We start from the raw sequence: 72,089 nt of genomic DNA, 5'->3' as shown, positions 1-72,089 counted from the left end.
AGAGGGGCCGGGCCCCTCTCCTTGTCCTATTCGGGCCAAGGGAGGGGAGGGGCGCGCGGCCCATGTAGGGCTGCCTCTTCTCTTTTCCACTAAGGCCCATCATGGCCCATATAGCTCCCGGGGGGTTCCGGTAACCTCCCGGTACTCCGGTAAAATCCCGATTTCATCCGGAACACTTCCGATATCCAAACATAGGCTTCCAATATATCAATCTTTATGTCTCGACCATTTCGAGACTCCTCGTCATGTCCGTGATCACATCCAGGACTCCGAACAAACTTCGGTACATCAAAATGCATAAACTCATAATATAACTGTCATCGTAACCTTAAGCGTGCGGACCCTACGGGTTTGAGAACAATGTAGACATGACCGAGACATGTCTCCGGTCAATAACCAATAGCGGAACCTGGATGCTCATATTGGCTCCTACATATTCTACGAAGATCTTTATTGGTCAGACCGCATAACAACATACGTTGTTCCCTTTGTCATCGGTATGTTACTTGCCCGAGATTCGATCGTCGGTATTCCAAATACCTAGTTCAATCTCGTTACCGGCAAGTCTCTTTACTCGTTCTGTAATACATCATCCCACAACTAACTCATTAGTTGCAATGCTTGCAAGGCTTAAGTGATGTGCATTACCGAGAGGGCCCAGAGATACCTCTCCGACAATCGGAGTGACAAATCCTAATCTCGAAATACGCCAACCCAACATGTACCTTTGGAGACACCTGTAGAGCTCCTTTATAATCACCCAGTTACGTTGTGACGTTTGGTAGCACACAAAGTGTTCCTCTGGTAAACGGGAGTTGCATAATCTCATAGTCATAGGAACATGTATAAGTCATGAAGAAAGCAATAGCAACATACTAAACGATCGGGTGCTAAGCTAGTGGAATGGGTCATGTCAATCAGATCATTCACTTAATGATGTGATCCCGTTAATCAAATAACAACTACTTGTTCATGGTTAGGAAACATAACCATCTTTGATTAACGAGCTAGTCAAGTAGAGGCATACTAGTGACACTTTGTTTGTCTATGTATTCACACATGTATTATGTTTCCGGTTAATACAATTCTAGCATGAATAATAAACATTTAAGGAAATAAATAATAACTTTATTATTGCCTCTAGGGCATATTTCATTCATCTAGGACGACAATAACACTTGATTGCCTCCTTCTATTTGATGAACAAAGGACAAAGCTTCGAGAGGCTGTGCAGAACTTAACCTCCCGTGTCTCTTTAACCGCCGACATGTGGACTTCAAGTCAACTCAAGAGCTATATGTGTATAACATGCCATTTTGTTAGTGAGAACTAGAAATTGCAGAAAATAGTGATTTGGTTTTCCGAGGCACAAACACCACATGATGGAACAAATTTATTTAATATCATGTTAGGATGCATACAACATTGGGGTTTGCAAAAGAAGATATTCTCTGTTATGCTAGACAATGCATCAAATAACAACTCGTGTGTGCGCTACATCAAATCCAATTTGCTAGGAAAGAATTTGCTACCTTGTAAAGGAGATCTTTTACATGGTCGATGTGCATCCCATGTGATCAACCTTATTTTCCAAGATGGATTGGGGATTACTTGCAAGGCCGTGGATAATATCAGGGAAAGCATCAAGTTTGTTAGAAGCTCCCCCACTCGGAAACAGAAATTTAAGGAAATAGTTGCACAAGAAGGCATTGCTTGCAAAAAGAGCCTATCTCTAGATGTCCTTACATGGTGGAATTCAACGCATTTGATGATCAAAATAGCCCTGGAGTATAGGAGAGCATTCGCCGCTATGAAGTTGCAGGACACCACATTTACATGTCAACCCACAAATGTTGAATGGGAAACGGCAGAATCTGTTTGCAGCTTGTTAGAGGTTTTCCTCGATGCAACTATGGTGGTGTCCGGTACATTATATCCAACATCTCATTTGTATTTCCACGAACTTTGGAAAATTCATCTAATATTGCAAAGAGAGACCAAACATAAGGATATTGTCATCAAATCCATGGTTGAAGCAATGCAAGAAAAGTTCATGAAGTATTGGAAGCTGTCATTCTTGACCATTTGTCTTCCGGTCATACTCGACCCCAGGTACAAGTTTAAATTCTTGGAGTTCTGCTTAAAATCTGGACTTGAAAGTGATGCAACAAGGTATCTTGCTAAAGTGAAGAGAACATTCAAAGATCTATTTATTGAATATTCTATGCATGAGGGTGAGTCAAATATGGGAAATGATCAAGGAACCAACAATGTTGGTACAAGTATTGATAACCCATGGGATCAATGGAACAAACAAGTTAAGCAAAATCAAGAAAATCGAGCAAAGCCGAGTGAACTTGATATTTACATAAAAGATGATGTTTGCCCGCAAGAAGATGGCTTCAACATACTATGTTGGTGGTCCAATAATGCACACAAGTACCCCATAGTATCTCGGATAGCAAAGGATGTATTGGCTGCACCTGCATCTAGTGTAGCATCAGAGTCGGCCTTCTCCATTGGAGGAAGAATACTCAGTGACTATAGGACTAGATTGCTTCCTACCACTGTAGAGGCATTAATCTGTCTGCAAGACTGGATGCGACCTCGCGGTAACAAACTATGTTTTTAGTGATATTTAGCATTTTTTGGTGTTATGATGATAAATCTTTAACATTTTTTTCTCTCATTACAGGAACTAATCATGTTGGCATGATAATAAATGATGTTATTTATAGAACAAATGGCAATGTTGATGCTCATTGATTGCAACATTAGGTAAGCCTAATCTTGAAATACATCTTAGTTTTTTATTCCAGGAACTATATAATGGTAGTGAACATCAGTTTTTGTCAAGGTGAGATACATAAACATTAGTTTTTTCCCTGTTTACATTTTTTTGCTTTGTTTCAGTTTCAGGACCTGAAACTCTGCATGCTTGTTTCTTTTCCTTGAATAATCACAACAGCAGGTTAACTAGTAAATGCATTTAATTTCCACAAAAGCTAGCTAACTTATATACATATTTTAGTTGAAGTCAGAGCTTGCAAACTTTCTTATGAGTTTAGTTTGGCAGTGAAGTTCTTTTTTAGAAGATGAGATACATAGCGGTTGGAGACAACTTCCTGTTCTTCTCTCGAGTGTATTCTAATTTCATCCATTGGCTAAATATCGTACACCTTATTCATATGCAGAACCTCCGTTCAGTATATTTGGAGACCCTCGGCATCAGTAGCAGTATATTTGGAGACCCTTGGCACCGGCATCCGCAGCAGTATTAAGCCCAGAAGATCAAGCTTTTTGTACAAGTGACAAAGCATCTGAAGCTTTTTGTATATTATCAGTCACTTTCATATCAGGAGTCTCCTGATTTAGCTATAGTAGTTAATTGAATTCTTGCTATCTTGTTGAATTTAGCTGTAGTAATTCATGCCACTTACCTTTTGCAGTAATATGTTTTAACACTGTTGAGTTTACTGAATGAGCATAATGTTTCAGAAATCAAAGGGTTCTCTTGTTGTTGTACATACTAATAGTTTGCTGAATGAGTACACTGATGTGCGCACATTGCTGTCTTGAAAGGCTGAAACAAGCAGCTTACCGTGATACATGTGGCTCTTGTAGTCTTGTGATGAATTTGTGACTGTACAACATTGGGACAGAGCTGTACAGTACATGTGCCTGGCGGGTCTTTGCGGTCACATGTGGGCTGCCGCATTGTCCGCTAATAATCATGCGGCTTGAGGTGGGCAGCCGCGTTGGCCCGCTAAACCAGTTGGCTCCCGCTTTGGCGTCCGGCGGGCAGCCGCAACCCACCCCGCTTGCACCCTGAACGTTAAGAGATTCAGACTTGGCAGAAAACTGGAACATGGCAAAACAGATATCAAGTAGGCATGTTTACAAGCTTGAGGCACTCACCACAAGGCATTGCATGACAAACTAAGCATACACTCAGCAAGTAGACATGGCATAGAATCTAAACATGGCAAGAACAACAACAACATAGCATGTATGGATCCACTACAACAAGCTCGGCAAAAATGCTTAACATGTAAACATTCTGCCAGGAACAATTTATAGCAAAAGTAGAGCTCGATTGACTCAAGCTAGGGTACTCCATAAATGCAAACAAAGACAAGGATGGATAGAGCACCACAATATCTACAAAACATCCTTACTGGTCATGCTCAAAAGAGGCACGGATCACTCGGTAGCAACATGAATACATGGCATAAAAATAATGATAGGGCCAAGACTTAGAATATTTCTAAGTCCCTGAAATCAGCAACATTAACAGGGCTACTTTGCATGCTTGAGCTAGTCACCACAGAGATCACAAAAATACATGGCATACACCCCTGTAAAGATGGCATGGCATACTTCAAAACTCATGTAGGGCTCAATATCATAGGAGGCACACATCAATCATGGAAAAAATGACAAATGAGAAATTGCTGATAAGAGACTGAAACTGTAATAAACTAGCACTCTTACAACATCATTTAGGGCATCAAGATGAGCTCAAATGAACATGATGCAATGAGATGAAATGAAGTACTCTTCGAGATGAACATTTCGATATGCTACATGCACGAATTGGAGCAACGGTTGCAGAGTTATGACTTGCGAAAAAATGCTAAAAATATCTGAGATTAGGTCAAAAAGTCAACCGATCCGAATCCCAGATCTGGATCGAGCGCGATCTTCGAGGTTCGCCGCCGGGGTACTGTTCGCCAGAGAGGAGACCCGAGGTCACCGGACTTGGCGAGGGCGTCGAGGGGCAGCGAGGAGAAGGCCGGACGGCGAGGCGGCGGCGTCGGCATCGGGGAAGACGTCCGCGGGGCGGCGCGCGGCAAGCTGGAGACGACGGCGGAGGTCGCCGGCGTTGGGGAGGTGCGGCGGAGGGCGGCGGACGGCTCGGTGGCGGCGCGCGCGATGGAGAGGAGCGGCGCGGGGCGCGGCTGGATGGGCCTCGGGAGGGCCCGGCCTGGGCTCTCCGGGCCGGCGATGTGGGCACGGGGCGCGGGCGAGTCGCGTCGCGACACGTGGCGGCGGCGGGGGCAGGTCGGACGTGTCCGGCCTGGCGGACTTCGTCCGGTGGCGTGAGGAGGGGGAAGCTAGGTTAGGGATCTGGATTTCGGGGGAGAGGGACCTTTATATAGAGGTAGAGGGAGCTATGAGGCTCCAAATTGAGCATGGTTTGCGGCCACGCGACCGTGATCGAACGACCTAGGTGATGGAGGAGGTTTAGGTGGGTTTTGGGCCACTTTGGAGGGGTGTTGGGCTGCAACACACACGAGGCCTTCTCAGCTCCTCGGTTAACCGTTGGAGTATCAAATGAAGTCCAAATGGCACAAAACTTGACAGGCGGTCTACCGGTAGTAAACCAAGGCCGCTTGGCAAGTCTCGGTCCAATCCGAGAACGTTTAATACCCGCACACGAAAAGAGGTAGAAAGGGGCACCGGAGGACATAGGAGCGCCGGAATGCAAAACGGACAACGGGGAAAATGCTCGGATGCATGAGACGAACACGTATGCAAACGCAATGCACATGATGACATGATATGAGATGCATGACAAAGACAAAACATCAGGAAGACAAAACCCGACAACGAGGAAATATGATAACTTAGTGCCAGAAATGGCAAGAGTTGGAATACAAATATGACAGGTTACATACGGGGTGTTACAACACTCCACCACTATGAAAGGATCTTGTCCCGAGATCTAGGACTGGAAAAACTCCGGGTACTCAGAACGGAGGTGATCCTCGCGTTCCCAGGTGGCTTCACGGTCGGAATGATGTGACCACTTGACTTTCAGGAATTTGATAGACTTGTTGCGAGTCTTGTGCTCAGTTTCTTCAAGAATAGCAACGGGGTGCTCACGATAAGACAGGTCTTCTTGGAGATCAATCTCTTCAAAGTTGATGGTGCGGTCAGGAGTCTTGAAACACTTGCGGAGTTGAGACACGTGAAACACGTTGTGCACGTTTGCAAAGTTGGAGGGAAGCTCAAGTTGATAGGCGAGGTCGCCTCTTTTGCCAATGATCTTGAAAGGACCCACGTATCTAGGGGCAAGCTTCCCTTTGATACCGAAGCGACGAGTACCTTTCATTGGAGAGACGCGAAGGTAGACATGGTCTCCGATCTCGAAAGCCATGTCACGATGCTTGCTATCATAGTAAATCTTCTGGCGCGATTGCGCGGCTTTGATATTATCAGGAATGACTTTGCACATCTCTTCTGCCTCTGTGATCAAGTCATTGCCAAGAAGTTGGCGTTCACCCGTCTCTGACCAGTTAAGAGGAGTACGACACTTCCTGCCATACAGAATCTCGAAAGGGGCCTTGCCCGAACTCGCTTGGAAACTGTTGTTGTAGGAGAACTCGGCATATGGAAGACAATCTTCCCACTTCATACCGAAAGAGATGACACAAGCCCTGAGCATATCTTCAACAATTTGATTGACTCGCTTGACTTGGCCACTGGTTTGAGGATGAAAAGCTGTGTTGAAGCGAATGTTGGTGCCCATGGCCTTCTGAAAATAATCCCAGAACTTGGAGGTAAAGATGTTGCCACGATCTGAAGATATCAACTGCGGAATACCGTGCAGAGAGACAATCCTGGAGGTATATAGCTCTGCCAACTGAGCTGTTGTGATAGATTCTTTGATAGGAAGAAAATGAACCACTTTGGTGAGCTTGTCGATGACAACGAAGATAGCATCATTGCCACGCTTGGACTTAGGAAATCCATTCACGAAGTCCATCTCAATATGGTCAAACTTGCATTCTGGAATGGCAAGAGCTTGGAGGAGACTAGCTGGTCATTGGTGTTCTGCTTTCACTCTTCTGCAGACATCACATTCATTCACGAACTGAGCAATCTCGCGCTTCATTCGAGTCCACCAATAGGACTTCTTGAGGTCCTGGTACATCTTTGTACTTCCAGGGTGAATAGAGAGGAGTGAATTGTGAGCCTCGTTCATAATGACTTTACGAAGGTCACCTTTAGGCACAACAATGCGATCCTCGAAGAATAGAGTATCCTTGTCATCAAGACGATAGCACTTGTACTTGGGTTGACTCTTGGCAATCCCAATCTTCACCTTCTTCACCATAGCATCAAGAAGTTGAGCCTCGCGAATCTGATCTTCCAAAGTAGGAGAGACTTGGAGGTTGGCAAGAAATCCTTGAGGAACAACTTGAAGATTGAGTTTGCGGAAAGCTTCACAAAGCTCTGGTTGGTAAGGCTTGATAATCAAACTGTTGCAGTAAGCCTTCCTGCTCAATGCGTCAGCAATTACATTGGCCTTGCCTGGAGTATATTTGATACTCGGATTATACTCTTGAATCATTTCGACCCAACGAGTCTGTCTGAGGTTGATGTTTGGCTAAGTGAAGATGTACTTGAGACTCTTATGATCAGTGAAGATGTCCACTTTTCTTCCCAATAAGAGATGTCTCCAAATTAAAAGAGCATGGACAACTGCCACCAACTCGAGGTCATGAGTGGGGTAGTTCTTTTCGTTGGGCTTCAACTGGCGAGAGGTATAGGCCACAACTTTCTTCTCTTGCATCAACACTGCACCAAGACCTTGAAGGGAAGCATCACAGAAAACCTCAAACGGTTTGGATTCATCAGGAGGAGTTAGAACTGGAGCTGTGACTAACTTCTCTTTCAGGGTGTTGAAAGCAATGTCACATTCAGGCGACCAGACGTACTTCACATGCTTCTGGAGAAGGTTGGAAAGAGGCTTCGCGATCTTAGAGAAGTTCTCAACGAACCTTCGACAATAGCTAGCGAGCCCAAGGAAGCTGCGGAGTTGCTTCACATTCTGAGGTGGTTCCCAATTCACAATTGCAGACACCTTCTCAGGATTAACAGCTATGCCCTTGGCGGAGATGATATTCCCAAGGTAGAGAACCTCATCGATCCAAAACTCGCACTTTGAAAACTTCGCGTAGAACTGATGTTCTCTGAGTTTATCCAGCACTAATCTCAAATGCTTGGCATGATCCTCCTTGTTCTTGGAAAAGACCAAAATGTCACCGAGGTAGACCAAGACGAAGTCATTTGTGTAGGCGTTGAAGATGAAATTCATCATGCGAGAGAATGTTGGAGGAGCATTGACAAGGCCGAAAGACATGACAGTGTATTCATATGAACCATAGCTTGTTCTGAACGCTGTCTTGGGGATATCTTCTTCACGAATGCGAATCTGATGATAGCCCATACGGAGATCAAGCTTGGAGAATACTTGAGCACCTTTGAGTTGTTCAAACAGCTTGTTGATGTTGGGAAGTGGGTACTTGTTCTTTATGGTCTTCTTGTTCAATGGACGATAGTCGACACAAAGTCGGTCCGTTCCATCCTTCTTCTTGACGAAAAGAACACCACAACCCCATGGAGAAGAACTTGGTCGGATGAGACCCATACGCTCTTGAATATCGAGTTGCTTCTTGTAACGCCCTCGATGCGGCTATATCTCCCACGTGTCGAAGCACGACTTAGAGGCATAACCGCATTGGAAGCAATGTCACAAGTGAGGTAATCTTCGCAACAACCCATGTAATACATAAGGGAAAGAGATACATAGTTGGCTTACAATCGCCACTTCACACAATACATGAATAAAGCATTACATCATCCAGATATAACCAAGGTCCGACTACGGAACCAAAATAAAAGAAGACTACCCCAAATGCTACACAGATCCCCGGTCGTCCCAACCGGGCTCCACTACTGATCAACTGGAAACGGGAGAACACTATGAACGAGATCTTCATCGAGCTCCTCCTTGAGCTTGGTTACGTCACCTGCTCGGTAACATCGGCACCTGCAAACTGGTTTTGGAAGTATCTGTGAGCCACGGGGACTCAGCAATCTCACACCCTCGCGATCAAGACTATTTAAGCTTATAGGTAAGGTAAAGGTATGAGGTGGAGCTGCAGCAAGCGACTAGCATATATGGTGGCTAACATACGCAAATGAGAGCGAGAAGAGAGAGCAAAGGCACGGTCGAACAACTATGATCAAGAAGTGATCCTAGAACAACCTACATCAAGCATTACTCCAACACCGTGTTCACTTCCCGGACCCACCCGAGAAGAGACCATCACGGTTACACACGCGGCTGATGTGTTTTATTTAAGTTAAGTTTCAGGTTTTCTACAACCGGACATTAACAAATTCCCATCTGCCCATAACCGCGGGCACGGCTTTCTAAAGTTCAAATCCCTGCAGGGGTGTCCCAACTTAGCCCATCACAAGCTCTCACGGTCAACGAAGGATATTCCTTCTCCCAAGACAATCCGATCAGACTCGGCATCCCGGTTACAAGACATCCTCGACAATGGTAAAACAAGTCCAGCAACACCGCCCGAATGTGCCGACAAATCCCGATAGGAGCTGCACATATCTCGTTCTTAGGGCACACTCAGATAGGTCAAGCTATGAGTAAAACCAACCCTCAAATTGCCCCGAGGTGGCCCCGCAGGCTGCCCAGTTCGGACCAACACTCAGAGGAGCACTGGCCTAGGGGGGTTTAAATAAAGATGACCCTTGAGTCCACGGAATCCCAAGGGAAAAAGAGGCTAGGTGGCGAATGGTAAAACCAATGTTGGGCATTGCTGGAGGAGTTTTATTCAAGGCGAACTGTCAAGGGGTTCCCATTATAACCCAACCGTGTAAGGAACACAAAATCCGGGAACATAACACCGATATGACGGAAACTAGGGTGGCAAGAGTGGAACAAAACACCAGGCATAAGGCCGAGCCTTCCACCCTTTACCAAGTATATAGATGCATTAATATAAATAAGAGATATTGTGATATCCCAACAAAATATCCATGTTCCAACATGGAACAAACTCCAATCTTCACCTGCAACTAATAACGCTATAAGAGGGGCTGAGCAAAGCGGTAACATAGCCAAACAACGATTTGCTAGGACAAGGTGGGTTAGAGGCTTGGCTTAACAATATGGGAGGCATGATAAGCAAGTGGTAGGTATCGCAGCATAGGCATAGCAAAAGAGAGAGCATCTACCAAGCAAAGATAGAAGTGATTTCAAGGGTACGATCATCTTGCCTGCAAAGTTCTCAGAGTCGACTTGATCCTCGTAAGAGTACTCAATGGGCTCCTCGATCATGTACTCGTCTCTCGGCTCTACCCAAGCAAGAACAACAAACAAAAAGGAACACAATCAACCTCGTACAATGCTCAAGCAACATGATGTAAACATGGTATGATATGCGGGATGCGATAAGTGATGCATAGGCATGATTTGGAAAGGAATGATTGAACCTGGCCTCAACTTGGAAAACAAAGAGTGCCACTGGAAAGAGGAGTTGATTTCAGTTGAAATCGATATAAAGATCACCGGAATCGGATGCACGGTTTGGAAATGGCAAGCAAAACAAATATGGCACCGGTCTGCGATAAACAGCAAGTAGCCTTCTAAATGCATCAAGAACAACATGATAAAGCACTCCAACATGGCAACAAAATGCATGGCAGGGATCCACTCATGATGCTTGACAAAAGATGAACACTGAGCTACGGCTAATTCACTCATTAACAGGTTCAAACAAGCATGGAAAAAGTGCAAAAGATAACAGGTTACAGACTTAGTGAAATTAACAGCAAGTCAGGAATTTAACATCAGGAAGCAATCTTTAGAGCATGAAAACTACATGCTACAGGAACATATCATGGCAAAGTAAGGCATGACATGAAGCTACTCAAAGCATACAACAAAAGTCCCTTAGTGACCATGAGCCAAAAGGGATCAGAAAATACAATTGCAAGCATGTGAACATAGCAATTAATGAAAACAGATTCAGACTTGGTGAGAAATTGGAGCATGCAAAACAGATAACGAGTAGGCATATTTACAAGCTCGATGCACTCACTATGAGGCATTGCATGACAAACTAAGCATACACCCAGCAAATAGACATGGCATAGAAGCTAGAAATGGCAAGAACAACAACATAGCATGCACGGATCAACAACAACAAGCTCGGCAAAATTGCTAAACATGTTAACAATCTGCCAGGAACATTTTATAGCAAAAGTAGAGCTCGATTGACTCAAGCTAGGGTGCTCCATAATTGCAAACAAAGATATGGATGGATAGAGCACAACATTATCTACAAAACATCCTTACTGATCATGCTCAAAAGAGGCACGGATCACTAGGAAATAACATGAACATATGACATAAAAATAATAACAGGGCAAGGACTTCATGAAATTCTAAGTCCCTGAAATCAGCATCATTAAGTAAGCTACTTTGCATGCTTGTGCTAATCACCATGAAGATCACAAAAATACATGGCATACACCCCTGTAAAGATGGCATGGCATACTTCAAAATACATGTAGAGCTCAGGATCATAGCATGCACACATTAATCATGACAAAAATGACAAAAGTGCATTTGCTAAAACAGATCTGAAACTATCATCACATAGCCCTCTTCCAACAGCATTTCAGGCATCCAGATGAGCTCAAATGAAAATGACGCAATGAGATGAAATGATGTACTCTTCGAGACGAACATTCCGATATGCTACACGCATGAATCGGAGCAACGGTGATGAAGTTATGATGCGATGAAATATGCATAAAATTACTGGGATCTGGGGACTTAGAAGAATTTCGACCTCTCGGGGAAAGTCAACCTGGGACGAGGAGAAGCGGGATGGAGGGATCCGGATCTGGACAGGGGCGTTTGGTTCAGGGAATTGGTGGATTTGGTCCACCTTCCGGGATCTCGCCGAAGTGGAGGAAGACGTCGGCCGGGTGGCGCATTCCGGCGATGGCCGGCGACGAGGGGTGGTGCAGAGGGCCGCGGCGACCCGTGACGAGGCGGCGGAGGCGGTGGCCGGCTCGGGCCGTGCGGAACGGCGGAGCAAGGCGAGCTCCCGTGACGGCGTGGAGCGCTTGGGTGCGCCGGCGAGCTTGGTGGCGGCGGCGCGCGGTGGTCGACACCGGCGTACGGTGGCGGCGCGTTCCCGCTACGGCGGCGGACGGAGGCGAGGCGCCTCGGGCGCGGAAAACAGACGGCGACGAATGTGGGCTCGCGCGGGCCCGCGATGGGCTCCGCGGGCCGGCGCGGTGGAGGGGAGTGGCGGCGACAGGTGGCGGGTGGTGGTTGGTTGCGGCGGCGGTGATGCTGAGGTGGCGCACTCCCATTGGACGGGGCGATGTGGCGGCGGGGTGGACGCGTCCGCCGGCGGGCGGACATGTCCGGCGGCGCGAGAGGAGCGGGGGTTAGGGTTCATCCGCGAAAAAATCGGGGAGAGCCACATATATATGGGTAGAGGGAGCTAGGAGAGTCCAAATGAGGTGCGGTTTTCGGCCACGCGATCATGATCGAACAATCTAGATGATGGAGGAGATTTAGGTGGGTTTTGGGCCACTTTGGAGGGGTGTTTGGCTGCAACACACACACAAGGCCTTTTCGGTCCCTCGGTTAACCGTTGGAGTATCAAACGAAATCCAAATGGTACGAAACTTGACAGGCGGTCTACCGGTAGTAAACCAAGGCCGCATGACAAGTTTCGGTCCAATCCAAAAACGTTTAACACCCGCACACGAAAAGAGGTAGAAAGGGACACCGGATGACATGGAACCGTCGGATCGCAAAACGGACAACGGGGAAAATGCTCAGATGCATGAGATGAACACATATGCAAATGCAATGCACATGATGACATGATATGAGATGCATGACACGCAAGCAATAACAAGGCAACAACATCGAATAACTGGAAGACACCTGGCACATCGGTCTCGGGGCGTTACACTTCTTCAGCTCCTTCAACTCTTCAGGTCCAAGCTTGTAAGGACGTTTGCAAACAGGTTCCGTGCCAAGCTCAAGATCGATGATGAATTCAACTGGCCAGTGCGGAGGCATTCATGGAAGCTCTTTCGGAAAGACTTCTTGATATTCGCAAACGACTGGAATCTGCGAAATGGCATCCAGCTCACCCTTCTCATTGAGAGAAAACAATCGGATGGTATCATCACGAGCGGCAAAGACGATAACATCCTCAGACGAATGAGTCAATTGAATCTGCCTGGCAGCACAATCAAGGTGAGCCTTGTGCTTAGAAAGCCAATCCATTCCGAGAATAAGATCAATATCCGAGTCGCCCAGAACAATAGGAGAAGCTAGAAATTTGTAGTCGCCCAACGTGATAGTAACATCCGAGACGCAGATATTAGCTATCATTTGCTTGCCCGGGGACACGACTGATAAGGATCTTTGCAAATGCTGATAATCGCAGTCATACTTTGATGCAAAAGATTTAGAAATGAAACAATGCGATGCACCATTGTCAAAAAGAACTTTTGCAGGAACATCGTTAACAGGAAGGTTACCCATGATGACATCTGACGAGTCCTCTGCCTGAGCTGCGTTCATCATGTTGACTTTGGCGTGCTTGGGATTATGCTTGACCACTACGGTGCTGGCAGACCTCACAGGAGGAGGAGGAAGACGCCTCTGATTGAAGCATTTGTTGGCATAGTGACCCTTCTGCTGACACTTGTTGCACGTGACCTCCGAGAGCGGACAATGATACGGAGCACTTAATCTTGGAGCATGAGACGAAGTCTTGTTCTGAAAGCCTGGGTTGGGGGGGGGGGAAGATCCATTGCCACCTTTTCTCTTCTGCTGATAAGGCTGACGAAACGGAGGAGGAGGCAACCAATACTTTTGCTGCTTAGTAGCCACTTGAGTTGAGGAAGAAGGAGTTGCATCTCTGACTCGCTTCTTGGAAGCATCGCACTTAAGCTGAGCAGCCTCTTGTTTCAGTGCCATGTTGTAAAACTCATCGTACTTTTGTGGCTCGAAAAGCACGAGAGCAAGTTGAAGATCTTCTCTGAGGCCACCTCTGAACTGATATATCATGCTCTTCTCGCCGGGGACGTCCTGCTTGGCAAAACGAGCGAGCTTCTGGAACATGATGTTATACTGGTAAACAGACAAGCTGCCTTGCTTCAGGTTGCGGAATTCCTCACGCTTGCTCTCAACAACACTCTGAGGAATGTGGTGAGCTTTGAAGTCTTGACAGAATTCATCCCAGGTAATCACACGGCCTCCTCTGGAATCTTTGTATTGTTGATACCACTCTGCAGCTTGGTCTTTGAGTTGGAACGAGGCAAACTTGACAAAGTCCTCAGGCCTAACATTGCTGCACTCGAAATGCTTGCAGATATCCACGAGCCAATCATCAGCGTCTGTTGCCTCGACACAGTTATTGAAAGTCTTTGGCTGGTTAGCGAGGAACTGGTTGAGTGTAGCAAACTGATCTGATTGTTGCCATGGCCTTGGTTGCGCTCTTGCAAAATTTGCATGATCAGCTGCGTGTTTGCATTGGTAGCGGCCATCACAGCTTAACATGCCTCCGGAGGTGGAGGTGGTGGTGGCGGTTCAGGATTGTTACGCATTGGAGGAGCCATCCTGAAGAGGGTGACATCCGTTAGCATCTTGAAAGACATATATTCAAGCTGAATCAAATGGATCGAAATTGCAACATATAGTCTTAACATCCGAACAAAATGAACGAATGCATTCCAATTGAAATGGTCACATTTCCATAAATTGAGAAGCCACTTAGATAGAGGTAGAAGAATAAAACAACAAGGTACGGACAAGAACAAATACTTGGTGAGTATTACCCAATCACAAACCAAATATCCGCGGAAGAAAAACTAGAGCTACATGAATTCCCACCTATGAAACTCCCGAACCTTTCCTGTTATGCAATCAGGTGTTGGGGATACAGGGGAAGCATAATATCTCACCCAAAGCTAGCAAATCCTACATCCAGCTGTATCCATCCTTCAACACATAACCAAGAAACCTTCGGAAATCATTTACCTCAACCTTCGAAAAGCATCCGTTATATGAGTTATGGCAATACTCCCGAACTCCCGCCCCAGTACTGGGTGGCGTCGAGGTTATCTCACCAACAATTGCATAAAAGAGATTTTCGATGTCGGCGAAACTCAGGTATTCCAGAATTGCAACGATAAAATTGTGACGACAACACCTCGGAGCTCAACTCCCCGGGACACTGCCACAACCCCTAAATGTCAGGAGGCACCAAGAACAATGTTCTCATCACAAAACCATCAGAACGATTCCAAGATACCCGCATGATCCTAAAAAAAATTTAGTGAAATTTGAGAAGAGAAGAGTCAAAACTCTACGTCAGGATGCCTCACCAGAGCGACGAAGGGACTGAGGAGTAAAAAGAATCCTACTCTCCGATATATATAATCCTAAATGACTCAAAACATTTTTCTAGACTCAACAACGCCAACGATTCGATCAAGCAGGGGGCTCCTAAAGTCGGGGAAGGCTCTGATTACCAACTTGTAACGCCCACGATGCGGCTATAGCTCCCACATGTCGAAGCACGACTTAGAGGCATAACCACATTGTAAGCAATGTCGCAAGTGAGGTAATCTTCACAACAACCCATGTAATGATTAAGGGAAAAGATACATAGTTGGCTTACACTCGCCACGTCACACAATAGCATAAATATCATTACATTCATCCAGTTACACTCAAGGTCCGACTACGGAACCAAAATAAAGAACAACCCCAACTGCGACAAAGTCCCCGATCGCCCCAACTAGGCACCACTACTGATCGTCTGGAAAAGAAACATAGTATCGTCCTGAGTCGTCATCGAACTCCCACTTGAGCTTAGTCGAATCTCCTGGAGCGGTATCATCGGTCCCTGCATCTGGTTTTGGAAGTAATCTGTGAGTCACAGGGACTCAGCAATCTCACACCCTCGCGATCAAGACTATTTAACCTTATAGGAAGGGTAAAAGTATGAGGTGGAGCTGCAGCAAGCGACTAGCATATATGGTGGCTAACATACGCAAAAGAGAGCGAGAAGAGAAGGCAAAGGCACGGTCGATGAACTATGATCAAGAAGTGATCCTAGAACAACCTACGTTCAAGCATAACTCGAGACCGTGTTCTCTTCCCGGACTCCGTCAAAAAGAGACCATCACGGCCACACACTCAGTTGATTCATTTTAATTAAGTTAAGTTTAAGGTTATCTACAACCGGACATTAACAAATTCCCATCTGCCCATAACCGCGGGCACGGCTTTCGAAAGTTCAAATCCCTACAGGGGTGTCCCAACTTAGCCCATCACAAGCTCTCACGGTCAACGAAGGATATTCCTTCTCCCAAGACAATCCGATCAGACTCGGAATCCCGGTTACAAGACATCTCGACAATGGTAAAACAAGTCCAGCAAAGCCGCCCGAATGTGCCGACAAATCCCGATAGGAGCTGCACATATCTCGTTCTCAGGGCACACTCAGATGAGCGCTCCGTAGAACTAAAACCAAACCTCGAGTTTCCCCGAGGGGGTGCTGCAAAGGGCTCTAGTTTGGACCAACACTCAGAGGAGCACTGGCCCGGGGGGGTTTAAATAAAGATGACCCTCGGGCTCCGGAAACCCAAGGGAAAAAGAGGCTAGGTGGCGAATGGTAAAACCAAGGTTGGGCCCTTCTGGAGGAGTTTTATTCAAGGTGAACTGTCAAGGGGTTCCCATTATAACCCAACCATGTAAGGAACGCAAAACCAAGGAACATAACACCGGTATGACGGAAACTAGGGCGGCAAGAGTGGAACAAAACACCAGGCATAAGGCCGAGCCTTCCACCCTTTACCAAGTATATAGGTGCATTAAAATAGACAAGATATAATAATGATATCCCAACAATGAACATGTTCCAACAAGGAACAAACTCCAATCTTCACCTGCAACTAGCAACGCTATAAGAGGAGCTGAGCAAAGCGGTAACATAGCCAAACAACGGTTTGCTAGGACAAGGTGGGTTAGAGGTTTGACATGGCAATATAGGAGGCATGATAAGCAATTGGTAGGTATCGTAGCATAGGCATAGCAATAGAGCGAGCATCTAGCAAGCAAAGATAGAAGTGATTTCGAGGGTATGGTCATCTTGCCTGCAAAGTTCTTCAAGTTGACGTTAGCTTGATCCTCGTAAACATACTCAACGGGCTCCTCGATCACGTACTCGTCTCTCGGCTCTACCCAAGCAAGAACAACAAGAAAAGGGAGACACAATCAACCACGTGCAATGCACAAACAACATGATGCAAAACATGTCATGATATGCGGGGTGCGATATGTGATGCATATGCATGATTTGGAAAGGAAAGATTGAACCTAGCCTCAACTTGGAAATCCAAGAGTGCCACTGGAAACGGGAGTTGATTTCGGTCGAAATCGATATAAAGATCACCGGAATCGGATGCACGGATTGGAATGGCAAGCAAAACAAATATGGCACCGGTCTGCGATTAACATCACGAGGCCATCTAAATGCATCAAGAACAACATGCTACAACACTCTAACATAGCAACAAAATACATGGCAAGGATCCACTCAAGATGCTTGACAAAAGATGAACACTGAGCTACGGCTAATTCACTCAATAGCAGGTTCAAACAAGCATGGCAAAAGTGCAAAAGATATCAGGTTTCAGACTTAGTGAAATTAACAAGTCAGGAAATTAACATCAGGAAGCAATGTTTAGAGCAAGATAACAACATGCTACAGGAAAATATCATGGCAAAGCAAGGCATGGCATGAAGCTACTCAAAACATACAACAAAAGTCCCTTACTGACCATGAGCCAAAAGGGATCAAAAAATACAATGGCATCCATGTGAACATAGCAATTAACGTTAACAGATTCAGACTTAGCAGAAAACTAGAACATGGCAAAACAGATATCAAGTAGGCATGTTTACAAGCTCGATGCACTTACCACAAGGCATTGCATGACAAACTAAGCATACACCCAGCAAGTAGACATGGCATAGAAGCTAAACATGGCAAGAACAACAACATAGCATGTATGGATCCACTACAACAAGCTCGGCAAAAATGCTTAACATGTAAACATTCTGCCAGGAACATTTTATAGTAAAAGTAGAGCTCGATTGACTCAAGCTAGGGTACTCCATAAATGCAAACAAAGATAGAGAACCCCAATATCTACAAAACATCCTTACTGGTTATGATCAAAAGAGGCACGGATCACTCGGTAGCAACATGAATACATGGCATAAAAATAATGACAGGTCCAAGACTTCGAATATTTCTAAGTCCCTGAAATCAGCAACATTAAGAGGGCTACTTTGCATGCTTGTGCTAGTCACCACAGAGATCACAAAAATACATGGCATACACCCCTGTAAAGATGGCATGGCATACTTCAAAACTCATGTAGAGCTCAATATCATAGGAGGCACACATCAATCATGGCAAAAATGAAAAATGAGCAATTGCTTATAAGAGACTGAAACTGTAATAAACTAGCACTCTTCCAACAGCATTTAGGGAATCAAGATGAGCTCAAATGAACATGATGCAATGATATGAAATGAAGTACTCGTCGAGATAAACATTTCGATATGCTATACGCACGAATCGGAGCAACGGTTGCAGAGTTATGACATGCGGAAAAATGCTAAAAATATCTGAGATTAGGTCAAAAAGTCAACCGATCCGAATCCTAGATCTGGATCGAGCGCGATCTTCGAGGTTTGCCCCCGGGGTACTGTTCGCCGGAGAGGAGACCTGAGGTCGCCGGACTTGGAGAGGGCGTCGAGGGGCAGCGAGGAGAAGGCTGGACGGCGAGGCGGCGGCGTCGGCGGCGGGGAAGACGTCCGCGGGGCGGCGCGCGGTGAGCCGGAGACGACGGCAGCGGTCGCCGGCATTGGGGAGGCGCGGCGGCCGGCGAAGGTGCGGTGGAGGGTGGTGGATGGCTCGGTGGCAGCGCGCGCGATGGAGAGGAGCGGCGCGGGGCGCGGCCGGATGGGCCTCGGGAGGGCCCGGCCTGGGCTCTCCGGGCCGGCGATGTGGGCGCGGGGCGCGGGTGAGTCGCGTCGCGACACGTGGCGGCGGCAGGGGCAGGTCGGACGTGTCCGGCCTGGCGGACTTCGTCCGGCGGCGCGAGGAGGGGGAAGCTAGGTTAGGGATCCGGATTTCGGGGGAGAGGGACCTTTATATAGAGGTAGAGGGAGCTAGGAGGCTCCAAATTGAGCACGGTTTGCGGCCACACGATCGTGATCAGACGGCTTAGGTGATGGAGGAGGTTTAGATGGGTTTTGGGCCACTTTGGAGGGGTGTTGGGCTGCAACACACACGAGGCCTTCTCGGCTCCTCGGTTAACCGTTGGAGTATCAAACGAAGTCCAAATGGCACGAAACTTGACAGGCGGTCTACCGGTAGTAAACCAAGGGTGCTTGGCAAGTCTCGGTCCAATCCGAGAACGTTTAATACCCGCACACGAAAAGAGGTAGAAAGGGGTACTGGAGGACATAGGAGCGCCGGAATGCAAAACGGACAACGGGGAAAATGCTCGGATGCATGAGACGAACACGTATGCAAATGCAATGCACATGATGACATGATATGAGATGCATGAAAAAGACAAAACAACACGAAGGCAAAACCCGACAACGAGGAAATATCATAACTTAGTGCCGGAAATGGCAAGAGTTGGAATACAAATATGACAGGTTACATACGGGGTGTTACAAATATTTAGCACACACTGCTTCATCCATGTCCAACATCTCCATCGCCATCTCATAACTCTCCACCCATGAATCCAGTTGCAAATCGGCGGTGTAATTGGGCACCTTACGAGGTCCCTTAAAATCCTTGGGCAGTCGTACATTACGCAAAGCGGGGGTAAGACACGGCACCCCTAAAGACCTGAAGACCACGTCGGGCTCCACTGAGGTGGTAGGGCGAACCGGAGTAGGTTGACGAGCGGCGTGCAGAGCTGCCAACTCGGCTTCTCAACGTGCACGACCATGATCCAGCACATCATGCGCATTAGCGCCACCACCTGCCGGGTTGTGTCCTCGCGGCGAGTTACGGTGACGTGCACTGCTTGATAGGCCGGTTCATCCTCAACGTGCCTGCTGTAGCTTCGACTCGGACGAGGGGTGGAATGAATCCTCTCGCGACTATGCGAATAAGCCTGCTGCTGGTTTAAAGCTGTTTGGAGGAGCTCTCTAGCCCGTCGTGTCTCAATCGCCACTGGTGACTCGCCGTCAGTTGGGAGGGCTGCCAATCGTGAAGCGGTGGCCACAATGTTGTCCAATGGGTTGGTGTAATGCCCCGAGGGCGTCAGAACATACTGCAACACAACGCTGTTCTGACGAGGCGGGTTCATCGTGCGTGGTTGAACCGGTGCTCCTGTTCCCAGCGCCTCCGTCCGGTTTACCACTAGCTGGTTACTTGTTCTGGATCCTGGCGTGTTGAAGAGATTTCTTGACTCATAACCCGGCGGGAGGTGCGACCGGTATCTCCTTCTCATGACCTCATCTGAGGCATTCTGGTCCAACCTAAGCCGGTAGGCCTGAGCTTCCAACCTGGCCTGTTCTGTAGCCATCCTGGCGTTCTCTGCTGCCAGGTCCGCTTTAGCCTGAGTTATCTGATCTTTCACCTTTGCAATCTCCGCATTGTGCTGATCTCGGGCTGTCGCGTCCACCTCCGCGGCCATCAATGTTGCCAAAGCGTCGAACAAATCAGACAAAACCTGAGCGGGAGGCGGCGCAGAGCCCCCTGCTCCTGCTGGCATTGCTGTTGCTGAACCGGAGAACATCGTCGCGGCAGTAGAAGAGTGTTGCGCCGGTTGTGTGCCGACCATGAAGACCGTGACCCGGCTTGGCAGATCGAGAGGGTCCGGAATACTGTTGCCATCAGAACTCCCACTAATCCGGCCGTCCTGCAGCTGATATAGCGACTCGGTTTCCTTGGTCGAAGACTCGTCATCAGAACGGACAACGGCTTCCCCATCAGATGTCGGTCCATCCTCATATTCCGCTCCATGGATGACACCTACGAAAACATGCCTTGGTGCGGGCTGAACCAGGGTAAGGCTTGCACGCTGAGCTGTCTCGATGATGTCGGCGCAGGTGTCCGGCTCAGGGCCCGGTTCGCCGATCTTTCCGATGAAGGCGTGAATTCCGCCAAAGGGGACCCGGTACCCGTATTCCACTGAACCGGCCTCGGGACCCCATCTTGCGTCGTCGATGTAGAGCTTGCCGTGACGACTCTTCGTCATCTGGTCCATAGCATATCCCTTGAGTCCTTCGAAGCTGCCCTTCAAGAACTCGAAACCATCGTGCGATAGCCCCATGGTGGGCGCCAACTGTCGTGAGGTTGTCACGGCAGATGTCCTTGTGAAAGGACTTAGTCATGGAGCCATCGCTACGGGTTAGCTTAAAGGGGTTAAAACGGACAAGGGAGACGAGGATTTTTATACTAGTTCGGCCCCTTCGATGAAGGTAAAAGACTTTGTCTAGTTGTGTTGGTATTGCTAGGGTTTCGATGACCAGGGAGCGAATCTGCTTTGCCCAGCTCTCGAGTTGTTGTGTCTTGTCCCTAAACCGCTGCCGGGTCATCCCTTTATATACATAGGTTGACGCCCGCCGGTTTATAGAGTCCCGAGGCCGGATCATAATCGTGTCTGGCTTGGTCTCTATCCTTCCTATTTTACAATGCAAGTTACATAATAAGGTCGGTTTACATCTACAGGCCTTAACTTGCCTTCGGGCCTTGGGCCTTCGTAAAGCGCCATCATTCTTAGGTCCTCATGGGCTTCTAATCTTCATAAAGTTAATCCGGCTACTCCTGGCCGGTTTACGTCCAGTAGTAATATCCCCAACACCACAGGATATGTGTTTTTCTTGGAGCGTCTTGTATGCTTTGAGTCTTTGCTTTTTAGTTTACCACAATCATCCTTGCTGTACACAACTTTTGGGAGAGACACACATGAATTGGAATTTATTAGAATACTCTATGTGCTTCACTTATATCTTTTGAGTTGGATAATTTTTCTCTAGTGCTTCGCTTATATCTTTTAGAGCACGACGGTGGTTCTATTTTATAGAAATAATTGATCTCTCATGCTTCACGTATATCATTCTGAGAGTCCTTTAGAACAACATGGTAATTCACTTTGGTTATAAATTTTAAATGCTAAGAGAAGTTGGATGCTTGATAGTTGTTTTGAGATATAAATGTGGTAATATTAGAGGTGTGCTAGTTGAGTAATTGTGAAATTGATGAATACTTGTGTTGAAGTTGGCAAGTCCCGTAGCATGCACGTATGGTAAACGTTATGTGACAAATTTGAAGCATGAGGTGTTCTTTGATTGCTTTCCTTATGAGTGGTGGTCGGGGACGAGCGATGGTCTTTTCCTACCAATCTATCCCCCCTAGGAGCATGCGCGTAGTGCTTGGTTTTGATGACTTGTAGATTTTTGCAATAAGTATGTGAGTTCTTTATGACTAATGTTGAGTCCATGGATTATACGCACTCTCACCCTTCTATCATTGCTAGCCTCTTCGGTACCGTGCATTGCCCTTTCTCACCTTGAGAGTTGGTGCAAACTTCGCCGGTGCATCCAAACCCTGTGATATGATACGCTCTATCACACATAAGCCTCCTTATATCTTCCTCAAAACAGCTACCATACCTACCTATTATGGCATTTCCATAGCCATTCCGAGATATATTGTCATGCAACTTTTCACCGTTCCATTTATTATGACACGCATCATCATTGTCATATTGCTTTGCATGATCATGTAGTTGACATCGTATTTGTGGCAAAGCCACCATGCTTAATTTTTCATACATGTCACTCTTGATTCATCGCAATCCTGGTACACCGCCGGAGGCATTCACATAGAGTCATATTTTGTTCTAAGCATCGAGTTGTAATTTTTGAGTTGTAAGTAAATAAAAGTGTGATGATCATCATTAGAGCATTGTCCCATGTGAGGAAAGGATGATGGAGACTATGATTCCCCCACAAGTTGGGATGAGACTCCGGACGAAAAAAGGAGGCCATAAAAAAGGAAAAGAAGGCCCAAACAAAAAAATGGAGAAAAAGAGAAAAGGGACAATGTTACTATCCTTTTTCCACACTTGTGCTTCAAAGTAGCACCATGATCTTCATGATAGAGACTCTCTTATTTTGTCACTTTCATATACTAGTGGGAATTTTTCATTATAGAACTTGGCTTGTATATTCCAATGATGGGCTTCCTCAAATGCCCTAGGTCTTCGTGAACAAGCAAGTTGGATGCACACCCACTTAGTTTCTTTGATGAGCTTTCATATATTTATAGCTCTAGTGCATCCGTTGCATGGCAATCCCTACTCCTTGCATTGACATCAATCGGTGGGCATCTTCATAGCCCATTGATTAGCCGCATCAATGTGAGACTTTCTCCCTTTTTGTCTTCTCACACAACCTCAATCATCGTATTCTATTCCATCCATAGTGCTATGTCCATGGCTCGCGCTCATATATTGCGTGAAAGTTGAAAGAGTTTGAAAAGGCTAAGTATGAGACAATTGTGTGTCTTGTCATCGGGGTTGTGCATGATGGGAGCATTTTGTGTGACGAAAATGAAGCATGGCCAAACTATATGACTTTGTAGGGATAAGTTTTCTTTGGCTATGGTATTTTGATAAGACATAATTGCTTGATTAGCATACTTCGAGTATTACTACTTTTATGTCAACAATAAACTTTTATCTTGAATCTTTCAGATCTGAACATTCATGCCACAATAGAGAAAAATACATTTAAGAACTTGCTAGAAAGCATTCCACATCAAAAAAATTGTTTTTATCATTTACCTACTCGAGGACGAGCATGAATTAAACTTGGGGATGCTTGATACGTCTCCAAGGTATCTATAATTTTTTATTGTTCCATGCTATTATATTATCTGTTTTGGATGTTAATGGGATTTATTTTACACTTTTATATTATTTTTAGGACTAACCTATTAACCCAAGGCCCAGTGCAAATTGTTGTTTTTTGCCTATTTCAGTGTTTCGCAGAAAAGGAATATCAAACTGAGTCCAAATGGAATGAAACCTTCGGGAGCATGATTTTTGGAACAAACGTGATCCATAGGACTTGGAGTGGACGTCAAGAAACGGACTAGGAGTCCACGAGGCAGGGGGCGCGCCCTGCCCCCTCGTGGGCCCCTCATGGCTCAACCGACCTACTTCTTCCTCCTATATATGTTCACATACCCCGAAAACATCCAAGAGCACCACAAAACCCTATTTCCACCGCCGCAACCTTCTGTACCCAAGAGATCCCATCTTGGGGCCTTTCCGGAGCTCCACCGGAGGGGGCATTGATCACGGAGGGCCTCTACATCAACTCCATGGCGCCTTCGATGATGTGTGAGTAGTTTACTTCAGACCTTCGGGTCCATAGTTATTAGCTAGATGGCTTCTTCTCTCTCTTTGGATCTCAATACAAAGTTCTCCTCGATCTTCTTGGAGATCTATTCGATGTAACTCTTTTTTGCGGTGTGTTTGTCGAGATCCGATGAAATGTGGGTTTATGATCAAGTCTATCTATGAACAATACTTGATTCTTCTCTGAAATCTTTTATGCATGATTGGTTATCTTTGCAAGTCTCTTCGAATTATCAGTTTGGTTTGGCCTACTAGATTGATCTTTCTTGCAATGGGAGAAGTGCTTAGCTTTGGGTTCAATCTTGTGGTGCTCGATCCCAGTGACAAAAAGGGAAACGACACGTATTGTATTGTTGCCATCGAGGATAAAAAAATAGTGTTTATATCATATTGCTTGAGTTTATCCCTCTACATCATGTCATCTTACCTAAGGTGTTACTCTGATCTTATGAACTTAATACTCTAGATGCATGCTAGATAGCGATCGATGTGTGGAGTAATGGTAGTAGATGCAGGCAGGAGTCAGTCTACTTGTCACGAACGTGATGCCTATATACATGATCATGCCTAGATATTCTCATAATTATTCGCTTTTCTATCAATTGTTCGACAGTAATTCGTTCACCCACCGTAATACTTATGCTATCTTGAGAGAAGCCACTAGTGAAACATATGGCCCCGGGTCTATTTTCCATCATATAAGTTTCCAATCTATTTTATTTTGTAATCTTTACTTTCAATCTATATCATAAAAATACCAAAATATTTATCTTATCATTATTATCTCTATCAGATCTCACTCTCGTAAGTGACCGTGAAGGGATTGACAACCCCTTTATCGCGTTGGTTGCGAGGTTCTTATTTGTTTGTGTAGGTACGAGGGACTTGCGTGTGGCCTCCTACTGGATTGATACCTTGATTCTCAAAAACTGAGGGAAATACTTACACTACTTTGTTGCATCAGCCTTTTTTCTTTAAGGGAAAACCAACACAGTGCTCAAGAGGTAGCATGGTGCGCAGGGAGAGCGACTTACGGAGAGAGTTTTCATCCGACTTAATTTAAACGTTTTCCTTATTCTATTCCTGGTTTTCCACCCAACTGTCTGGCAGCGACGTGACCCAGTACTCCTAAATTCCCACCACACGGCCGAGGCACGGGCATGTCCCACAAAAAACTACAACTGAACACAATTTTTTTTAAACGAAGGAAATTTTTTTGCCTCATTCATTGATTAAGAAGAAGAGAGTTGCTTCGTTAATTTACGAAAAACTAGGCGAAAACCGTTACATGCTTGGCCCCGAAGGACAACCAAGCCACAACCTCATGATACAAGCGGACTACTCCTAAACCATAAGACCACAAGACCACAAAGAAAGATAGACAAACGCCCCCATCACACCACCCCTACAATCCGCTTGCACATGAAATTCAACTTCACAAGTGATCCCCCACATATCGAAGGTAACTAGAGGACCCAACATCAGCAAAGGCCACGGACCTGAGCACACCTGTGATGACATGTCCAGACACCGAGAGTTATCCATCAAGCAACTGCCAACACCTTTTCTATAGCGCCACTCTTCTTGCTTGTGCACTTGTTTGATTTCTCCTTCAAGATGACAGGACGAGAGCTAGCACCACCACTTTTCTTATCCTTGATGGCCTTCTCCTTGAGGAGACACCCAATCTTCTTGCCGGATCCAGGGTTAGCAGCGTCCAAGGTAGCGAGGGAATCGCAAATCTCTTTCGCTATGAGAGCCCCAGGCACACGATCCATTGCTCTGGGTGCGAAACCACATCACCTACAGGAACCACGCGCCCAATGGACTCGGACGAGCAAGACATTGCAACATCCGAATCCCCCTTCTCCTTGAAGTCGAGCATCTGGCTGGGCTCGAGGGGTGGTAATGGCCGTAATGCCACAACCGAGATCTCGAGGGGGTCCACCTTCAGTTGCTCGATGGACAGAGGCGGAGTCGACTCCCCACACAGCTCCAGAAGCTCGGGCATGATCTGTAGCACCGAAGCCACAACCACATCAATGCACGAACCCTCAGAGGCAGATAACGGCGATCTGACCCCAGCACGAGAAACATCCATGACGCCCATCTCCATTCTCGTCCTCAAGGTTGACATCGGGCCCAACCAGGGGGTGCGAGAGCCCACTCAGAACAGCCTCAGCTCGCTCAAGAAAGTTCCCCATCTGAAGCATCCAACCTTGCATGGAGTCAACGACATCGCGCAGAGGTCAAACCGTTTCCTCGAGTCGAAAGGAAGCCATGTTGAGGAGCTCAGAGCACAGCAGCTCTGCTTGTCCCTCCATGGCGGACCACAACGACACATCTACCATGGCCACAGAGGCAACAGGAGCAGAAACAATGGATGCCCAAGAATCACGACGAAACGTCTTGGGGAGGAGTAGGGCTTCTATCTAGGCTTGGCGAGGAGCCGGAGCTTCACGATGCCCGGCGACGGGGCAGGTCAAAGGCGATGTGGCAAGACTTGCCAACAAGCTGAGCGGACGCTGACATCCGCGTGCGCTGTGGCCGTTCTCAAGGCACCGGGAGCACCTAAAGGGGTCTTTGCAATCCGCTGCATGATGCCCATGAAAAAGGCATCTACAACATCAACCACGAAGCCAAGCCGGAAGGGGACGAGGAACCACTGCAGGAGCCGGCGGCGTTGAATGACACAGGCCTCGCCGCGGCAAAACCTTCCGCCAACCCCCACAAGCCTCTGCCTCATGCACCACGCACGGCGAGCGGGCGGAACTGAACACAATTAGCCCGGCAACTGAAAAACTATAACTGAACACAAGTAGTCTGCCCGTGAAAAAACTACAAACAGTGAAGCAAACAACCCAGCAAGAACAAACGAGGTTTCATCAAATAAATTACTCCATCAGCGTTGATCAGGACGCCAAAATGGTAGCCAATGCCATTGCGTTGTCTTGTGAACCAGTTAAGAGCAGCACTGTGTTGATTTGTTCAGCGCCATCCCGCGTGATGGAGCTGGCCACAACTGATTGTAATACTTTGCTTTGCTCTAGGGTGTTACAAAAGAAAAAAAGGTCTACGAACTTGGCCAGTCATACCCTGTTGTGGATGTAGACGTCATCAACAAAGACAAAGTACACAAACTCTAGTCAGCTCAGCCAGAATTGTGTTCATAGCACTGAAGATGAAGGATAACATACTGCAACGCAGGAAGGGTTCCAACTGCACCGGGAAGCGACCTGACAAAACTCCACATCAATCTGGCAAAGAGCATCTCTAGTCTAGATAAAATGTGGTTAACTTTTTCAAACTCTGCAAGACGTTAAAGGATTTAGTCAAAGAAAAAGATGATCTTCAAAGCCGAAGCTGCCTTCCAGACGTCCCTGAAATGCAAATATTTCACCAATAATCATTCTGACGCTTCCAGCGCCCAGGAGACGAGCAGGAGGCAGCAAATGAAGAATGAGCGAGGCATCAACAGAAAGTGGTGTAAGAAGCAGCTCCTGTTAGATGAGTTAGGTCTTACTGTTACAAGAAAGCAGCTCACTATCGAGTAGAACTCACGAGGATGATCTGAAACTAGTCTCGAGACACACAAGTGAGAAAGAAGAGAGAAAAGAGAAAAAAAAAGGAAAACCAACATACTTCAAAACTATAGAAGCGCATCGACCTCCCCTTCTTGGCGCTCAAGAAGGTAGCTCAGCTGGTCTGTTTGCTTCATGGCCCATGCCAAGGTGCGCGGATAGCCTAGAAGACGCTTCTTCTACAGAAGCACAGACCTACATCTTAGTAGCTGTGCTGCCACATGTGGTGTGATGGCTGAGACGGGGGAGTCTGGGAGCTGTTCAGGCTTCCCTCCGCAGAGTTCTGCGGGTGCTCCTGCTGCATACCATTCTGCGACTGGTAGAAGCTCGGGTACCCAAGACCACCGTACTGAGAGGGCTGTTGCACCTCACGGAAGCCACCCTGCTCGCTCTGGCCCTGGAAGCCGTAAAAGTTACCAGGTGGAACAGCTGAAACAGCTCTTGAACCAGCAGCTCCATGAAGCCACATCGCTGAGTTGTCGCTCTGAAAAGAGCCACAGATGAACGCCCCAGAATGAAATGAGCAAATCCTCAGTGGTACAGAACAAGTATGCCAGAATTTCAAAAGCTAGACGAAAGAATGTAGCACCCTTTACCTGCTGTAGGGCCATGTAGTGATTGGCCTCTTTGAACTGTGAACTTAAAGCTTCATCAATCCCCATAGTCGTGGCAGGGGAGGCACTCTGGTTTTGGCCAAAATTCGGTATATTACTTGAGCTTCCAAAGCCTCCATAACCAGAGACTGCTGATGAATGTTGTGGTGGGCTCGTGACAGGAAGGCCACTCTTGTACTGCGGCATCGAGTATTTCATAGCAGATCCAGGCACTGCAGCAGCACCACCATCAGATTGATGGAAAGGTCCATTACTTGAATACGCTTGCTGGAAGGCTGGTGGTGGTACATAGTAGTTTTGAGGCAAGTATGGATAGCCGACTAAACTGGCAAAAGGCCCCAGGGGTAGAGTTGGCTGAGAGTACGGATGTAAAGATAATTGCTGAGGTTGAGGTAGCCCTGATGGAATGCTCGTACTGGGAGGATTTTGTGTAGATTGAGTGTTGGAGAAACCCCCTTGGTTTAAATTCTGCAAGAATATTCACAAAAAACTGAAACTCAGAAAAACAGAAGTTCAAACAGCAGCACCTAAATGTTAATGACACACGCCATGATAGTGTTATTTCTCTTTTCTATTCTTGACCACCTCTCTTCACTTCACACTGGAGCTGCCCCGTCATATTGCAGAAGATTAGAAGAACATCCAAAACAATATAGAAGAACCTTCCAGTTGGAAATTTGGTACCAACGAAGATATTATGCTTATGCCTACCAAAATATTTTATGAAATCACTACTACATTCATTGTCCAAAATAAGTTCCACAAAATGATCAATATAAGTTCCACACAGAAAAGATGCATCTTCGCACACTACTACATTCATTGCCCAAAATAAAGGGCGTGACTTCTTTCTAAACTTCTGAACTAAAACTATTACATCTGACTTACTTCAGAACAAGCGCACCAACATAAAAGAGGAAACGATGCAAAGATTGTAGTTACCTCTTGCATGGAGATTGGGTAACTGGTAGTTGGCACAGCTGGGTTATATTTCATAGCTGACTGTGCTGATAAAAACGGTGAAAAGTCAAAATCCCGGTGCTGGGTAAGATTTGACCCCAAGAAGTTGCTTTGCGGAGTGTTAGCTTGCTGTGCCTGTAAGTGTAAAACAGAAGGAAAATTAGGAGAAAGGCAATACAACAAAGAAATACAATCCCATCCCACTCACTACTGTAAGAAATTCGTTGCCGAGTTTGAGAGGATTGATTTAATTTCAGATGCCTTCATATATTAACAATCACATTGTCCAGGAACCAGCACAATTAAGGTAAAGAGAAGTCGTACATAAATATAACCAGAGCAGCATGCAACAAAAAATATACATTTTACGCCATTCACCAAGCAGACACAGATTCTACTCCATCCGTTCCAAAATAATTGAAGTTCTATGATCTTTCATTTTTCTAAGTCATTAAAGTTGACTAAAGTCTAGAAAAATCAGCAACTATCTACAATATCACATATATATAATATGAAAATATATTTCATAACGAATTTAATGAAGTAAATTTGGTTTTGTAGATGTTGATGTATTTTTATATAGACTTGGTCAAACTTAATGAAATTTGACTTAGGACAATCCTAGAACTTCAATTATTTTGGAACGGAGGGAATACATCATTATATATCTTTTGCTAACTTATAAGTTGGAGTTGGTGGTTGCAGTGTCACACCTCCTACCTCTCCACTGTGCAACGCCCCTACTAACCTTACAAATCAAACTGGGCTCACATCTGATTGTGATTAACCAACAAATAAAGCTTCACAATATTCTCAACCTAAAAGACTAGCTCGAGTACGTATGTAGCACCATCCCCTCAGTTATCCATGCCACAACACCGAAATCCTCTTCTTTGGTCCTTCACTGTGCAACGCCCCTACTAACCTCACAAATCAAAGTGGGCTCACATCTGATTGTGATTAACCAACAAATAAAGCTTCACAATATTCTCAACCTAAAAGACCAGCTCGAGTAAGTATGTAGCACCATCCCCTCAGTTATCCATGCCACAACACCGAAATCCTCTTCTTTGGTCCTTCACTGAGCCCACAGAGTGCAATCAACAGCTCTCTCGACCCTTTGTCGAGCACTAGAGCAACATTGATCTGGGCGAGGATGCACGCCAGAGAGAAGGCAGATGAGACACTCCCCTACTTTGAGCCATCACTACTAACAGATCTGCAAATGTATGTATATATCAATAGTGCAAGAACCTCCTAGCGGAGTGGAAGTGAAGGAAGAAGCCTGGGTATGTTGCTTGTTCCAAACATCAGCAAGGTATCTCAAATCACTAATTCGCATGGCCCTGCATTACTATTTCTTGCACAAGCATCGATCTCTAAAGAAGAGAATAACATATATCTCGAATTCTTGATAATTTGGTTGTCGATTGATGGATTTTAGGCCGATTGCAAACTGATTTTCTTCAATTTTGAGACAAATAAATTGGTATTCCTCGGATCACCAAAAGTTTAAACATCTCAGTTAAAATTTTGAAAAGAATGTAAACCCTGGCAATGTCCCCAAGGCAAGCCCCAGAGGCTCTCATCAAGCACTCGCGTCTGTGTCTACAACAGCTAATAGATCGCCATTGTAAGAGGAGGGGCACCACATACAACATGGAGCACAGGTGGAGAGGGTCAAGTTCATCCTATAGGAGTTGTGCTTGCCACAAACCTAACTGCATTGTTCATCTCATGGAAGAAGTGAACACGCTCAAGTGATACACTTAGTGTGCTGCCATATTGCTAGAGCAAAGAAAACTGCAGTACAGACTCACCAGAGCTAGGAACGTGCACATGTAACATCGAAGGTGTGTATAGCTAGAGCAGGATGATGGCGCAGCCACGATAGAGCTGGAGCGAGAACCTAGAGGTAGCAAACAGGGAGGAAGGTGACAATTAATCGTCTTCTCGCGATTTGGGGGTAAAGAAGAGGACGGGTGGCAGAGAGAATGGTTCCCAAGTGAGAAAAGGATGTTGTGCCTCTCGCGACCCTTCCCAAAACAGCATGATCTTCGTGCTTGTGGGCACGTACAAAATAGAACCACTCTTGCACAGGTATCTTTCCCATTAGTGATCCAGCGGCTCTACCATTTCAGTACTAGATAAAGCTAACCTTACATCAATAAACGTGTAAAAACTTGAAACCAATCTAGCTTTTTTAGATTATATATTAGTATGGTCTACGATTTACATTGATTGTTATGCCTATGCAGTTCTAAATGCAGTGCATGTTTTTCATGCCGAAGCTACAAACCAACCTTATATGTAGCACATTCGTCTAGGAATAACAAAGACCCTTTTGTAACAGTTACAGCTTACATATGTACTCTAACAAAACTCAATAACAAGCTAAACATGCAGTTCTAAAGCTTCAGCAAGTCCCAACGTCATGAAAGTCTTATATTAGTCCCAGACTCCCACACGGTGCCTATGCTATCATCAAGGTGATAAATCAAAAGTTCAGGTGCTAAACATATGATGAAAAGATAAGTTTGTTTGGTTCCCTATTTCCTTTTAGAATGAAACTACCCACTATGTTCATGACGGAACGATAAGTTTATTGGTTTCCCTTTAGAATCAAACTACCCACTGTATATGTGATCCCATATCTTGAAGAAGACAACTATACCAGCAAGCTTGAAAAATGAGAAAGCTGTTGTGCTTGAGCGTTTCCTTGTTGGCTCTCCATTATACTTGGCTGTGTTGTGTTCGGATACACATGATCTGAAACTGATGGTGGGTTATACTGAAGACCAGACACATCTAGAGCACCTTGCATCAGTATATCAGGCTGCGAAACTGAAGGGGCATCAATATTCTCAATGTTGGTACCTATTCTGGTTTCAACATCCTCATTTGCTGATGACTGTAGAGCACCATTGTCATAGTAATCTTGATTCCTGTAAGAAAGGTGCCATAAGACAAGATGCATTTTGTGTCATGAGTAGGAACATAGCAGGAAATTAGTTTGCACCTGATATCTATTTGATCAACTGCTGGAGTTTCATCTGAGTTGGGCACCTCTTCCATACTATATTTAGGGACCTTGGATGGAAGCAACCCAGAGAAGGCACCAGATTCAAAACTACCAAAGCTCAGATGTGCGCAGTCTGTATTTTCAAGTTGTAGATGATCGGGGATTATAACCGCTGGATTATCATCAGCAGAATTAGCTGCTGCTAGATCTTCCTTTTGCAAGCTTAGATGCTGAAAGTTCATTGCAGCTGAGTCCACATCAACGTTGGAAACCTCAACTGCAAACGATTGCGTCATGATTCCTTATTAGTAATTATATATGTTATATGTTATAAGTATAAAAGAACAGTGTTTAAGGCAATAAGGACTAAACAATATTTTCACTTGTAAGGCAATCTGCATATACAAAGAAAAGTTTGTTAGTGAATGAACATAGAAAAAAGGACTAAACAATATTTTCACTTGTATCGGTAGCACATAAAGATGATGTGTAGAACAAATAGTAAGCCAGTAAGGCAATCTCCATGTGTAGCAGTTTTGCAAAACTGCAACCACCACAGCATCCATGAAAATGTGTCACTTTACAGCATCAAAGGGCAAAACGGAAAGTACAAAGCTGAGCAATGAGCGGCTACTGGTTTTCGTTTTCTATGCAAAGGCAATGCCATTAAATATTGAATGACATCCCTGGGAGCCACTAGACAGTATGCCTGATCCATGTTTATGTGATGTCGTACTACAACAGAAATATGCACTTGATGCTCAACGTACTTAAGGTGGTTGGCTGGTCAGGGGTGGGGGTGCCAAACGCCCAAACATCAGACTAGCCAGTTGGAGGAACATTTCAACCTCCCCAAGGACAGCTATCACCTACTCCCTCAGTCCCATAATATAAGAACGTTTTTGACACTATACTAGTCAGTCCCGTAATATAAGAACGTTTTTGACACTACACTAGTGTCAAAAACGTTCTTATATTATGGGACGGAGGGAGTATCAGATAACAGAACAGTGTTTCCTCACAAAGAAATACAAAGATCATTCTATTTATTATCCAGCCTCCAAAAAGTATGAGCATCTACCTTGTGACAGAAAAAAATAGAACACATTGGTAATTGACTTTTAAGACGCATAACCAGAAAAGGAAGTTCCATTGATCACAAGATTTGCTATTTGAGATCTATACTAACCTTCATCGGCAAATGAGTGCATTTGAGATTGGTATGTACTTGAGTTCTGCAACAATTCATCACCGAATTGAACTTTGTCGTGAAGAACTTCCGAGTGTCTCTCAGAAGGTATTGCTGTCTGCTTTACAATTGAGGTGTTATCTTCTGTGTGAGACTTCTCATGCAAGTTAACGGCATCAGCAACCAGCACTGATGACTCCAATGATGCCACAAATGATAATGGGCCGCCAGATGGCTCAGGGGCTGTGAATTGATTTTGTGATGGTGGTCCGTCCTGTGGAAACCAAACATTTTCATGTGTTTGGTGGCTTTCTGCCGAAGCGTGATTAGAATTTATAACTTGGGGAATGGGATCTGGAAGAGCTGGAAATCCTTGGTCAAATGTTGTCGGGGCGACTGTGCTTGCGGATTGCTTTGTGTTATGGTTCGTTTCATTTGACAAAGATGGGTTTTGACCAGCAAATGCTTTGTCTGCCGTAGCCGTAGACTTGCTAGAAGACCTTCCTTGAGGTCTGCCCATTTTAACTATATCAGCCATTGACATCTGACCAGGCACCCCACACCAATTCTGCTGAAATCCTGACGATGATTGTGATGCTCCGCATAATCCATCAGGAACCACGTCGTTGTTTGCAAAGGAACTGCAACATAGAAAGCAAAAAGGTCAGTTAACAATAATAAATAAAACACAAATAGACCAGCAGGAACTTCTACATCTTCAGCCTTCATTACCTCGGAACTGTTGGCTTCTGAGTAGAATTGGTTGATGGAACACCAGGTCCCAATATTGATGACCTTGAAGCCACGTTATCTAGTAGGATTGAAATGAACATGAGAAAAAGAAATGTGAAAACTCATGGATACAAACATTATTTTATCTTACCAACTCCGCCGGATACAGACCGAACTGAACTGCTTCGGTTAGTACGATCTGTGCCAACTCTAGCAGCACGACTGTTTGAGTTATTTGCTCCTCGGGATCTTGGCTCAGGTGTACCTTTATTCACCTGTGTGAAATTTCAATACATGCTTGATGTAAGTTCTCAAGACTAAAGCATGGCATGGTAAATCAATAATTAGGAAATTAGTAGGATATTTAAACTTTCTAACACAAAAGTTTACCAACAGTGAACAAATTAAATGGCTGATATATTGACAAATTATTAATGCTTTCATTCATTGTTAGAGTACGTAATGGGCCTAATGGCCTGGACTGGCGGTATAGCCCATTAGTCTTAGGGTTAATTAGAGATAAGGGTCGCTTGCTTAGGGGTCAAGTAAGCCTTGCTTGGGAGTCAAGTAAACCTCTCTATATAAAGAGAGGAGATGTATCAATCTAATCAGGCAAGAATTAAGAAGGAAATCCCTTCCCTCTTGCCCAGCCGTGGGCAAAAAGGCCCCATGGCCGGCCCTCTCGCGCCCTCCTTCTAGCAGCCACATAACAGTTTGGTATCAGCTAGCTTCGGTTCGATCATGTCTTCACCGCCGCCCAACCCGTCCGCCCCCGCCGTCCTCACCCCGGAGGAGGTATCCGGGGCGCTGCGGGACCTAACCCGGGCGGTCCAGGAGATCCGCCTGTTCTTGGCCGGGTCCTACGGGCCGCACCCGGCTGCGCCGCCCATCACCGCCACCGCGCCGCCGTGGATGCCGTGGCAGCCGCTGCACCAGGCGGCCTCCGCCGCGCTCGCCAGGCCGCTGAAGCTACCATCCACCGCCCCGCCCTGGCTGCAGTGGCAGCCGCCGCTCCTGGCAGCCTCCGTCGCGCCCGGCACTCCGCCGCAGCAGCCGCTGCCGCTGCCCCAGGGCGTCCTCGCCGCGCTCGCCGGGCCGCTGAAGCTGCCATCCACCACCACCGCCGCTGCAGCTGCCATCCACTGGCACCACCTCCGCCGTACCCGGCGCTCCGCTGCAGCGGCCACCGCCGGTCAGCTCCGGCCCTGCATCGACCACGCCGGCGGGAGTCCCGATCCACCAGATCAAGTTCCCGCCGTCGCCATTACCACTTCCCCAGGGCGTCCCCATCCAGCAGATCAAGTTTCCGCCGTCGCCGTCACCGCTTCCGGCTTGGATCACTACCCGCCATGTGTCAGCAGCGGAGCGCGTCGGCATGTGCGGGAGATGTGTGGTCTGCAGCTACCGCTCCTCCCAGCTGCGCTTCGCTGCGCAAAGGACCTCGATCTCGTCCGCTGCGTCGGGGATCTTGGGCATACTGTTTTCCCCTCGGGCAACGACCTCAAAGTCTGCGACATCAGCGGTTGGGGGGGCGCACCCCTCCTCGTCATTCTCCATCGCAAGCCCTCCACTCTTCTCTGTGCGGCGCAGACCAACAGCCGCCCGGCAGGGAGAAGGCAGGGTGTCACCGACAGGAGCGCACCGCGTAGCACCACTGCATTCCGCCGGCCGCCGCGAGGGCGCCTCTGCTGGTCGCTCTTGCAACCACTTCCTGGTGGCCATACACATGCGCTCCTTTTGTCCAGATGGTGTCCATGGGTCCAGGTGGCTGTACACGTGCACGTCCGACGTGCGGATGGTGTCCACTTTATGTTTAGGGGTCCAAAATAAAGAGTCCCAGTCCATTTCAGGTTGAGAGTAATAAAACAAGCCGAGATGTAAAAGGCTTGTTTTTAGGTGTTAGGTTTGTGTTGCGTCGAGTCATGGTTATAAGTTGGTTAGGTTGCAGCTCGAGGACAAGCTGCATGTCCAGGTGGGGTGTAGTGTTAGAGTACGTAATGGGCCTAATGGACTGGGCTGGCGGTATAGCCCGTTAGTCTTAGGGTTAATTAGAGATAAGGGTTGCTTGCTTAGGGGTCAAGTAAGCCTTGCTTGGGAGTCAAGTAAATCTCTCTATATAAAGAGAGGAGATGTATCAATCTAATCAAGCAAGAATTAAGAAGGAAATCCCTTCCCTCTTGCCCGGCCGTGGGCAAAAAGGCCCCCGGCCGGCCCTCTCGCGCCCTCCTTCTAGCGGCCACATAACATTCATCCTAGTAACTAAAATTATATGGTCAATAGTAGATTAGCTACAAGCCTTCTTTTCATTTTGAAGAGCTGGAAGACCCTACTAAAAATAATATTAGCTACAAGTTTGCAAAGTGGCACAGATGCAAGTTGAGTATCATATTCAACTGACCTCCTTTTTCTTATCGCGCTTGTTCTTTACCTCTTGAAAAGTATCTGGAAAAAGATAGGCAATGTGTGAGATGCCTTACATGAGAGGACTACTAGGACTATGAAATAACATCAGATCAATCTCAAACTGCTGTTAGTATTAACTTCCTGTCATGCCAGGTAAATCAAAGAAAGACGGTCATGTAATTCAAATAGTAAAATAGACGAGGCAATAATTCACTCAGTATATCCACAATGTTCAGTCAAAATCTTTGGATTAATAAAAGGTTGATGATACAAATTAAAGAAACCCTGTGATAGCAATTGGGCTGTTGTAACAAGAATGAAATGGGAGGCACCAAGCCACTAAGGAATTAGGCCCCAGTTCCTTGCATGAAAGTAAGACACAAGTGCTAGCGATCTTAAGGTATGTAAATGGACAAAGTGCAAAGTCACATAGGCAACTACGAGCAATAAATTAAATAAGATTCCAGCTCCCACACACACAAGTCTCATCTTTCCTCGCGAATTTAGGTATTTTACAACTTTCAAACTCAAGGTACCTCTTACAACAAATGACAAGAGATGCAAATAAGGATCATGAGTGATAAATAATGAGCCAAAGAAAATGCCAGTCAATAGTAAATGGTAACCAATGGAAAAAAGAAAGCACTAACCAACAGGAGAAATAAAGTAACTATCTATATCAATATAAAAAGACCCAAAGGGTCAGATCCAATCAATCTGGGCCATTAAACCATGCTAATCCAGTGACCTAGATTGCTCCAATGGTGAGCGCTCAACATGTTTAGCATGCAATTAATATCATACTAAATTTCAACGTATGTGCTAATCATATAATTAACATGTGATTGATATCCTACCTAATATGAACGTGTAATTAATTTCTTCCCAGATATCAATGTGCATTGCACGTACGCATTTACTAGTTCTGTTAAAGACAAATAAATGAAAAAACAGAGCATGTGAGTCTCAAACCATAAACATCACTTTCAGCCTCTCAGCGGCTACTGCGAAGACAGAAGGCCAAACCATGGAAGCAGCCAAGGCAGTACTATTTCACCGTTTCAGATCTGTCTTGGACAGTTTAAGCTTTTGTATAAGCTTCAATAGCACATATCCAGGGGAGACAGCTTGAACATCTCAAAAGAAATCTGAACTTATACTTGTGGGTTATTCAAGAACAAGACTAGTCTCCTTCCAAACTGAAAGATCTGTCTTGGCCAGTTTAAGCTTTTGTATAAGCTTCAATAGCACATATCCAGGGGAGACAGCTTGAACATCTCAACAGAAATCTGAACTTATACTTGTGGGTTATTCAAGAACAAGACTAGTCTCCTTCCAAACAGAAAGATCTGTCTTGGCTAGTTTAAGCTTTTGTATAAGCTTCAATAGCACATATCCAGGGGAGACAGCTTGAATATCTCAACAGAAATCTGAACTTATACTTGTAGGTTATTCAAGAACAAGACTAGTCTCCTTCCAAACAGACCCACAAAGCCCTAAACAAATTGGGGTAGGCTAGAGCTGAAACCCATAAGATCTCGAAACCAACTCATGGTTCTGGCACGTGGATGGCTAACTTCCACACACCCCTGTCCATGGCTAGTTCTTTGGAGATATTCCAGTCCTTCAGATCTCTTTTTACAGACGCCTCCCATGTCAAGTTTGGTCTACCCTGACCTCTCTTGACATTCTCAGCACGCTTTAACCATCCGCTATGCACTGGAGCTTCTGGAGGTATGCATTGTATATGCCCAAACCATCTTGAACAATGTTGGACAAGCTTCTCTTCAATCGACACTATCCCAACTCTACCACATATATCATCATTCCGGACCCGATCCTTTTTTGTGTGGCCACACATCCATCTAAACATGACATTTCCGCTACACCCGACTATTGAATTAAACCTGGGCATCCTCCAGGCCGGGCCTGGTTCGGGCCAGGCTTTGCAAAGCCCAACCTCAAAATCCCAAGCCCAAGCCCGGCCCGGCCCGAAACACATGAACAGTGCATTTTTTAATTAAAATAATGAATTTTAGATATTTAAATGATATATGATACCTATATTTCTAATAAATAGTGATTTATGCCCTGTTCGGGCTTCTCTTCGGGCTTTCGGGCCGCGCGTCGGGCGGAAAAGCTGAGCCCGAGCCTGGCCCGGATGTCGGGCTTTCGGGCCAGGCTGGCTGGACAGGCTGTCCATGCCCGGGTCTATGTTGAATATGTCGCCTTTTAATCGGCTAACACTTAGCACCATAAAACATTGCGGGTCAAATCCCCGTCCTACAGAACCTACCTTTTAGTTTTTGTGGCGCGCTCTTTTGTCACGGAGAACACCAGAAGCTAGGCACCACTTCATCCATCCGGCTTTGATTCCGTGGCTCACATCTTTACTGATATCACCATCCTTTTGCAGCATTGACCTCAAATATAGGAAGGTGTCCTTCTAAGGTATCACCTGCCCATCAACACTAACCTCCTCCTCCTCATGCCTAGTAGTACTGAAATTGCACCTCATGTAATCAATTTTAGTTGTACTAAGCCTAAAACCTTTCAATTCCAAAGTTTGTCTTCTAGCTCTAACTTTCTATTAACCCTTGTTTGACTACCATTGACTAGCACCACATCAACCGCAAAGAGCATATGGGATATCTCCTTGTATATCCCTTGTGACGTCATCCATCATCAAGGAAAAAAGATAAGGGCTCAAAGCTAACCCTTGGTGCAGTCCTATTTTAATCAGAAAGTCATCAGTGTCGTCATCACTTGTTTGAACACTTGTCAGAATATTATCATAGATGTCCTTGATGAAGGAAATGTACTTTGTTGGAACTTTGTGTTTCTCCAAGGCCCATCACATGACATTCCACGGTATCTTATCGTAGGCCTTCTCCAAGTCAATGAACACCATATGCAGGTCCTTCTTTTGCTCCCTATATCTCTCCATAAGTTGTCGTACCAAGAAAATGGCTTCTATTGTCAACCTCCCAGGCATGAAACCAAATTGATTGGTCACACTTGTCATTCCTCTTAAGTGGTGCTCAATGGCTCTCTCTCCCATAGCTTCATTGTATGGCTCATCAGCTTAATTCCATGGTAATTAGTACAACTTTAGCATCCCACTTATTCTTGAAGATTGGTGCTAATATAGTACGCCTCCATTCTTCTAGCATCTTGTTTGTCCGAAAAATGAGTTGAAAAGCTTAGTCATACTATCGTTATGCCTTTGATGCCTCTCCACACCTCAATGGGGATACAATCAAGGCCCATCGCCTTGCCTCCTTTTATCCTTTTTAAAACCTTCCTAACCTCAGACTCCTGGATTCGTCGCACAAACCGCCTTCTGGTATCATCAAAGGAGTTGTCCAGCTCAACGATAGAGCTCTCGTTCTCTCCATTGAACAGCTTGTCAAAGTACTCCTGTCGCCTATGCTTGATTTCCTCGTCCTTCACCGGGAGTTGATCTGCTTCGTCTTTGATGCATTTGACTTGGTTGACACCCCTCGTCTTCCTCTCTCAGATCTTGGCCATCTTATAGATGTCCCTTTCACCTTCCTTCATGTCTAAGCACTAGTAGAGGTCGCCATATGCCCGACCCCTTACTTCACTCACAGCTCGCTTTGCGGCCTTCTTTGCCACCTTGTACATCCGCACTCATATCCAGGTGTAGGATATTCGCTTCTACTCCCCCCTCCCCCCAGTCAGCCCAAACTCCTCTAAAGCCCCCTTACGAATGCAAGTCACATCTTCATCCACATATTGTTTGCATCACCCTCTTCTCCCAGTCCCAAGGGCCCTCCTTAAGAACCCTCTCCTTGAAAGCCTTAGTTGTCTCCCCCTTGAGTTTCCACCACTTCGTTCTAGCAATTTTGGCACGCTTATCCCACTAGAACGAATCCGAAACCAAAAGTCAACCACCCAGAAGCTTATGTTGAGGGACAACACTCACCAGGCATCACCTTACAATCTATGAAAGCACTCATGTCTTCTCCTCTTGAGAGGACAAAATCAATCTGGCTAGAGTGTTGACCACTACTAAAAGTCACTAGATAGGATTCCCTCTTTTAAAGAGGTGTTAGCTACGATCATGTCGTAGGCTAGAGCGAAGTCCTTCCTGTGTTAGATGTACCCACATGGCCATTGAGATCTCCTCCTATGAAGAGCTTCTTGTCAATAGGTATACTCCTAACCATGTCCTCCAAGCCTTCCCAAAACTCCCTCTTGGTGCTCTCATTGTGGCCTACTTGCGGGGGATACGCTTTGATAACATTGAGAACCTAAGTCCCCAACTACCAGCTTGACCAGGATAATCCGGTCCCCTTGCCTCTTGACGTTTACCACTCCATACTTGAGGCTCTTGTTGATCAAGATGTCTACTACATTTTTGTTTGCAGTTGTCCTGTGTACCACAACTTGAAGCCGGTATCCTCCACCTCCTTTGCCTTTTGTCCCCTTTGTTTCTGTTGTAGTTGTCCCATGTACCACAGCTTGAAGCCGGTATCCTCCATCTCCATCACCTTTTGTCCCCTTCATTTGGTTTTTGTCCCCCATGAAACAGACCTACATTAAGCCTCGTTCCAAAATAAAACCGAGCCAAGTTCATCTAAATTCTGCTCCACACACAAGATATGGAAAGAACAAAAACTATTAAAGGGACAAAACCACATTGCTTTGATCATTTGCAAATTCAAATTGAAGAATCCAACTTTTTAGGACTGTCGTCGTTGAAGAAGATCCAAGATGTTATTGACCCATTTTTTATACCACATATCCTCTTATCTTCAATTGCTAATAAAACACAGACTTAGATAGTTAGGCCCTAAATCCAGTTCAATAGAACTTGGAAAAGACGAAGGAACTTACGATCCAAAACCAACCTAGGTTTTGGGTCCTCCATGGCATTTGATCGAAGGCTTTGCTTTTTATCTTTTCCTTCCCTTACCCTAAAGGGTCAACTACGATCTCCCCATCAAGGTAGGCTGTGCTTGGCTTTTCAAAAGCCCTTAATTGTTTCTCTTTGGGGGCATTATAGCTATTGACAGACTTCTACATTTGGATGCAACAGCAAAATCTTGCTTGAATTAGTAAGCATCCCTTAACTAACTATATTCTACATTTCAGCATAGCATAGTTCAACAACCGCAGGCTAGTCCCAAGTTCAAAATATTATTTCTTCCACCGTCAAACACAAAACGGAACATAGCCTTACGACAAGAAAAAAAATCCAAATTATTCCATCCATGTGCTACTGCTCCTCTCATCAAAACCAGAAGGTTAATGCTGACGTACTCGGAAATATAAAAACACCACTAAAAATGGCACAAAATGAAAACGAGCAAATAACGTACAACCCCATCCTAAACAAGAGGCCTAATAAACGCAAAAAAGAAAAACTCTACAGAGCAACAAATCTTCGTAACAGCCCGGGACTGGGGACTCCATCCGCACAGTACCAAATCAGCATAAATCCCTGAGGTGGAATGAAACGGGCACGTTTGTTCCAATCCATTGGCCACAAACACAGCCCAAAGGCTAACCAACGCAGCCAAAACTTGAGCAAAGACCTTAAGCGGTGCAGGGAAAGAGGGGGAGCGAGGTGCTGCAGAGTAGATGTGACCTTGGGAGAGGAGGCGGCTGACCGCCTCGTCAGGGTCCATGCCGCAGTCGCGCAGCGCCGCGTAGATCTCTGAGTCGGAGCGGCTCACGATCTCCTTGAGCCCCTGCACCAGCTTCCTCGCGGACGCAGGCACCGGTCCCGCCGCTGGCCCCCTCCCTCCCCCACCTCCGCCGCTCATCCTCGCCGCCGGGAACCGCCGCCAAAACAGCTCCTCCTCCGCTTCCGCCTCCGCTGTGTGTGTTAGAGAGCCGGGCTCGTAGTAGCAGCAGCAGCAGCAGCAGCGCCTCCTCCGCTTCCGCTGGGTCTCGGTTCTCAGCTCACGCGCGGTTAACGGCGGCCAAATTCCAAAACCCTCCCTCCGCGCTTCCCCCTCGCCTACCTTTATATAGCTCGATGCGATGCGGAGGAAGAAATGGGGTTAAAATCTAATTTCCCACTTCTGCCCGCGCCTAACCTCTGCTCCCTCCTCCCTAATCTCTATCCGTCGCCGCGTACACCTGTCGCGGAGATGTGGATGATGGGAGGTGCGAATGAATATCTAAAGCTGACAGGCCGGGACACATCTCGAGGGGGCCCGCGTGCAGCCTCTGCGTCTAGGAGGGCGCGTCACGGTGTTACGTGGCTATGGTGTGCACGCCCCCGAGGCTAGCATGTGGGGCAACATTGTCGGTGTCCCTACGTGTCGCCCAACCGTGTGACTAGCGTGGATGCAGGGTTATCCCTGAGCAGATGATGATCGGGCCGCATTGTCAGTGTCAGATAGGCGTACGAAACTGACGGAACATTTGGGCTCTTTTCGGGTACGAGAGACGGGCAGTCAGTAAAGATTCCTCCCCTTTCGTTTTTGGGGCATTTTTACGAGAAAGAATTTTGCAGGACAGTAAGCGTAGATCTGCACGCCCCCGTAGTGGAAGTTAGTTGGGTTCCTTTCCAAATTTGGTTAGATTCCTTCTCCCTCATTTGGGCAGGCTATTTCCATGTTTTCCCTGAAAAAAAAAGGTTCTTCGTACTGGCTGCCTTCTGATCGCAGCAACTTTTGAAATTTTGTGCACAGGGAAAGATACTGTTAGAATTTTTGCGTTGATCTTTTGTGTGGTGCAATTTGATGGGGAGCTATATCTACAATAGTCTCGGGCATGTCTTGCCAACAAAAATTAAATAGTTACATGTCTCTAAGGGCATGTACAATGATGACATATGGATACAGATATCCCATGAGAAAAAGTAGCTTAAAGCAATTACATTAAATTTTTTCCCCAACGCAAGCTACTATTACTGGACCTCATCAAAAAATAGAAAGTAGAAACTTTAATACATATGCATCTCTATTCCTCACTTCAACTTTTTCAGATTTTTACATCGGACCACACTTTTTCTTCCCAAACACCTGCCTCTTGTAGAGGATCTCGCTTCTCTATCCGAACCTTCTTTTCATAACATCCGATCCTACATGGCACATGGGGCATCACCATGAGGATATGCATTGGCCATGCTCTAAAGCCAAGGCGGGTACTTTGGTCTTGTCATTACTTTCCATGAGACCCAAAGCTAATTTGGGCTCTTCTTGCTTACACCCCCACCGAAATTTTCGAATAATCACTAGTGCAGCAACGTGCTATACAAACGATTTTTAACCCCCTTCTCATGACAGAGTTTTAAACCATCGCCTTACTTGTGTGTGTGATGAGGAGGGTCCATCCAAGATGACCCAGAAACTGACGACGCTAGGTCCTTCGGTCACACGCGCGAGGCAAAAAGAGCTCATGTGCGATCGGGGGAGCCATCGCAGACAATTATACAGGCACAATCGCTTCCGCTCATATGTACATTCCACACAATGAATCCCAGACAAACATTTCTGTTCGTATATACATCCCACACAGTGAATCTCGGACAAATGTTTCCGTTCGTATGTACATCCCACACAAAGAATCCCACACAAACGTTTTCGTTCATATGTACATCACACACGATTTTCCGCATCACATCGTTTGTGATAGCATTGCCATTGCAGACTATATTTATAATTTTGTCATTTTGTGTTATCGAATGCATCATGCACGGTGACTAGAAGAAATGGTGTGGCATAGGTTGTCCATCATACACACTTTTCATGTGGAAAATGTTTGTCCAAGGTGGACTAAAGCAAACAGTTGTCCAGAGAAAATCGTATGTGATTGTTCATTGATCCAACATGTTTACTTCCTACAAACTGTGTGGGTTATCTGAGGTCATCGTCCATAGTGTTGTCTCAGTAACCGTCTGCAAATAGAAAAAACTGTTGGTGCAATTCTTGCCCTCTTGTGTTTTGGAGATTGTTGACAGAAACAAATGTGGACTGATTTGTTTGCTAATGCCAACAAAGATAAATAGTCCATGCAGAACTGAAGAGAATGTCATCTTTGGTGCCAAGTTTGAGGAACTTCACTGAGGGATATTTGAGATGCAGAGAAGATTCAGTCATATCTCTCGAGGCTGTTCAGGCGAGAAGATTGATGTGAAGAAGTTGACCTCATAAAATCTATTGCTGATGAGAAGCAATTGGTTCGGTGTTCGTCCAAAGAGAATTGACCGAGAAGACCGAAGGCGAAGCAAAGACATAGCATTCATTTTGTTGTTGTTCTCTTTCTTGAGTTGTAGGACCTCTGTACTATTAAGAGGGGTATAGGTTCCCGAAGCTTAGATCTGATGTGATGCTTAGCCCAAACCTATGCAAGTATGAGAGAAATATCTTTATACTCCGAATGATTACCTGTCAGCAGAAATCGTAGTTCTTCGTTTCTATAGGAGATATCTTTCGGACTAAGGAGTTAGCATTTCTTGCTCTGCAAGAAATGTTACCATTGTGCTCAGAACCCGACCATTGGACTCGTGTCGTTCAGCCATTGGTTGTCCCACATGTCCATTCTGGTCATTTCCCATCAGGGGAGGTTGTGGCTATAAATAGCCACCCCGCTCCAATGTTGTCCGTGGCTGCTTCACTTATGATTTATGAGAAGATTGATTGAGCATACCCTCTTCGAGAGATTTGAGTTTAAAATCCACCAAGAGAAAACCAAGAACCAAAACTTAGACAGTGGTTGAGCATCACAGTAGTTCTAAGTCAGAGTTCTTGTACCTATTACTCTTGAGAGTTGCGCACTCTCTAGATGGATAGGTGTCGGTTTGAGTGTTGAAGAGTTGTTGTCTTCACCAAGCAAGATCTTCAACAGCCAAGAGTAATTGTGGTTTGCGAAGGAAGTCTGTTGAAGGTTTGGAGATCACCGATAAGCATCTACCACGAGTGAAATCAGCTGTATTCTGATCAGCTCTCAGTTGAAGGAGAATATGATGGAGAGAGGTTTGCTCTTGTGTTCAATCACAAGTCCATCCAACCAGACGTAGTCCTTTGGCAGAAGGATGAACTAGTCTACCACATACACTTGTCGCCATTAAGCACCACTGGTCCATTCAATTTACTCTGTATTTCCTCCAGGAATTATCTTTCGTACTCTGCGATGATCATGTATTTGTTCATTTATTGATCATTTATCTTTCGTGTGTAAACTGCTGCATATCTCACGTATCTTTCGAGCAGTATTTTAGTACAATCACCTTTGCTTGCATTTACCTCACTGTTCGCATATGGTTTCCATACATGTTGTTGCAATTGCTTGTGTGTTGCATTACCATCATGATAGTCAAGCCCATAATCTACTATGCTCGAGCTATCATTGCTTCCTATATTGAAGGTTTTGTTCCTTGGTAGGATATCTGTCTAAAGCTTGTTTAGCTCTAGTTTATTCCGCTACTGTGTTTGGGCCAGATGCAAAACATTCCCAAGAATTTTTGAATCTCCCATTCACCCCCTCCCCCCTCTGTTTGATATACTCACAGTCCCTACAATTGGTATCAAAGCCAGGTTCTCCCTATCTCTGTTTATTAAAGGTCTAACAACCTTGGATTTTTGAATATGTTGTACGTAGGTAGATCCTCGCACTCTAAAAGGTTTCCTATCTTCGATGGAAATGACTATCTCTATTGGCAAGGAAGAATGACTATCTCTATTGGCAAGGAAGAATGACAATCAGACTTCAAGCTATCAGTACTGAGCTATGGCAGATAGTGGAGAATGGATACACAATTCAACATCCAGAAACACCCACTCTCGAAGATGACACTAACATTCGGCTAAACATGCAGGCAAAAGATATCATATGCCACATCCTATCAAGAGGAATGTTCATTCGGTTCAGAGACGTTAAAACTGCTAAGCAACTCTGGGATGCCATAAAAATGACCATGAAGGAATAATTCTCCGAACAGGATCCCACACTGATATGCTTCATGCCATGTTTGCCAACTTTAGAAGTCTTCGAAAGGAAAGTGCCATGGAACTCACTAATCGACTGACAAACATTGTTGAAAGGCTTCATCAAAGAGGAGTTACTGATATCACCGATAGATATGTGGTTAACAAGCTGTTCAGTGCTCTTGATGCTTCTTTTAGTCCAATCGTTACTGAAATCAAGCAGAGACCATACTTTGAAGATCTTCACTATGTCGAGGTCATGGCGCTATTGAAAATTCACAAAGAAAAGATGAAATTGGAAAATGGTCAACAAAATACATCTTCGAAAAGCGAAGGAGAAATTCTGTCATAGTATGGTACCTCTCAAGATGAAGAAGAAGATGTTGAAAATCAACACTAGATCACCAGGGAACTTGAAATACTCACATAAAGATTGAATAAGTTGATAGGTGAGAACCCGTTGAACGAGTTCACCCCGAGGGTGGCCCGATGTTCACGTCGTAGGATCGAATTGGGGAGGATAACTAGCTGCAAGCAGCCGGGATAACTAGCATTATACCTGCCAAGGTTGGATGCAACCCGTACGTTGGGGATGGCTGACCGGAGCTATAAGAACTCCAACCCGATGTCTGAACAATCGCAGAACCACAAACCGGGACTAACCCACACAAAACGGTCGGAACCGTAGAGCACGAATTAGGGGGAACCAGAGGCTCCTCCTCGCAAATCCGGATGAACTCACAAGAGCAAAGGTAGCAAGGATCTCTCAGATCTCTCTAGCAGTCTTGCTGCATAAGCTTGTAGCTGAATGGTTTGACCAAAAGGTTCTCTAGAGGATGAGGGATATGGGGTTTTATAACAGGGACAATCCCCCTTAGATAGGTGTGAAAATTAACTCAAAAGTAAGCGAGTTTGCATGGCTTCCTTGGGGGAATAAGCAGTCAACTTTGGGAGTTGTTGAAGAGCTCCTCGGAAATTCGCGAAGTCTTGACAACCTAGACACCTTCCACAAGATTGGTTAGAAATTTTGACTCACAACTCCAAATGATGTGAGGTTTTTTGCATTGGAAAGATAATTTGATGTAGCTTCTGTTGATGTACCCCTATGGCCATGTCTCTCTACTACATGGGTGTGGCGCAACGAAACATCAGAGGGAAAACTGGCAGTATCAGCTTCTGTAGGATCGAAAGTATGTCTAGAGGGGGTGATTAGACTACTTGACCAAATAAAAATCTAGTCTTTTCCCAATTTTAAGTCTTGGCAGATTTTAGCAACTTAGCACTAGTCAAGCAATCAACCTACACATGCAAGTCTAAGAGTATAGCAGCGGAATGTAAAACATTGCACATGAAGGTAAAGGGAGGAGTTTGGAGGGAGCAAACGCAATGTAGACACGAAGATTTTGGGCGTGGTTCCGATAGGTGGTGTGATACGTCTCCAACGTATCTATAATTTTTGATTGCTCCATGCTATATTATCTACTGTTTTGGACTATATTGGGCTTTATTTTCCACTTTTATATTATTTTTAGGACTAACCTATTAACCAGAGGCCCAGCCCAGAATTGTTGTTTTTTGCCTATTTCAGTGTTTCGGAGAAACATAATATCAAACGGGGTCCAAAAGGAATGAAACCTTCGTAAACGTGATTTTCTCATCAGATAAGATCCAGGAGACTTGGACTCTCCGTCAAGAAAGCCACGAGGCGGCCACGAGGGTGGAGGGCGCCCCCCCTAGGGCGCGCCCCCATGCCTCGTGGGCCCCTCGAAGCTCCACCGACGTACTTCTTCCTCCTATATATACCTACGTACCCCCAAACGATCGGGGACGGAGCCAAAAACCTAATTCCACCGCTGCAACTTTCTGTATCCACGAGATCCATCTTGGGGCCTGTTCCGGAGCTCCGCCGGAGGGGGCATCGATCACGGAGGGCTTCTACATCATCATCCAAGCCCCTCCAATGAAGTGTGAGTAGTTTACTTCAGACCTACGGGTCCATAGTTAGTAGCTAGATGGCTTCTTCTCTCTTTTTGGATCTCAATACAATCTTCTCCCCCTCTCTCGTGGAGATCTATTCGATGTAATCTTCTTTTTGCGGTGTGTTTGTTGAGACCGATGAATTGTGGGTTTATGATCAAGTCTATCTATGAATAATATTTGAATCTTCTCTGAATTCTTTTATGTATGATTGGTTATCTTTGCAAGTCTCTTTGAATTATCAGTTTGGTTTGGCCTACTAGATTGGTTTTTCTTGCCATGGGAGAAGTGCTTAGCTTTGGGTTTGATCTTGCGGTGTCCTTTCCCAGTGACAGAAGGAGCAGCAAGGCACGTATTGTGTTGTTGCCATCGAGGATAACAAGATGGATTTTTTATCATATTGCATGAAACTATCCCTCTACATCATGTCATCTTGCTTAAGGCATTACTCTGTTTTTAACTTAATACTCTAGATGCATGCTGGATAGCGGTCGATGAGTGGAGTAATAGTAGTAGATGCAGGCAGGAGTCGGTCTACTTGTCTCGGACGTGATGCCAATATACATGATCATACCTAGATATTCTCATAACTATGCTCAATTCTGTCAATTGCTCAACAGTAATTTGTTCACCCACCGTAGAATACTTATGCTCTTGAGAGAAGCCACTAGTGAAACCTATGGCCCCGGGGTCTCTTTCTCATCATATCAATCTCCATCACTTTATTATTGCTTTGCTTTTACTTTGCTTTTACTTTATTTACTTTGCATCTCTATATCAAAAATACCAAAAATATTATTTATCATCTCTATCAGATCTCACTTTCGTAAGTGACCGTGAAGGGATTGACATCCCTAAGCGCGTTGGTTGCGTTGAGCTATTGTTTTTGTGTAGGTACGAGGGACTCGCGCGTAGCCTCCTACTGGATTAATACCTTGGTTCTCAAAAACTGAGGGAAATACTTACGCTACTTTGCTACATCATCCTCTCCTCTTCGGGGAAATCCAACACAGTGCTCAAGAGGTAGCAAGAAGAATTTCTGGCGCCGTTGCCGGGGAGGTTCGCGCAAGTCAAGATTTGACTCCCAACAACGAGCCATTTCTGGCGCCGTTGTCGGGGAGTCTGCGCAAAAGTCAACATACCAAGTACCCATCACAATCCCTATCTCCCGCATTACATTATTTGGCATTTGCCTCTCGTTTTCCTCTCCCCCACTTCACCCTTGCCGTTTTATTCGCCCTCTCTCTCTCTATCCTTTCTCTCTATTTGCCTCTTTTGCCCATTCGCTTTTTGTTTGCTCATGTGTTGGATTGCTTGTTTGTCGCGATGGCTCAAGATAATACTAAATTGTGTGACTTCACCAATACCAACAATAATGATTTTATTAGCACTCCAATTGCTACTCTTACCGATGCTGAATCTTGTGAAATTAATGCTGCTTTGGTGAATCTTGTCATGAAAGATCCGTTCTCCGGCCTTCCTAGTGAAGATGCCGCTACCCATCTTAATAGCTTCGTTGATTTGTGTGACATGCAAAAGAAGAAAGATGTCGATAATGATATTGTTAAATTGAAGCCATTTCCTTTTTCGCTTAGAGATTGTGCTAAAGCTTGGTTTTCATCTTTGCCTAAAAATAGTATTGATTCATGGAACAAGTGCAAAGATGCTTTTATCTCTAAGTATTTTCCTCCCGCTAAGATCATCTCTCTTAGAAACGATATTATGAATTTTAAGCAACTTGATCATGAACATGTTGCACAAGCTTGGGAGAGAATGAAATTAATGATACGTAATTGCCCTACTCATGGTTTGAATTTGTGGATGATTATACAAAAATTTTATGCCGGATTGAATTTTGCTTCTAGAAATCTTTTAGATTCGGCCGTGGGAGGCACTTTTATGAAAATCACTTTAGGAGATGCTACTAAACTCCTAGATAATATTATGGTTAATTATTCTCAATGGCACACTGAAAGATCCACTAATAAAAAGGTGCATGCGATAGAAGAAATTAATGTTTTGAGTGGAAAGATGGATGAACTTATGAAATTATTTGCTAATAAGAGTGTTTCTTTTGATCCTAATGATATTCCCTTGTCTACTTTGATTGAGAATAATAATGAATCCATGGATGTGAATTTTGTTGGTAGGAACAATTTTGGTAACAACGCGTATAGAGGAAATTTCAATCCTGGGCCTTATCCTAGTAATCCCTCTAATAATTATGGTAATTCATACAACAATTCTTATGAAAATTATAATAAGATGCCCTCTGATTTTTAATGTAATATTAAATAATTTATTTCTTCGCAAAAGAATTTTAATGTTATGATTGAAGAAAAATTTCTTAAGATTGATGATTTGGCTAGGAACGTTGATAGAATTTCTCTTGATGTTGATTCTTTAAAGCTTAGATCTATTCCTCCTAAGCATGATATCAATGAGTCTCTCAAAGCCATGAGAATTTCCATTGATGAGTGCAAGGAAAGAACCCCTAGGACCCATGCTATGAAAGATGCCTTTATTAAAGTGTGTTCTTCTAGTTTCTATGAAAATAATGATGAAGATCTAAAAGTTATTGATGTGTCTCCTATTAAATATTTGTTTTGCAATACTAATCTTGATAATAATGGGACTTAATATGATCCACCTTTACCTAGAAGGTGTTCTAAAAATTCGGAGTATTTAGATCTTGATGATGAAATTGATAAAAGTGGGATTAGAAGAAATAAAACCCTAGATGATGCTAAACCCACTATATTGGATTTCAAGGAATTTAATTATGAAAATTGCTCTTTAATTGATTTTATTTCCTTGTTGCAATCCTTGCTAAAATCTCCTCATGCTTATAGTCAAAATAAAGCCTTTACCGAAGATGGCAATACCTAGATCTATCTTTGCTTGTTATGCCTAGCTAGGGGCGTTAAACGATAGCGCTTGTTGGGAGGCAACCTAATTTTATTTTTATTACTTGCTTTTTGCTCCTGTTTAGTAATCAATAAATTATTTAGCCTCTGTTTTTGTTGTGTTTTTTGTGTTTAATTAGTGTTTGTGCCAAGTAGAACCGTTGGGAAGACTTGGGGAAAGTCTTGTTGAACTTGCTGTAAAAAATAGAAACTTTAGCGCTCACGAGAACTGTTGTAATTTTTATTTGGAAAGTGCTATTTAGTTAAATATTTTTGAATATGATTAATAGATAAATTCCTCACGTCCAGAAATTTATTTTAGAATTTTTGGGGTTCCAGATCTTGCGCTAGCTACAGATTAATACAGACTGTTCTGTTTTTGACAGATTCTGTTTTTCGTGTGTTGTTTGCTTATTTTGATGAATCTATGGCTAGTAAAATAGTTTATAATCCATAGAGAAGTTGGAATACATTAGGTTTAACACCAATATAAATAAATAATGAGTTCATTACAGTACCTTGAAGTGGTCTTTTGTTTTCTTTCGCTAACGGAGCTCACGAGATTTTCTACTTTAAGTTTTGTGTTGTGAAGTTTTCAAGTTTTGGGTAAAGATTTGATGGATTATGGAACAAGGAGTGGCAAGATCCTAAGCTTGGGGATTCCCATGGCACCCCCAAGATAATCTAAGGACACCTAAAAGCCAAAGCTTGGGGATGCCCCGGAAGGCATCCCCTCTTTCGTCTACTTCTATCGGTAACTTTACTTGGAGCTATATTTTTATTCACCACGTGATATGTGTTTTGCTTGGAGCGTCTTTTATGATTTGAGTCTTTGCTTGTTAGTCTATCACAATCATCCTTACTGTACACACCTTTTGAGAGAGCCATACATGATTTGGAATTTGATAGAATACTCTATGTGCTTCACTTATATCTTTTGAGCTCTATAGTTTTGCTCTAGTGCTTCACTATCTTTTAGAGCACGGTGGTGGATTTGTTTCATAGAAACTATTGATATCTCATGCTTCACTTAGATTATTTTGAGAGTCTTAATAGCATGGTAATTTGCGTAAAATCCTAATATGCTTGGTATGCAAGATTAATAATAAAACTTTCTTATGAGTGTGTTGAATACTAAGAAAAGTTTGATGCTTGATGATTGTTTTGAGATATGGAGGTAATAATATCAAAGTCATGCTAGTTGAGTAGTTGTGAAATTGAGAAATACTTGTGTTGAGGTTTGCAAGTCCCGTAGCATGCACGTATGGTAAACGTTATGCAACAAATTTGAAACATGAAGTGTTATCTGATTGTCTTCCTTATGAGTGGCGGTCGGGGACGAGCGATGGTCTTTTCCTACCAATATATCCCCCTAGGAGCATGCGCGTAGTACCGAGGTTTTTGATGACTTGTAGATTTTTGCAATAAGTATGTGAGTTCTTTATGACTAATGTTGAGTCCATGGATTACACGCACTCTCACCCTTCCATCCTTGCTAGCCTCTTCGGTACCGTGCATTGCCCTTTCCCACATTGAGAGTTGGCGCAAACTTCGCCGGTGCATCCAAACCCCGTGATATGATACACTCTTTCACACAAAAACCTCCTTATATCTTCCTCAAAACAGCCACCATACCTACCTATTATGGCATTTCCATAGCCATTCCGAGATATATTGCCATGCAACTTTCCATCATTCTGTTCATCATGACACATTCATCATTGTCATATTGCTTAGCATGATCATGTAGTTGACATAGTATTTGTGGCAAAGCCATCGTTCATAATTCTTTCATACATGTCATTCTTGGTTCATTGCATATCCTGGTACACCGCCGGAGGCATTCATATAGAGTCATCTTTGTTCTAGTATCGAGTTGTAATCATTGAGTTGTAAATAAATAGAAGTGTGATGATCATCATTATTAGAGCATTGTCCCAAGTGAGGAATTAAAAAAAGAGAAAGGTCATAAAAAGGGAGAAGCCCCCCCCCCCAAATAAAGGCCATAAAAAAGAGAAGGCCCAAAAAATGAGAGAAAAAGAGAGAAGGGACAATGTTACTATCCTTTTACCACACTTGGCTTCAAAGTAGCACCATGATCTTCATAGTAGAGAGTCTCTCATGTTATCACTTTCATATACTAGTGGGAATTTTTCATTATAGAACTTGGCTTGTATATTCCAACAATGGGCCTCCTCAAGTGCCCTAGGTCTTCGTGAGCAAGCAAGTTGGATACTCCACCCATAGTGCTATGTCCATGGCTCGCGCTCATATATTGCGTGAAAATTTATAGTTTTGAGATTACTAAAGTATGAAACAATTGCTTGGCTTGTCATCGGGGTTGTGCATGATGAGAGCATTCTTGTGTGACAAAAATGAAACATGACTAAACTATATGATTTTGTAGGGATGAACTTTCTTTGGCCATGTTATTTTGAGAAGACATAATTGCTTAGTTAGTATGCTTGAAGTATTATCATTTTTATGTCAATATGAACTTTTGTCTTGAATCTTTCAGATCTGAATATTCATACCACAATTAAGAATAATTACATTAAAATTATGCCAAGTAGCACTCCGCGTCAAAAATTATCTTTTTATCATTTACCTAGCTACTCGAGGACGAGCAGGAATTAAGCTTGGGGATGCTTGATACGTCTCCAACGTATCTATAATTTTTGATTGCTCCATGTTATATTATCTACTGTTTTGAACTATATTGGGCTTTATTTTCCACTTTTATATTATTTTTGGGACTAACCTATTAACCGAAGGCCCAGCCCAGAATTGCTGTTTTTTTTGCCTATTTCAGTGTTTCGGGGAAACAGGATATCAAACGGAGTCCAAAAGGAATGAAACCTTTAGAAACGTGATTTTCTCATCAGATAAGATCTAGGAGACTTGGACCCTCAGTCAGGAAAGCCACGAGGCGGCCACGAGGGTGGAGGGCGCCCCCCCTAGGGCGCGCCCCCTGCCTCGTGGGCCCCTCATAGCTCCACCAACTTACTTCTTCCTCCTATATATACCTACGTACCCCAAACGATCGGGGACGGAGCCAAAAACCTAATTCCACCGCTGCAACTTTCTGTATCCACGAGATCCCATCTTGGGGCCTGTTCCGGAGCTCCGCCGGAGGGGGCATCGATCACGGAGGGCTTCTACATCGTCATCCAAGCCCCTCAGATGAAGTGTGAGTAGTTTACTTCAGACCTACGGGTCCATAGTTAGTAGCTAGATGGCTTCTTCTCTCTTTTTGGATCTCAATACAATGTTCCCCCCCTCTCTCGTGGAGATCTATTCGATGTAATCTTCTTTTTGCGGTGTGTTTGTTGAGACCGATGAATTGTGGGTTTATGATCAAGTCTATCTATGAATAATATTTGAATCTTCTCTGAATTCTTTTAGGTTTGATTGGTTATCTTTGCAAGTCTCTTCGAATTATCAGTTTGGTTTGGCCTACTAGATTGGTTGTTCTTGCCATGGGAGAAGTGCTTAGCTTTGGGTTCGATCTTGCGGTGTCCTTTCCCAGTGACAAAAGGGGCAGCAAGGCACGTATTGTATTGTTGCCATCGAGGATAACAAGATGGGGTTTTTATCATATTTCATGAAACTATCCCTCTACATCATGTCATCTTGCTTAAGGCGTTACTCTGTTTTTAACTTAATACTCTAGATGCATGCTGGATAGCGGTCGATGAGTGGAGTAATAGTAGTAGATGCAGAATCGTTTCGGTCTACTTGTCTCGGACATGATGCCTATATACATGATCATACCTAGATATTCTCATAACTATGCTCAACTCTGTCAATTGCTCAACAGTAATTTGTTCACCCACCGTAGAAAACTTATGCTCTTAAGAGAAGCCACTAGTGAAACCTATGGCCCCCGGGTCTCTTTCTTATCATATCAATCTCCATCACTTTATTATTGCTTTGCTTTTACTTTGCCTTTACTTTATTTACTTTGCATCTCTATATCAAAAATACCAAAAATATTATTTATCATCTCTATCAGATCTCACTTTCGTAAGTGACCGTGAAGGGATTGACAAACCCTAAGCGTGTTGGTTGCGTTGAGCTATTGTTTTTGTGTAGGTATGAGGGACTTGCGCGTAGCCTCCTACTGGATTGATACCTTGGTTCTCAAAAACTGAGGGGAAATACTTACGCTACTTTGCTGCATCATCCTCTCCTCTTCGGGGAAATCCAATGCAGTGCTCAAGAGGTAGCATCGTGCTATCGTACATCCACGTTGGTGGAGACTTCAACCCACGAGGGGTAACAGTTGCGTGAGTCCACGGAGGGCTCCACCCATGAAGGGTCCATGAAGAAGCAACCTTGTCTATCCCACCATGGCCATCGCCCACGAAGGACTTGCCTCACTAGGGTAGATCTTCACGAAGTAGGCGATCTCCTTGCCCGTACAAACTCCTTGGTTTAACTCCACAATCTTGACGGAGGCTCCCAAGTGACACCTAACCAATGTAGGAGACACCACTTTCCAAAAGGTAATAGACGGTGTGTTGATGATGAACTCCTTGCTCTTGTGCTTCAAATGATAGTCTCCCCAACACTCAACTCTCTCTCACTTATTTGGATTTGGTGGAAAGATGATTTGAGTGGAAAGCAACTTGGAGAAGGCTAGAGATCAAGATTCATATGGTTGGAATGGAATATCTTGGTCTCAACACATGAGTAGGTGGTTCTCTCTCAGAAAATGAATGTTGGAAGTGTAGGCATGTTCTGATGGCTCTCTCCATGAATGAAGAGTGGGTGGAGGGGTATATATAGCATCCACACAAAATCTAACCATTACACACAAATCACCAAACTCGGTGGGACCGAATCATGAAACTCGATCAGACCGATTTAGTTCAAAATGTGAATGTTAGGATTTTCGGTGGGACTGACATGTCAACTCGGTGGGAGCGATTTCATTAGGGTTAGGACATAACGTAATCTCGGTGAGACCGATTACACAAACTCGGTGGGACCGATTTTGGTAATAAGCTAACCAGAGAGTTGGTCAGGCAAACTCGGTGGGACCGATTCGCTCATCTCGGTGAGACTGAAACGTTACGAAGGGGAAACAGAGAGTTTGCATTGCGAACTCGGTGGGACCAATCGCTCATCTCAGTTGGACCGAAACATTACGAAGGGATACAGAGATTTTGCAATCCCATCTCGGTGAGACCTAGATCCCTATCGGTGAGACCGAAGTGACTAGGGTTTGTGGCAGTGGCTATGTCAAATGAACTCGGTGGCGCCGGATGGAATGTTTCGGTGGGTCCGAGTTTGACTTTTGGTTTGGGACATATGTGGATATGAGAAAGTGGTTGAGGGTTTTGGAGCATATCACTAAGCATTTTGAGCAAGCAACCCATTAAGCAACACATCATCCCCTTTTAATAGTATTGACTTTTCCTATGGACTCAATGTGATCTTGGATCACTAAAAGTAAAATGTAGAGTCTTGAGCTTTAGAGCTTGAGCCAATCTTTTGTCCTTAGCATTTTGAGGGGTCCACATTTCTAATCCATGCCATGCCAATCATTGAGCTTTCCTAAAATATTTATCTTGAAATAGCAATAGCTCAATGAGCTATATGTTGTTAATAATTACCAAAACCACCTAGGGATAGTTGCACTTTCAGCTTCACTTGAAACTTGTTTTCTCCAAACTTGTTCCTCCAAAGCGCTTGCTTCAAGAGCTCATAGGTTGTTGGATTGCTTCCATGTTATACCTAAGTTCAACCAAAAACAATGGGGATGAAAGCATAGTTGTGCCATCAAGGTTACAAGGTAAAATTAAGTTAGCATTCACCTGGTCACTTATTTGTTTGATGTGACTTCTTGTGATTGAACCTATAATTGTTGTAGACTTGTCGATGGTTGTGGTGTCCTCATCATCCCCCCCTATTGAAAAGGAGTCGTCCTCAACTCTAATGGTCCAAAGTATGGAGAGAGGTCGGACACATTGAAAGTTGGACAAACACCATACTCCATCGAAAGGTTAATCTTGTAGGCATTGTCATTGATCTTCGCAAGCACTTTGTAACATCCCGGATGTAACTTTCCCTATTTGTACTCCAACTCTTGCCATTTCCGGCATTAAGTTATTTTATTTTCTCGGGTTCGGGTCTTTGTCCCCGTGTGTTGTTGTCGTTGTCATGCATCTCATATCATGTCATCATGTGCATTGCATTTGCATACGTGTTCGTCTCATACATTCGAGCATTTTTCCCGTTGTCCGTTTTGCATTCCGGCGCTTCGTTCTCCTCCGGTGGCCATTTCTAGCTTTCTTTCGTGTGTGGGGATTAAACATTTCCGGATTGGACCGAGACTTGCCAAGCGGCCTTGGTTTACTACCGGTAGACCGCCAGTCAAGTTTCGTACCATTTGGACTTCGTTTGATACTCCAACGGTTAACCAAGGGACCGAAAAGGCCTCGTGTGTGTTGCAGCCCAACACCCCTCCAATTTGTCCCAAAACCCACCAAACTCTGCTCCATGTCCTAGAGCGTTCGATCACGATCGCGTGGCCGAAAACCGCACCTCATTTGGACTCTCCTAGCTCCCTCTATGCCTATATATACACCCCTCCGTTTTCGGATCTTCTTCCTCCCCGAAACCCTAAAAACTGCAGCTCCGCGCGCCGGACATTTTCCGTCCGGGCCGGACGCACCGCCGCCGCCACTCCCACGCCGCCACGTGACACGCAGCCGCCGCCTCCTGCCGAAGCCCGCGCGGCCCGAAGGCCAGCCGCCGCCGCCGCCTGCCCTCCCCGGCCCGCGCCCGCTGCCTCCAGCCGCCGGCCGCCCCACGCCGCCACGCGCCGCCGCCGCCTCCACGCCCCGCTGCCGCCGCCGCCGCCTCCACGCGCCGCCGCCTTCGCCCGCCGCCACCGCGCCGGCCGGAGCCGGCCCGGCCCGGCCTCTCCTCTCTCCGCTCCGGCCACCACGACGCCATCGCCGGCGACCTCGGCTCCGGCTGTGAACAGTGCCGCCGCCACCTCGGGCTCCGTGCGATCCAGATCTGGATCGGAGCTACAGTAAACCCTAGGAGAGGTTGATTTTTTTACTAACTCCTGAAATTCTTGATCCATATGCTCCTGTTCGCGGCTCCGTAACTTTGCATCCGTAGCTCCGATTTGGGCGTATAGCATATCAAAATGTTCATCTCAGATAGTACATCATTTCATTCCATTGAATCTTTTTCATTTGAGCTCATCTTGATGCCCAAAATGTTGTTAGAAGAGGGCTACTTGAGTTAATTGTCAGATCTGCTACTCCGTTTAGCACTTTTGTCATTTTTGCCATGATTAATGTGTGCATGATATGCCCGTGAGTTCTTCATATGTTTTGTTAAGGGTTTTGTCATCTTTCCAGAGGTGCAACCCATGTATTTTTAGGATGTGTGTGGTGACTTGTGCAAGCTTGCAAAGTGGTGCACTTACTAATTCTGTTTCAGGGACTTAGTGATTTCACTAAGTCCTGGGATTGTTTATCTCATGATGCCATATGTTCTTGTTGTTTCCTAGTGATCCGTGCCTCTTGAGGATGATCAGTAAGGGAGTTTTGTTAATCTTGTAGTGCTCTATCCATCCATGTCTTTGTTTGCAATTATGGAGCACCCTAGCTTGAGTCAATCGAGCTCTACTTTGGCTTCGTTGTGAATCTGGGCAGATCGTCAACTTGTTTGCGATTTTGCCGATATTATTTTAGTTGATCCGTGCATGCTATGCCATTGTTCTTTCCATGTCTAGCTTGTATTTTGTGCCTTCTTGATGGATGTATGCTTGTCTTGCCATCACTTACACCGTGGTGAGTGCATTGAGCTTGTAAACATGCCTTCGTGAGTTATGTTTCAGCATGTCCCAGTTTTCACTAAGTCTGAAAACTGATTATGTTCTTGCTATGTTCGTGTGCTTGTTACTATATTTTGTGATCCCTTTTGGCTCAAGGTCACTAAGGGACTTTTGTTAAGCTTGTTGAGTAGCTCCACGCCATGTCTTTCTTTGTCATGTTCAGGTCCTGTAGCATGTTGTTTAGTTGCTCCGAAGAGGGCTATATGATCTGAAATTCCAGACAAGTGTTAATTTCACTAAGTCTGAGATCTGTTTTACCATTTGCGTTTTTTCCATGCTTGTTTGAACCTGTTAATGAATGATTTGGCCGTAGCTCAGTGCTAGACTTTTGTTAATCATCTTGTGTGCATCCCTGCCATGTATTTTGTTGTCATGTTTGGGTGCTGTAGCATGTTCATTTCGTTGCATTTAGATGCCTACTTGCTGTAAATCGCAGACCGGTGTCGTTTTTGAATCGCTTGCCATTTCCAAACCGTAACTCCGATTCCGGTGTTCTTTATATCATTTTCAAGCGGTTTCATCTCATCTTTCCAGTGGCACACTTGGAATTCCAAGTTGAGGCCAGGTTTATGCATTTCCTGTCATATCTTGCATGTTGCATCCCGCATCGCATCCCGCATAGCATATCATCTTTGCATCGTGTTGTTTGAGTTTGCACGTAGTTGATTGTATCCTTGTTGCTTGTTTGTATTGTTTGGGTAGAGCCAGGAGACGAGTTCGCTAACGAGGAGCCCGTTGAGTTTGCTTTTGAGGATCCAGTCAACTCTGACAACTGTGCAGGCAAGATGATCATGCCCTCGAAATCACTACTATCTTTGCTATGCTAGTTTGCTCGCTCTTTTGCTATGCCATTGCTACGATGCCTACCACTTGCTTGCAAGCCTCCCAAATTGCCATGTCAAACCTCTAACCCACCATTGTCCTAGCAAACCGTTGATTGGCTATGTTACCGCTTTGCTCAGCCCCTCTTATAGCGTTGCTAGTTGCAGGTGAAGATTGGAGGCCGTTCCTAGTTGGAACATCTTTTATTTACTTGTTGGGATATCATTTTATTGCCATGTTATCTTAATGCACCTATATACTTGGTAAAGGGTGGAAGGCTCGGCCTCTCGCCTAGTGTTTTGTTCCACTCTTGCCGCCCTAGTTTCCGTCATATTGGTGTTATGTTCCCGGATTTTGCGTTCCTTACGCGGTTGGGTTATAATGGGAACCCCTTGATAGTTCACCTTGATTAAAGCTTTCCAGCAATGCCCAACCTTGGTCTTACCATTTGCCACCTAGCCTCTTTTCCCTCGGGTTTCCGGAGCCCGCGGGTCATCTTATTTTAAACCCCCCCGGGCCAGTGCTCCTCTGAGTGTTGGTCCAAACTAGAGTCCTGTGCAGCGCCCCCTCGGGGAAACTCGAGGTTTGGTTTTAGTTGTATGGAGCGCTCATCTGAGTGTGCCCTGAGAAAGAGATATGTGCAGCTCCTATCGGGATTTGTCAGCACATTCGGGCGGTGTTGCTGGTCTTGTGTTAACCTGTCGAAGTGTCTTGAGTTACCGAGATACCGAGTCTGATCGGAACGTCTTGGGAGGAGGTCTATTCCTTCGTTGACCATGAGAGCTTGTCATGGGCTAAGTTGGGATTCCCCTGCAGGGATTGAATTTTTGAAAGCCGTGCCCGCGGATATGGGCAGATGGGAATTTGTTAATGTCCGGTTGTAGATAACTTGAACCTTAATCAATTAAAATGAATCAACTGAGTGTGTTATCGTGATGGCCTCTTCTTGGCGGAGTACGGGAAGTGGACACGGTGTTGGAGTAATGTTTGCGCAGGTTGCTCTCTAGTTTCTCGCTTGCGCTTTGCCTCCTCTTCTCGCTCTCTTTTGCGAATAAGTTAGCCACCATATTTGCTAGTCGCTTGCTGCTGCTCCACTCATGTTTTACCTTGCCATACCTACAAGCTCAAATAGTCTTGATCACGAGGGTGCGAGATTGCTGAGTCCCTGTGCCTCACAGATTACTATTACACCAGATGCAGGGCCTGATGATTCTGCTCCAGGAGACGTGTACGAGCTCAAGTGGGAGTTCGACGAAGACTCTCAACGATACTATGTTTCCTTTCCCGATGATCAGTAGTGGTGCCCAGTTGGGGGTGATTGGGACCGTGTCGCATGTTGGGTTCTCTTTTATTTTGGCGCCGTAGTCGGGCCATGAGTGTTTGGATGATGTAATGTTATTACTGTACTTGATTGACGTGGCGAGTGTAAGCCAACTATGTTATTTCCCCCTTCATTATTTATATTACATGGGATGTTGTGAAGATTGCCTAACTTGCGACATATGCCTTCAATGCGATTATGTCTCTAAGTCGTGCCTCGACACGTGGGAGCTATAGTCGCATCGAGGGTGTTACACACTTTCAATGGACCATCTCCACGTGGCTGCAACTTGCATTTGCGTTGATCCGAGAAATGATCTTGTGACGCCCCCGATTCGACCATACACTAATCATACACGCAAATGTGTATGATCAAGATCAGGGACTCACGGGAAGATATCACAACACAACTCTAAACACAAATAAAAATAATACAAGCTTTATATTACAAGCCAGGGGCCTCGAGGGCTCGAATACAAGCTCGATACACAAGCGTCAGCGGAAGCAACAAAATCTGAGTACAGACATAAGTTAAACAAGGATGCCTTAAGAAGGCTAAAACAAAAGCAACATGATCGAAGAGGCAAGGCCTCCTGCCTGGGACCTCCTAACTACTCCTGGTCTTCGGCGGCCTTCGTCACTACAAAAGAAAGACACATCCGTGACATTTTGGTCCGAACGAATTTTTTTTTCTATCATACATATGACACTTCTATGACGATAATTGTGACAAAACCCGGTATCATCATAGATGTGGTGGGCTCCTACTTCTATGACAAAAAATCATGACAGAAAATGGGCTTTTCGTCCTGGGCGGGCCGGAGACGCAGCTGCATGACATTCTTTGGGCCATCCATGACGGAAAAAACCGTGCTAGAAGCGAGGGCGAGGAAAATTTTGGGGAGTTCTCGGTTACGGTGGGAGGTCGGGGGCCGAGTGATGCGCGCTACTCTCGTACACGTACGCGCGTGTGTGCGAGGTGTTGGCTCTAACTGAACCCGAGCGAGGCGTTGGGCTCTAACTGAACCCGAGCGATTGCACTGCAGGCTACGCGTTACTGAACCTGAGCGATCGATCGATGGTTGTTAACTGAACCCGATCGAGCGATTCCTTTGCTATTGCTGCTAACTGAAGCCGATCGATGCTGCCTCTGGGATGAACAGTGAGCGTTGGGGGGGGGGTTGGATGAACAGTGAGCGGTGGCGTTGCCTCTGGACGAACAGTACCCCATGGTGTGGAGGGCTGGATGAACAATAGACGGTGGAGGGGTGCCCGTGGAGGGGTGGTTGAATAGGACCCCGTGGTGTGGAGGGGTGGTTGAATAGGACCCCGTGGTGTGGAGGGCTGGATGAACAGTAGACGGTGGAGGGGTGCCCGTGGAGGGGTGATTGAATAGTAGCCGGTGGAGTAGCGCGCGGTGGAGGCTGGATGAACAGGAGCCCGTGGAGGCTGGAGGAGGTCGACGGTAGCCCGTGGAGGCCGGAGGAGGTCGATGGTGGAGATGAACAGTATCCCGTGGAGTCCTGTTTTGCGGTACGCCACACCCCTCCCGATGAACAAGACCCCCGTTTCGACCGTAGGAGGTCCGTTTCGTCCGTTTTGCGGTACGCCACACCCCTCCCGATCAACAGGACCCCCGTTTCGACCGTAGGAGGTCCGTTTCGTCCGTTTTGCGGTACTCCAGACCCCTCCCGATGAACAGGATCCCGTTTCGAACGTGGCCGGTCGAACACAAGGCCGTTTCCTCCGTTCTGCGGTACGCCAGGCCTCGTTTCCATCGCCTATTCCGTCCAAGCCCTCCCAATGAACACGACCACGCATTCTGTTCCGACCCAGCCGGTTGGCTCCCACGCGTTCCGTTGCCTCCCGATGAACACGACACATTCCGTTGCCTCCCCATGAACACGACACATTCTGTTGGCTCCCCATGAACACGACGACGACGCTGTTTCTCCATTCCGACCCAGCCATGTCAACGAGCCCTCGCCATACATATGCGTGAGTAGGCGTTCGAGATCCCGCCCGTATGTACACATATGTGGCCGTATTTTCTTTCTTGCACCCTGGCCGCAGTACGTACGTGTACATACTACGTGCGTGCCTCTACTACGACACGTGCACGTCTCTACATCCACCAGTATATATGTACGTACACGTTCGCGACCAGAATGACAACGCTACGTACGCTTCGACCAGGTGGGTCCCGACTGTCAGGCACTTCCTTGCGTGCGAAGATGTAGCTGGTGGGTCCCAGCAGTCAGGGGGGCGAATCATTTTGTTTTTTTGCCCGGACGCACTTCCTTGCGTGCGAAGGTGTAGCTGGTGGGTCCCAGCAGTCAGGGGGAAATGTTTTTTTCGTGAAATACGGTGGCCCGTCCGGTGGGTCCCTGCTGTCAGATGGAGAAATAATTATTTTGCGCGTAATAAGGAGGCACTTCCTTACTGCGGCCATGGACCCAGCTGTCAGCATCTCCACGCATAGTACTCTTCCGATGGAAGTCGGTCGTTGACCACATTGACCATGCCGCGCCCAGAGCACCACGGCGGTGGACGACGGCGAGGCCTAGGAAGGGGACGACACGGAGGCAGGGAAAACTCGGTAGTTGTTTCCCACGCGGAGGGGAGTACGATTGTACGAGGGTTTACTGGTCCGTCTACCGTCGCCGGAGAATAACAGCAGGTGTGGGTGAGTAGAGGGATGGCTAGGCCAGCGATGGGAGTACGGTGGGGCGATGAAGCCTATGCGGCAGCACAGCTGGCCGCGGGGAGGAGGGAGTAGGCAGTCCCGCCGGCGCTTGTTTGAGCGGCTGGAGCAGGAAGAGCAGAGATTGAAGAAGCACGACGGTCGTTGGATGGACATCCAACAGTCAGTGCTTGTGCGTCAACCCTTTTTTAGTAAAGCCTCAAATCTATGGAAAACAACATACAACCCATCTGCCATTATTTCTAATAATTTACAACCCATTTGCTAATTCTTAAGGGTTTTTTGGAGCCCATATTCTTTTTGTTAGCATTACAGCCCATATTGTGGCCACGGTTAAAAAATTATACGAAATTTTACATATTTCGGTGCGGTCTGAACTGTTTTTAATCCCGAAATTTCGACTCACATTCAAACTGATTTTAAAATTAAATGTATATCAATATAAAATCCAACAAATTCCTGATACGTCTTCAATGTATCTATAATTTTTGATTGCTCCATGCTATATTATCTACTGTTTTAGACATTATTGGGCTTTATTTTCCACTTTTATATTATTTTTGGGACTAACCTATTAACCGGAGGCCCATCCCAGAATTGTTGTTTTTTGCCTGTTCTAGGGTTTCGAAGAAAAGGAATATCAAACGGAGTCCAAACGGAATGAAACCTTCGGAAACGTGATTTTCTCATCAGATAATATCCAGGAGACTTGGACCCTCCGTCAAGAAAGCCACGAGGTGGTCACGAGGGTAGGGGCGCCCCCCCTAGGGCGCGCCCCCTGCCTCGTGAGCCCCTCGAAGCTCCACCGACGTACTTCTTCCTCCTATATGTATCCACGTACCCCCAAACGATCGGGGACGGAGCCAAAAACCTAATTCCACTGCCGCAACTTTCTGTATCCACGAGATCCCATCTTGGGGCCTGTTCCGGAGCTCCGCCGGAGGGGCATCGATCACGGAGGGCTTCTACATCATCATCCAAGCCCCTCCGATGAAGTGTGAGTAGTTTACTTTAGACCTATGGGTCCATAGCTAGTAGCTAGATGGCTTCTTCTCTCTTTTTGGATCTCAATACAATGTTCTCCCCCTCTCTTGTGGAGATCTATTCGATGTAATCTTCTTTTTGCGGTGTGTTTGTTGAGACCGATGAATTGTGGGTTTATGGTCAAGTCTATCTATGAATAATATTTGAATCTTCTCTGAATTCTTTTATGTATGATTGGTTATCTTTGCAAGTCTCTTCGAATTATCAGTTTGGTTTGGCCTACTAGATTGGTTGTTCTTGCCATGGGAGAAGTGCTTAGCTTTGGGTTCAATCTTGTGGTGTCCTTTCCCAGTGACAGAAGGGGCAGCAAGGCACGTATTGTATTGTTGCCATCGAGGATAACAAGATGGGGTTTTTATCATATTGCATGAAACTATCCCTCTACATCATGTCGTCTTGCTTAAGGCGTTACTCTGTTTTTAACTTAATACTCTAGATGCATGCTGGATAGCGGTCGATGAGTGGAGTAATAGTAGTAGATGCAGAATCGTTTCGGTCTACTTGTCTCGGACATGATGCCTATATACATGATCATACCTAGATATTCTCATAACTATGCTCAATTCTGTCAATTGCTCAATAGTAATTTGTTCACCCACCGTAGAATACTTATGCTCTTGAGAGAAGCCACTAGTGAAACCTATGGCCCCGGGTCTCTTTCTCATGATATCAATCTCCATCACTTTATTATTGCTTTGCTTTTACTTTGCTTTTACTTTATTTACTTTGCATCTCTATATCAAAAATACCAAAAATATTATTTATCATCTCTATCAGATCTCACTTTCGTAAGTGACCGTGAAGGGATTGACAACCCGTAAGCGCGTTGGTTGCGTTGAGCTATTGTTTTTGTGTAGGTACGAGGGACTGGAGTGTAGCCTCCTACTGGATTGATACCTTGGTTCTCAAAACTGAGGGAAATACTTACGCTACTTTGCTGCATCATCCCTTCCTCTTCGGGGAAATCCAACGCAGTGCTCAATTGGTAGCAAGAAGAATTTCTGGCGCCGTTGCCGGGGAGTCTTCGCAAAAGTCAACATACCAAGTACCCATCACAATCCCTATCTCCCGCATTACATTATTTGCCGTTTGCCTCTCGTTTTCCTCTCCCCCCAATTCACCCTTTCCGTTTTATTTGCCCTCTCTCTCTCTCTATCCTCCCTCTCTTTCTCTATTTGCCTCTTTTGCCCGTTTCTTGTTTGCTCGTATGGTTGGAATAGTTGTTTATTTATTACTAAACAGAGAACCTAAGATTTATGGATCCACATCCTCTTGCTAATCGTTTCAAGAGATCCAGTTATGTTGAACCAATTGCTAGTGAGTTTTGTGCACTAGATTATCTTTATGAAGTTTTGCTCGAAATTCGTGAATCTGAAAATTGCGATGAAGTATTTTATGAAGTTATTCACGATAGATCTTTGAATAAAAAGCATGATTGCAATGATGTTATTATAAATTCTATTAATGTCAATTGTGCTAATAATATGCAAAACCCTAAGCTTGGGGATGCTAATTTTGCTATGTCCTCTACTTGTTGCAACGATCATGATTGGGGTGATTCTTCTTTTGATCTTGAAAATTTATTTAAGCCCCATGATGAATATGAGATTGATTATAATGTTTGCAATAATATTGAAAGTGGGTTTGGAAGAATGTCAACTTTAGATCCCACATATTTGGAGAATTTTCAATCTTATGAAGTTTTTGATAAAAGTGTGTTTGGGAAGGTCATGACTTTAGTTAATGTTAATCCCACTATTTCGGAAAAGTGCCAACTTTGCATGCATCTGGATCATATTGAGGATATTTTATGTGATAGCTATATTTTTGAATTTTCTTATGATCCTACATGTAATTACTATGAGATAGGAAAATATTGTTGTAGAAATTTTCATGTTACTAAATTACCTCTCGTTATGTTGAGATTGCTATTGTTTCTTTCCTCTTCCTTGCATATGCTAGTTTTTGCTTGCCTTGATAATTTATTTGCCTATAAGATGCCTATGCATAGGAAGTATGTTAGACTTAGATGTGTTTGTCACATGCTTTATGATGCTCCTTTTGTGCTTCAATTCTTGTCTTTCATGTGAGCATCATTAAAATTATCAATGCCTAGCTATAAGGCTTTAAAGAAAAGCGCTTGTTGGGAGACAATCCAATATTTACTCTTGCTGTTATTTAATAAATAAATTATCTAGCCTCTGTTTTGGTTGTGTTTTTTGTGTTTAATTAGTGTTTGTGCCAAGTAGAACCATTGGGAAGACTTGGGGAAAGTCTTGTTGAACTTGCTGTAAAAAACAGAAACTTTAGCGCTCACGAGAACTGCTGTCATTTTTATTTGGAAAGTGATATTTAGTTAATTCTTTTTGAATATGATTAATAGATAAATTCCTCACGTCCAGAAGTTTATTTTATAATTTTTGGGGCTCCAGATCTTGCGCTAGCTACAGATTACTACAGACTGTTCTGTTTTTGACAGATTCTGTTTTTCGTGTGTTGTTTGCTTATTTTGATGAATCTATGGCTAGTAAATTAGTTTATAATCCAATGAGAAGTTGGAATACAGTTGGTATAACACCAATATAAATAAATAATGAGTTCATTACAGTACTTTGAAGTGGTCTTTTGTTTTCTTTTGCTAACCGAGCTCACGAGATTTTCTACTTTAAGTTTTGTGTTGTGAAGTTTTCAAGTTTTGGGTAAAGATTTGATGGATTATGGAATAAGGAGTGGAAAGAGCCTAAGCTTGGGGATTCCCATGGCACCCCCAAGATAATCTAAGGACACCTAAAAGCCAAAGCTTGCATGCCTGCAGGTCGACTCTAGAGGATCCCCGGGTACCGAGCTCGAATTCGCCCTATAGTGAGTCGTATTACAATTCACTGGCCGTCGTTTTACAACGTCGTGACTTGAAGGAAATATGCCCTAGAGGCAATAATAAAGTTATTATTTATTTCCTTATAATCATGATAAATGTTTATTATTCATGCTAGAATTGTATTAACCGGAAACATAATACATGTGTGAATACATAGACAAACAAAGTGTCACTAGTATGCCTCTACTTGACTAGCTCGTTAATCAAAGATGGTTATGTTTCCTAACCATGAACAATGAGTTGTTATTTGATTAACGAGGTCACATCATTAGTTGATGATCTGATTAACATGACCCATTCATAGCTTAGCACCCGATCGTTTAGTATGTTGCTATTGCTTTCTTCATGACTTATACATGTTCCTATACTATGAGATTATGCAACTCCCGTTTACCGGAGGAACACTTTGTGGCTACCAAACGTCACAACGTAACTGGGGTGATTATAAAGGAGTACTACAGGTGTCTCCAATGGTACATGTTGGGTTGGCGTATTTCGAGATTAGGTTTTGTCACTCCGATTGTCGGGGAGGTATCCTCTGGGCCCTCTCGGTAATGCACATCACATAAGCCTTGCAAGCATTGCAACTAATGAGTTAGTTGCGAGATGATGTATTACGAAACGAGTAAAGTGACTTGCCGGTAACGAGATTGAACTAGGTATTGAGATACCGACGATCGAATCTCGGGCAAGTAACATACCGATGACAAAGGGAACAACGTGTGTTGTTATGCGGTCTGGCCGATAAAGATCTTCATAGAATATGTAGGAGCCAATATGAGCATCCAGGTTCCGCTATTGGTTATTGACCGGAGACATGTCTCGGTCATGTCTACATTGTTCTCGAACCCGTAGGGTCCGCACGCTTAAGGTTTCGATGACAGTTATATTATGAGTTTATGAGTTTTGATGTACCAAAGTTAGTTCGGAGTCCCGGATGTGATCACGGACATGACAAGGAGTCTCGAAATGGTCGAGACATAAAGATTGATATATTGGACGACTATATTCGGACACCGGAAGTGTTCCGGGTGATTTCGGAGAAAACCAGAGTACCGGATGGTTACCAGAACCCCCCCGGGAGAAGTAATGGGCCATATGGGCCTTAGTGGAGAGAGAGAAGGGCAGCCAGGGTGGGCCGCGCGCCTCCTCCCCCCTGGTCCGAATTGGAATAGGAGAGGGGGGCGACGCCCCCCTTTCCTTCTTCCTCCCCACTTCCTTCCCCCTCCTAGTAGGAGTCCTACTCCTACTAGGAGGAGGACTCCTCCTTGGCGCGCCTATAGGGCCGGCCGGCCTCCTCCCCTTGCTCCTTTATATACGGGGCAGGGGGCACCCCTAGACACACAAGTTGATCCACGTGATCGTTTTCTTAGCCGTGTGCGGTGCCCCCTTCCACCATAATCCTCGATAATATTGTAGCGGTGCTTAGGCGAAGCCCTGCGACGGTAGAACATCAAGATCGTCACCACGCCGTCGTGCTGACGGAACTCTTCCCCGACACTTTGCTGGATCAGAGTCCGGGGATCGTCATCGAGCTGAACGTGTGCTAAAACTCGGAGGTGCCGTAGTTTCGGTGCTTGATCGGTCGGGCCGTGAAGACGTACGACTACATCAACCGCGTTGTGCTAACGCTTCCGCTGTCGGTCTACAAGGGTACGTAGATTACACTCTCCCCTCTCGTTGCTATGCATCACCATGATCTTGCGTGTGCATAGTAATTTTTTTGAAATTACTACGTTCCCCAACAGTGGTATCCGAGCCTAGGTTTTATGTGTTGATGTTATATGCATGAGTAGAACACAAGTGAGTTGTGGGCGATATAAGTCATACTGCTTACCAGCATGTCATACTTTGGTTCGGCGGTATTGTTGGACGAAGCGGCCCGGACCGACATTATGCGTACGCTTACATGAGACCGGTTCTCCCGACGTGCTTTGCACAAAGGTGGCTAGAGGGTGTCAGTTTCTCCAACTTTAGTTGAACCGAGGGTGGCTACGCCCGGTTCTTGCGAAGGTTAAAACATCACCAACTTGACAAACTATCGTTGTGGTTTTGATGCGTAGGTAAGATTGGTTCTTGCTTAAAGCCCGTAGCAGCCACGTAAAACTTGCAACAACAAAGTAGAGGACGTCTAACTTGTTTTTGCAGGGCATGTTGTGATGTGATATGGTCAAGACATGATGCTAAATTTTATTGTATGAGATGATCATGTTTTGTAACCAAGTTATCGGCAACTGGCAGGAGCCATATGGTTGTCGCTTTATTGTATGCAATGCAATCGCGCTGTAATGCTTTACTTTATCACTAAGCGGTAGCGATAGTCGTGGAAGCATAAGATTGGCAAGACGATAACGATGCTAGATGGTGATCAAGGTGTCGCGCCGGTGATGATGGTGATCACGACGGTGCTTCGAAGATGGAGATTACAAGCACAAGATGATGATGGCCATATCATATCACTTATATTGATTGCATGTGATGTTTATCTTTTATGCATCTTATCTTGCTTTGATTGACGGTAGCATTTTAAGATGATCTCTCACTAATTATCAAGAAGTGTTCTCCCTGAGTATGCACCGTTGCGAAAGTTCTTCGTGCTGAGACACCACATGATGATCGGGTGTGATAGGCTCTACGTTCAAATACAACGGGTGCAAAACAGTTGCACACGCGGAATACTCAGGTTATACTTGACGAGCCAAGCATATACAGATATGGTCTCGGAACACGGAGACCGAAAGGTCGAGCGTGAATCATATAGTAGATATGATCAACATAGTGATGTTCACCAATGAAACTACTCCATCTCATGTGATGATCGGACATGGTTTAGTTGATTTGGATCACGTAATCACTTAGAGGATTAGAGGGATGTCTATCTAAGTGGGAGTTCTTTAGTAATATGATTAATTGAACCTAAATTTATCATGAACTTAGCACTTGATAGTATCTTGCTTGTTTATGTTTGATTGCAGATAGATGGCCCGTGCTGTTGTTCCGTTGACTTTTAATGCGTTCCTTGAGAAAGCAAAGTTGAAAGATGATGGTAGCAATTACACGGACTGGGTCCGTAACTTGAGGATTATCCTCATTGCTGCACAGAAGAATTACGTCCTGGAAGCACCGCTGGGTGCCAGGCCTGCTGCTGGAGCAACACCAAATGTTATGAACGTCTGGCAGAGCAAAGCTGATGACTACTCGATAGTTCAGTGTGCCATGCTTTACGGCTTAGAATCGGGACTTCAACGGCGTTTTGAACATCATGGAGCATATGAGATGTTCCAGGAGTTGAAGTTAATATTTCAAGCAAATGCCCGGATTGAGAGATATGAAGTCTCCAATAAGTTCTACAGCTGCAAGATGGAGGAGAACAGTTTTGTCAGTGAACATATACTCAAAATGTTTGGGTATAATAATCACTTGATTCAATTGGGAGTTAATCTTCCAGATGATTGCGTCATTGATAGAATTCTCCAATCACTGCCACCAAGCTACAAGAGCTTCGTGATGAACTATAATATGCAAGGGATGAATAAGACTGTTCCCGAGCTCTTCGCAATGCTGAAAGCTGCGGAGGTAGAAATCAAGAAGGAGCATCAAGTGTTGATGGTCAACAAGATCACTATTTTCAAGAAAAAGGGCAAAGGAAAGAAGAAGGGGAACTTCAAAAAGAACAGCAAGCAAGTTGCTACTCAAGAGAAGAAACCCAAACCTGGACCTAAGCCTGAAACTGAGTGCTTCTACTGCAAGCAGACTGGTCACTGGAAGCGGAACTGCCCCAAGTATTTGGCGAATAAGAAGGATGGCAAGGTGAACAAAGATA

At 45.1% G+C, this 72,089-nt stretch overlaps 1 protein-coding gene across 1 annotated transcript; it reads right to left on the bottom strand.

Annotated features, from left to right (window-relative positions):
• Positions 1–27,824: 27,824 nt before the first annotated feature.
• LOC125544294 lies at positions 27,825–42,957 on the bottom strand. The gene is made up of 10 exons (XM_048707920.1): positions 42,461–42,957; positions 36,839–36,882; positions 34,592–34,715; positions 34,441–34,519; positions 33,709–34,349; positions 32,517–32,796; positions 32,172–32,442; positions 29,480–29,632; positions 28,520–29,005; positions 27,825–28,407 (listed from the first exon to the last, which is right to left on the bottom strand). Exons 1-10 carry the CDS (start codon positions 42,636–42,638, stop codon positions 28,126–28,128), a joined length of 2,538 nt encoding a protein of 845 aa, XP_048563877.1. The 5' UTR covers positions 42,639–42,957; the 3' UTR covers positions 27,825–28,125.
• Between the last annotated feature and the right edge of the window lie 29,132 nt (positions 42,958–72,089).

This window comes from Triticum urartu, chromosome 3, assembly GCF_003073215.2.
Source record: "Triticum urartu cultivar G1812 chromosome 3, Tu2.1, whole genome shotgun sequence".
Taxonomy (NCBI): Eukaryota; Viridiplantae; Streptophyta; class Magnoliopsida; order Poales; family Poaceae; genus Triticum; species Triticum urartu.
Note: the sequence above shows the minus strand (reverse complement) of the source record. Positions and strands in the feature narration are given on the sequence as shown.

Bases quoted from the DNA above. Each gene is read 5' to 3' on its own strand.
- LOC125544294 (XM_048707920.1), bottom strand. From the start codon at position 42,638: ATGAGCGGCGGAGGTGGGGGAGGGAGGGGGCCAGCGGCGGGACCGGTG. The intron at 34,350-34,440 runs GTAATGAAGGCT...TCTATGTTGCAG, and splicing joins CAGAAGCCAACAGTTCCGAG to TTCCTTTGCAAACAACGACG. The intron at 28,408-28,519 runs GTAAAGGGTGCT...GGCTCTTTTCAG, and splicing joins ACTACATGGCCCTACAGCAG to AGCGACAACTCAGCGATGTG.